We start from the raw sequence: 60,948 nt of genomic DNA on the forward strand, positions 1-60,948 counted from the left end.
CTGGTCTTGGGTTTTCGACTTTGTTTGACCCATCTAGGAATTTTACTGTGGCAATTCCTACAGCCCTTGGTCACCGGTAAGAGTGTCTTGTAGGGGCTTTAGGACCTGTCACCCACCCACGAATCCTATAGGAATCGCTTCGGTCCTTCACCGGCCAAGTCCCTCGCGGGAGATTGGAACCGCGGTTAGAAGACCTCCACAATTGCTTCGGAACTAAGTTCCGTCACACACACACGCACACACACTCTTACACACACAGGCAACCGAATCCCACCCAACCGAACGGTATACTCCTTTAAATACTCACGACTCCCTCGTCTTCGTTCGGATCTTCGCGCGCAGAATTACGGGTAAAATAAACTGCTGCAGCCGGCCAGGGAGCTCAAAAAAATAAATTCTTTGCTTGTAGCATATTCACTCTCCTCTGGGCTGGCTGGTGGTCTCTTATTGTTTATCCACATGTTTAATTGTTGACACACCCAATCCTTAGAGGACCCGAACACGGGCCAGAGTACATGAGGATTGTTGAGAGGTTTCTCACCCCAAATCTCAATACAATAATTAGTCATCTTTTCCTTAGACTTATCCTTTCTCTTTCGTGAACTGTCCCAATATCTTATCATCAGGCCTAAGGGACTATCAGGGGGTATGTTTGGTAACTTATTTTTCTTCCTTATTTTTATGGGTCCAGAGGGCTTGCTTTTCCTCTGTCCCATCTTCCAAGGTGCCCTTATCCACACACACACTCACTTCCCCTCGGTCGTGACTCGCTCCCTCGCGGGCTACGAGAACTGCACTACTGGAGGGTCCGCACTCGTGTGATCTCAGAGAGACCTCTCACACAGTCGCACCTCGGGATAACCACCCCAACCAAACGGCTCACACTTTATATACTCACCCGCTCCTGGGTCTCCACTTGGTCTTCGTGCACAAAATTTAAGGGGTCCTGCAGGTTCTTTTGCTCAGTTATCGTAATTTAAAGGGGTTCGCGGGTCCAGGGTGTGGCGACGACACCTCCTCAAGATGGGGCTATCCAAGGATAGGTCGCCTCCCCGCTTGCGAGGTTCTGCACCAAAGAACCTGGATCTGAGTCACGGCACCAAATTTGTTATAAACGCTCGTGACAAATTGGAGGAGCCAATTTGTATTGGATAAAAAAATCGAATTTATTAGCAAGCGATAAGAGAGCAAAACAGCGCTGGGCAGCCGGGGAGGCAATGCTCCGCCACAAGCTCGCAACTTTAGGTTACAGTTACATTCCTTATATACATTTCATGTACCCCTTTCTTGTAAGTCTCCGCCTTGTCCTGCTTCTTCTTTCTTCACTTGTGCAGGTCTGTTACTATGCAGATTTGGTAGATCTTCTCAAGGATGAGTGTCCTTTGATGTAGAATGTCTTTTGATGTGGAGAAATACAGTCTTGGCAATTGCAGCTGTTGTCCTTCCTCTCCTTATCTAGTGAGTCATAGCCATTACTTTTTTCCCCCTTATCTAGTAAGTTATAGCCATTGGCCTCTTCCCGTGACCTTTACGCATCATTTAAGCAAGTCTTGTTATTTATACAAGGCATATGTTAACTCTCAATATGTCTCTTCCCCCTTCTCGATTTTATGAACAAAGTTAACCCGTTCATTACACTATGATTGAAACAATAGACAAAAGTATAGCCAAGCAATTAACTAGTAATTATTCATAAGTTTTGCAGTTCTTTGCTCTTACTACTAGATGTTCCTGTACGCTAGATGAGAACAATGCTGAAACTGACCACATGTGATTGAAGCTGCGTAAAGCTTCAAGATCAAAGAACAAGGACAAGAATAAAGACTTCAAGGACAGCCAGCAAGAACTTCAAACGGGTCGGTGGTCGCAAAAGCAGCCCTTCAACTCAAATGGATCCTTCATTGTGCATGATCGAATGTAGGCAGTACCAAGATAGTCAGTTGCAATCATTTTTATGTATATATATACTGATCTGATTAATATGCAATTAGTTATTCTGTGTAACCTGTTTGTGCTAAAGCTGTGGCATGCACGCTAGGGGGAATTATCCCCCGTGCATCCAGCACTGCAATAAAGAATGCCTGCTTTCTAAAACTCCAAAACAACTCTTAGAGAAGTTCTTCGACTGGCTTTCCGGTATCACAGGTGCTTATGTCACATGTGATTGAGTAGGTGACACGGCCCAGGTGATGGCAAACAGAGCTGGAGATGGAGGGGAAGAAGCTGGGGTGTTGGCAGTGAGGACACTCCTGCTGTGCAGGTGCTTATGATGTCACTAGTGGCTGAGTAGCTTATAGAGCTGGAGCATGTAACTTGTTCGTGCAGCAGCTTCTGATGTCACTGGTGGCTCTGTAGCTCTTTGGGCAGGATAATGCAGATACTGAAAGCATGAACAAGCCCCTAAAGAAGTGGAAGGCAGAAAAAAACCCCAAGATTCTGGGGGTGTTGGAGGCCACACTGCGGGCCAAGACTGACAAAGCCATCTCTCTCCCTGCACTCACTCGTGTCTCCCAAAACGTTCTCACTTCCCCTGCAGTAATGAGACCTCACTCCAGGAGGTTCATGCATTCTCCAGGCTCATGGATGTTTCCTGAATTCCAGGCAAGTGTGGGTAGTGAAGGAGAGGAGGACAGGAAGGTCGGCTCACGGGCCATGAGGAGCAGTGTTCAGCCACCCCCAGCAATGGGCACTCCCCATCTGCCAGGCTGAGGCATGTTCCCCTGATGGAACATTCTCATGTAACCCCTGGTTTGTGCAGGGTCCTGCAGCCACACTCCCAGGGCACACCTACTCCTCCTCCACCTACAGACATCAACTGCTTTCCATTGCTGGGCTCAGGCATGGTTGTAAGGATCTGCTAAAGCCCTGAACCATCACTTGGATTCTCACTGACTTTCCTCCACCCTCTCTCACATCACTACACACCTCCAATCACTGCCTAATCACTACTGAAAAGTTAAGCAGCTCTCAAGGCTTTCCTCAGGTAATGACCATGTTTCTCCATTCATAGATACGAGAACGACCAGTGGAGGAAACACCTCAAGATGTGTGAGGGGAGGACCTCTCTGAAGCACCTCTGTGCTCTTGGAGGTCTGAGTGCTTCTGCAAGTCTCCAGGAGTTCATTTGGTGCCATGAATTTGGTGTTCCTTTCTTGTAACACAAAGCCTTTTGCTGATCCAGACACCCTCAGGGTGGCCGATTGTACCACAGCACTTCTTCATGTCCAAAAACTTAAGTTCTTTAATTTCATTAATTCTGTAACCCAATGTGGGGCTGAACATGAGACAACAGCCAATATTGTCACCAAGATCTAGTAAATGCAAAACGATGAAGAAGAGCTCTCCCTATGGCACATGACTCCATTCCATCGGAGGAATAGCTCCATAGGCCACCCTGAACATCATGAGGAGGGACAGGTTCCACTGCCTTTAATTTGGCATCAGCTGTCATTTCAGTTGGCCAAAGGAAATTCCCAGGAGCCACCAAGAAGAGGCGCTCAGATGTTGTCCTGTCTCTACATCTGCATGCACATATCCTTGATCTGTCTCTATTACCTGCACACCTCTCTGACCACCTCTGGCACCTCCAATGTCACCAGACATTTGCATATGAACACCTCACTCCTGGCCTCCATCACCATTAGTTAGCGTGGGAGCTGAGACAAGGAGCTGACACAAGGAGCTGACATGTAGGTGCCTCTTTAATGCAGACCTGCACTGAGGCAGGAGGAATCCCAGCTCCTGTGGGTTTGTGGTGGGCATGGGAGGGAGCTGAGTCCCCTTCCAGCCCCAGGACTACAATCCCAGCATGAGATGCCTCCATGGACTCAGCTGACTCCCTTCCCTCAGAAGGGGTTAACAAGATCCCTGCCTGTCAGTGTCTGCGTGTCCTGCCCAATGATGGCACAAGAAAGAGGCTGCCCAGGGAAGTGGTTCAATGGCCCTACGTGGAGGTATTTAAAAGACACGGTGTTTAGGGACATGGTTTAGTGGTGGACTTGCTAGTGTTAGGTTCACGGTTGGACTTGGTGATCTTAAGGGTCTTTTCCAACCTCAGTGATTCTATCATTCTCAGAAAAGTTGATTCTTGGACCCAAGTCTGTCTCTCAGCAGAGCAATGACCCTGCTGGAAAGCAGTGTCTCTCCCCAGGTGCGGGAGGGAACATCAGTGATTGCTTCAGCCTGTTTCCCAGCAGGTTCCCCTGGAGGCCCAGGGACACCTGGAGGGAGCCCAGAGAGGGAAGGAAAATTGTCACCATGGGCTGGTCCTCTGCTGCTGAGCTGGGCTGGGCTCCTGGGACAGAGGGAGCTCCTGGCAAGCAGGCAGCGCTGCAGAGAGACAGCTCTGCCCAGGAGCAGGGCTGGGGGCACTGCCTGCAGGCATCGAGAGGAGACCTGCAAGGCAGAGAGAGCTTAAAGGCAGCGTGGAGTGGGAGGATGCTGAGAGCTCACTGCGGGAGAAATCTTCACAGCCCTCTGCACGGTGAGTCTGTGAGTGCAGGGCAATAGAGCTTCAGTTCCTGCAGGGATCTCCGAACACTGGCACAGCTGACAGTGTGTGGGATCTGGCAGGGGGAATCTCTTCATTTCTCTGGCGCAGAGGAGAAGGGTGTGCTCCAGAGCAGGGCTTCCCTGCTGCCCTGTCAGAGGGACAGGGCATGAGGGCTGCCTTCTCCTGGCACCAGCTGCAGGGCTGTGAAGCCGGGTGTGCATGCAGGGGTGCCCAGGGCTGTCCTTCAGAGCAGGGTCCTGGTGTTTCAGGGGCTGAGTGGTGGAGCAGGGACTTTGCTGCCTGCCAGGGTCAGCACTCAGCCTGCGCAGGGAGCTCCCCATGACAGCGTGGGGAGAAGGTGTGGGTGAAAGAAACGACCCCTGGAAGGGCAGAGCAGGATGCTTCTGCTGTCAAGAGGGTGCTGCGTGGGTCAGGTTTGCTCAGCGCTCCAGCATAGCCCTGGGCATTTCCGAGGGGGACTTTCAAAAGCAACATTAAAGCAGCATTCTCCTGAAAGGTAAGGAGTTTTTGCTTTCAGTTTTTATCATCTTGGTGTGCGGGTGGGCAGTATAAGACTAAAATTTATTTGTCGCCTCTGGAGAAGGCACCGAGACCCCAGTTGTCCTTTGGACTTGTCTGAGGTGCTCCTTAGCCCCTGCACACACAGAGATGCCCCTGGACACTGCCCGGCTGCCAGGAGGGGTCTGCAGGGCAGAGCTGAGCACACAGCCAGTGGGATGGGGTCTGTGAGCAGGGACAGGGAGGAGACAAGGGGACAGAGAAGCAGCTGCTGACAGGGACAGGTCCAGGCAGCAGAGACAGGGGCAGGGAGTGAGACAGAACTGCTTCCAGAAATGACATGAGAGGGGGGATTCAGGCACCTCCCTGCCCTCAGTGGGGAAAAACCATGGTCTTTTGTCCCACCCAGCAGAGCCTCTGCCCTTACAACCATGGGGACTCAGTCACCTTCTCCGTGGCTTCAGCCCTGAAGAGAAGAAAATATCAAATGCTCTACCATCTGTCCCTGTCCTGCCTCCATTGGCAGCAGCAGTGTAGCATTTGTGCATTTTCTTCCTCCTGCCTCCGCTCCTCTTTTTATCACTGGACTGATGTGGGGGCGTGGGATTCAGGTGCACTTCACAGACCAAGCGTGTTGTCTTGCCATGCAGATTTGTCCATGGGATTAAAGTGTCTCAATCCCCTCCTAATTCCCAGGCTCGCAGTGATACAAATGACAAAACTCTCCTTTCAGGACACCCCATCTTTAAGACATTTGCTTCTTTCCCTGCCAAAAGCCCTCCTTAAGTGAGGGTGGGAAACTAGAACAAAATACACAACACAAAATCTCCTTGGATCTTCTCTGCTGTTGCCTGAATTGAGAGTGAAAATGCTGAAAAGCTCTGTGATATAACAAAGGATTTTATCTGTGTATCAGCCAATGTGCCTATTTACCTTCTGCTGTAGGGCAGAACTGACTCCCCTGTAGCCCACAGCAGAGCCCGCTGCTCCCAGTGGCACCCTCAGCCAGCACCAAGCATATGTCTCAAGAAAGGGACCTGCCAAAGGTCTTTCTGAAATAGGAGAGGCAGCTTCAGTGGTGTTTCTATGAGAAATGCATTAGGTTTAGCTCAGAGAAGTCTCTTCTAACTTGTCACTGTCTTTACCCTCTTGAACAGTGCCCCATGCCCAGAAGAAGCGAATGTCCAACAGCAGCTCCATCACCGAGTTCCTCCTCCTGGCATTTGCAGACACACGGCAGCTGCAGCTCGTGCACTTCTGGCTCTTCCTGGGCATCTACCTGGCTGCCCTCCTGGGCAATGGCCTCATCATCACCGCTGTAGCCTGCGACCACCGCCTCCACACCCCCATGTACTTCTTCCTCCTCAACCTCTCCCTCCTCGACCTGGGCTCCATCTCCACCACTGTCCCCAAATCCATGGCCAATTCCCTGTGCGACACCAGGGCCATCTCCTACTGGGGATGTGCTGCACAGGTCTTTTTCTTTGCCTTTTTGATCTCAGCAGAGTTCTATCTCCTCACCATCATGGCCTATGACCGCTACGTTGCCATCTGCCAACCCCTGCACTACGGGACCCTCCTGGGCAGCAGAGCTTGTGTCCACATGGCAGCAGCTGCCTGGGGCAGTGGGTTTCTCAATGCTGTGCTGCACACGGCCAATACATTTTCACTAGCGCTCTGTCAGGGCAATGTTGTGGGCCAGTTCTTCTGTGAAATCCCCCACATCCTCAAGCTCTCCTGCTCACGCTCCTACCTCAGGGAAGTTGGGCTTCTTGTGCTTAGTGCCTGTTTAGCCTTTGGTTGTTTTGTTTTCATTCTTTTCTCCTATGTGCAGATCTTCAGGGCCGTGCTGAGGATCCCCTCTGAGCAGGGACGCCACAAAGCCTTTTCCACGTGCCTCCCTCACCTGGCCGTGGTCTCCCTGTTTATCAGCACTGCAGTGTTTGCCTACTTGAAGCCCCCCTCCATCTCCTCCCCATCCCTCAATCTGGTGATGGCAGTTGTGTACTCGGTGGTGCCTCCAGCAGTGAACCCCCTCCTCTACAGCATGAGGAACCAGGAGATCAAGGATGCCCTGAGGAAAATGATGAACGGGTGCTTTTCAGAAGCAATTAACTGATTGTTTTCTTTTGCAGAGCATTCGTAATGTAACTCATTACAGGTCCAACCTGTCTTCTCAGATTCTTCATTGTGGTGGCAGTGGTGTTTTCTTTATTTTTCAAGTGATAATGTGCACAATGAAAGTTTATTATTCATCCCACTTCTAATTCACTGTCTACCTGTAGAATTTGACCCCGAGGCTGTGTAAATGAGGCGCAGTGCTCTCTCTGTATTTCAACACAATAAAGGACCCTTCAGTGACTTGTTTGCCGAGATCCTTCCTCTGAGATCTTGGTGAAGCTGCAGGGTATTGACTCTGTGCAGAGGGCAAGGGGAAAAGAGTCTCAGCACAGCAGCACTGCCAGGCAGCAGCAGCACTTGGTCTTCCCAGAGCTGCTCTCTTTCCACTCCCACACTCTCCTTCTGAGCCCCTGGCTCAGTGTAAAGGGCTGAGTGCTCTGGCAGCTCGGTCACAGTCCTGCTGTGTGGCACGACTCTCAAGGGAAATTCTTGGTTCTGAGGAATTGCTGTATTTACACTGGCTTTGTCACTCTGCCCCCTGATCCACTGGCCACTGGCCCAGGGTTCCCTCAGCTGCCTTCCTTGTGCTGACAACACATTTAGAGAAGCCCTTCTGGGTGCCCTCCCCACGCATGGTCATTTCCAGCCACTGCTGAGCTCTGGCTTTGCTGGCTCCATCCCCGCACCCACAGGCCAGGTGTCTGTCTGCTCCTGGGCAGGCTGTTCCCCCTCCAGCCTCCCTGCACTTCCTTCTGATGTTGGACCTCCTGAGTCAGGGGGGTCCCTGTTAATCTACGCTGACCTCTTGCCAGGCCCTGCTCGACTCCTTGTGCAGTCGCTTGGCTTCTACTCACTGCACATAGGACTGGCTTCTTCCAGGGCTTTGAGGCTGTTGTCCCTGAAGATCCAGGAAGGACTCACCTTGAGCTTTTTCCTGCAGGACAGCCCAAGCAGATCCTCAGCTAATGGAAATCAGCTCTCCTGCAGTCCTGCACTGTCATTCTGCTAGTTGTCCTACTTCTCCACCATCTCATGGTGGTAGCAGCTGTTATAAATTGAGACCACAACGGACTATAATCCAATTAAAATTTATTAATTGTAGCAAGTAGGATAGGAGCAAAGAACAGCGCTGGACGGCAGGGGAGTCTGCGCTCCGCCGACTGCCATAACTAGCACATTCACACCCCTTGTTTTTATAGTTTTAGTCCTTAGGTTTTTAATTATCTCATACATATTACAAAACTTGAGCTCCTGGTTGGTGCTTGCAATCTTCCCGCAACGTGCGCATTCTTCAGTTTCTCATATCTTCTTTCTCAATCTTTATCTTGTTCTTTTCGCAGGCACAGTTCTTGTTTGACCTATCTTTGTTTCAAGTGTCGGGAAATTGCTCATATCTCCTTTCCCAATCTTTATCTTGTTCTTCTGGCAGGCACAATTCCTGTTTGACCTATCTTTGTTTCAAGTGTCAGGAACATTTTCTTCACATTCCTCACAATAATCAGTACATCCCCACACATATCAGTAAAATCGTTAGTACATCCTTATTGCTTAACCCGAGGGTTTAATTAACGGTTAATTGTTACAATATAAAGATGAATTAAAATTAACTGGTTTCAGTAACAAAACGTATTTCCCAATTACTCATTCTTAGCTTTGATAAACAATCTTTGCCCCACATTTATCACACAGCCATGGCAGCAATCCTCCTCCTTCCCATCCCAAGCCAGATCCACCCTGTCTGTCAGGAAGACACCAGCCCTAGACAGCTCATTGAGTATCTCTGTCAAAATGCTGTCTTTTGCACCCTGCAGGAATCTCCTGGCTTGCTTGTGCCCAGCCCTGCTGCCCTCCCAGCAGACTGTGGGGTGCTTCAACTCTCCATGTCATTGAGGTCCTGTGACCATGAGGCTTCCTCCATGGCAAGGCTCTGTGCACGCCAGCCTCCCCTTTGCACAGAGCAAAGGTCCTTGAGGTCATCAAGGACACCAGGTGGGAAGGTAGCAGAGAAATGACTGGGCCCTTGCTGAGGCCCTGCCCTGGGGTGAAGCCCTCTGTATGTGACATGGGCAATTATAGGGCATGGCAGGAGAAATTGTGGGATGTGACAGAGAAGAGTGTGAGAAGGGACCAGCGGTATGGGCAGCACCCTGTGTCCTGGCTGGGTCTCACAGGTGGCTGCAGATCTGAGAAGTGGCCAAAGTGCACAGAGAGGAGCACCGGGGACCTTCTGGGCAGTCTTGTCTTGCAAGGCCATCAGTGCCTGGGGAAGCCATCAGGGATGCCCTTGAAGTCCCAGAGGACCAAGGCAATGGTGTCCAAACTATCAAATTTGGGTACAAATGGAGAAAATCTGAGACCATTGTGCAAAAACTAATTGCTGAGGGTTATGAACTGGGGAGGAGACTGTGGCAGAGAAAGGCAAGGGTCATGGCATATCATGGGATGTTTGGGAAAGAGAGGGCTGCAAGGGGCCAGGTGCCTGTGGGGAGGTGGCTGGTCAGTGCTGGTCTGGCCAAAGCCTGTGCCTGATCACTGCCGTCTGTCCTGCTGATTCTAGTGGTTTCAGTTGCGGTAAAGTTAATTAACTAACTTCATAGTAACTTGTGTGGGGCTATGTTTTAGATCTGTGCTGGAAGCAGTGTTGCTAACACACCAATGTTTTAGTCATTGCTGAGCAGTGCTTGCACAGCGCCACGGCATTTTCTGCTTCTCACGCTGCCCTGCCAGCGAGTAGGCTGGGGGTGCAGAAGATGTGGGGAGGGGACACAGCTGGGACAGCGGACCCCAACTGACCAAAGGGATCTTCTGAGCATAACACAGGATGTCATGCTCAGCAATAAAAGCTGGGGGAAGAAGGAGGAAAGGGGGAGGGTTCAGAGTGACAGTGTTTGTCTTCCTAAGTAACCATTATGCATGGTGGAGCCCTGCTTTCCTGGAGATGGCTGAACACCTGCCTGTCGATGAGAAGCAGTGCATGAATTCCTTATTTTGCTTTGCTTGAGTGCACAGCTTTTGCTGTACTTATGAAACTGTCTTTATATCAACCAATGAGTTTTCTCACTTTTACCTTTCCTATCATCTCTGCCATCCTGCTGCAGAGGAGCAAACGAGCAGCTGCGTTGTGTTTAAGTGACTACCAGAGTCAAACTACAACATTTATTAAACTCTGCTCCCAGCTTTTTTCTGTGTGAGTAGGCTCACTGCTGTGTGTGTTTGGGCGTGAATGTGTGTACAGGCTTTGCTGGTCAATTCTAATATATGAACCACCTGTGGAACCTTTGCATCCGATCAGCCTGAGAGGGGAAACAGGATGGGGCCCATTGTGTTGCTCATGGTTGTGTAAATGCTGCTGTCAAGGTGCTGCTTATTTAAGCAACCCAGGGAAGACTCCAGGTCCATGACGTCTGGTCTTACTGGGGACTTTAATAACCCTGACACTCACTAGAAGTGGAGCACAGCAGGATGCATGCTGTCCAGCAGATGTCAGGACACAGTCAGGAGGGATTGGCCACACGAAACCTCATGCTATGCAGTAAAGGTTCATCCAAAGTCCTGCCTCTAAAGTGGATGAAGGCTCTGAAATGACATAGGACAGGGACTGCCTAGGCGGGTAGCAGCTCTGCAGGAAAGGCTCTGCTGATCTCTGGGTCACATTAGGCAAAAGAGGAGCCATCAGCCAAGATGGCCAACAACATCCTGGGCTGTAGGAGCAGGAGCACAGCCAGTGGAAGTGATTATCTCCCTCTGCTCAGCACTTGTTACACCACCGCCAGCATACCTGCCCAGGTTTTGGTTCCTCACAATGCCAGAGAGACACTGGCAAGCTGGAGAGCCACAAAAGTTCAGCAGAGGGCCACAGAGATGGTGAGTGTTGGAGCACTTGCCCTGCTAGGAGAGGCTGAGGGAGCTGGCCTTGTTCAGGCTGCAGAGTGGAGGGCTGTGCACAGAGGGTGTAACAGACATGCCTTGCCTACAGTGAGGTATCCAAGAAGACACTGTGGTGCAAGGCAATGAGCTGAAAGACGAGAGGGTAATGCTCAATGTAGGGAGAAACTTTTGCAACATGAGGACAGTCAGAAATGGGAAGCCATTTCCCAGAGATTTCGCTGCCTCCATTCCTGGCAGTTTCTCAGACCCATCTGGATAAAGCCATGAGAAACCTGGTGTGAGCCTGCTTTGAGTGTAGTGTTCTCTACAGATATCTAGCAAAGTCCCTTCCAGCCTGTATGACACTTTCATTCCTCACCCTTCATGTCCTCAACATGAGGGAAAGCACTCAGGTTCCCTCTGACTGTGGAAATAATTCACATCAGGTACAGGGCAGCATCACAGGCACCCCAAACCGTCCCAGTGACATCCCTGGCCTCATCTTTCATTTACTGGTTCCCTTTTCCCACTCTCAAATTCTTCATTCTTATCATCCTCACACCTTCCAAGAAGTCCAGCCTCCCCTGGCTGGCTGGCATGGAGGTAATTTTCTTCACAGCAGCCTGTACGGTTCCATGTTTGGGATTTGTGACCAAACCAGTGTTGAATACACCCCATGTTCTAGCTATTGCTGAACAGTGCTTGCACAGGGCCAAGGCTTTTGCCATTACTCGTGCTTCCCTGCCAGTGAGTAGGCTGGGAGTGGGCAAGAAGTTATGAGGGGCTGTAGGGTTCGGCGTTCGGAAGATCTTGCGATGTCACGGTAAGTTAGAGGGTTAGTCGCAGCCTTAGGACGTACCTGTAATCCCACCTCCCCTTGTTAGTATAAAAGGAATTAACTGCACAATAAAAGGCAGAAGTTGGCGCTCACACTGCGTGTGTTAATCTGTCTCTTTGCCTGGTCTGGGGGTTGATCAGTGATCTAAGCGTGGCACCTTGATATGCGGCGAGCGCTACATAATGGTGACCCTGACGTGATCGGTCGCACTAGGTGACGATGGAGCTTGCGCAAGCGATTAAGGTGTTGAAAGTGTTGGCTGATGAGGTGGGTGCCCGCGGAATGGTAGGAGGGGCCCCACGGGCGAATGCATCCTATGGGTGCTGCGCTGGGGAGGGATGGGCTCTCCCAAAGAAGTATGAAGTCCCCCAAACTGGGGAGAGATTCGGGAGCTGTTGCTCCAATTTGCGCTCACAGGTGAGCGTAGAGTTTCTGAACGATTGAAAAGTTGGGGAAAAGTGTGTGGGGGGGTGGTCGCGGCAGGACGGAAGGCTGGGGCGTGCTGGTCGGCGGCGCGAGCTGCTTTGTTTGCGGATGAAGCGCCGCCTCAGGAACAGCGGGAGGCAGTGCCCCCGGGGACAGGGAGTCACACTCAGACGAAGTGGGCAGCTGTGGAGCGGGGCTCATAGAGCGGGCCGTCTCTGACTGAGGGTGTAGACACGGAGGGTGAGGCAGAGACGGAGGGTTTTCCTGTAGGGACGGCACCAGCGGGGACGGATGTGCCCCCTCCGCAGTGTCCATGGGGGGTTGCGGCTGGTGGTTCGGCGGGAGTCGGGGAGTGCCTCTTGGACTGGGTTCCAAGCAGGGATGTTAAGGGAGATTTATACCGTCAGGTGAAGGAATGGGAGGAACGGCCACCCTCGGAGGGGGTAACTGGGAGGCAGCGGGGGTTGGAGACTGTGGCAGAGGAGGAAACACCCCCCGCGGGGGAAATCAGGCGCCCTTGCCTGGAGAGCGGGCTGAGCCTCCTGAGCCTTTGCCTGAGCCTGTGCCTGCTGGGCTGTCACCTGCAACCCCTCCGGCGCTTCCTCCGCCCCCTCCCTCCTCCCTCCCTTTCCGCCCCCCCGTCCGCCACCTCGCAGGGGCCGGTGTCAGCTGGCCATGGAGCGGCCGCCGCCAGGTGCGGCCGGCCCCCGGGCAGAACCATCCGCGCCCGTTCATCCATCCCGCCTCTCGGAACCAGAGACGGTGAAACCAACTGCGCCCGCAATAGACGCGGAGCCGCCTGCAGTAGCCGCTGCAGACGAGAGGGAGAGGTATTGGAGGAGAGTAAAAAAAAAGAAAAAAAAAAAAAAAAAGGTGTTTCACTGGAGAGTCCTTCAGAGAGGTTTTTAGAACAGCGTGCCTTATTGTATATAGAACTTGCTTTAGGTAAAAAGTGTGTTAAGCATAATTTGATTAAACATAGTGTGATTACGGAAAGATAGTGTGGGGTAAATGTAAAAGTTAGTTAAAGCCAAAATTAGGGGTAAGGTCTATTTCTATTAATAACCTGGGAACTAGGTTGATTGTGTTTCCACGGATACAGGCCCACGACGGACTCCTGTTGAATTTGTACAATCATCATCATCTGGAGCATCATAGATGGTGTGGTGATATGAATACCATCTCAGTCAAAAACTAATGTATAGGTCACCTTGGTTAACATAACAGGTCAAGATTCTCTGTGCACTGCAACCGCATCATAAAGCCCATGAACCAATAGACAAGATGGCTATGACTTGTGCAGCGCACCTGGCCAGCGAGTGCATGCATCATAGATTGCAACCGAGGCGGACTTTTGGCACCCGCTGGCCACGTGTGCTGAAACCCGTTCCTCCGCAAATGTATAAATACCGGGATTTTCCGAAGAGCATCAGGCTGGTGTATGGTGAGGCCATCGTTGCCTCTGTGGGGACACCCATGGAAAGCTGGCACCTACCAATTGCTGGGCTGAGTTCGCAGAGCAAGATGACACAAGAATGTATGGATGGTTCATCTTCCTCATAGTCCTCATGGTTCAGGTCATTAGGGGTAACAAGTTAACTCAAAGAATTATGGGCATTATTGTAGTTATTGTGATTTTAGTTATTGTAATAATTTTACCTTGTTTGGCTTGTTAAGTAAAAATGGCATCCCTTATAATAGCGCCAGCCAGGCCATTGCAGAACGAGCACATCGAACCTTAAAGACCCTGCTCGATCGGCTTAGGGAGGGGGAGCAGGAGGAGCCCTCCTGGCTACAGGAAAACACGCCTGCTCTCCGTACACAGCGTCTTCTGTTAACTGCGTTAACTTCATTAAATCAGACAGTTCGAGGGAACCTGGAACAGACGGCGGCTCAACGACATTTTATGAACATGGAAGAGAAAGGTCCTTACCTGTTGGTCCGTGTGCGTGACCTTCAGACACGCCAATGGGACGGGCAGTTTGAGTTGCGTTGTCTCGGGCGAGGTTATGCCTGTGTACAGACACCTGAAGGGCTACTGAAATGGGTCCCTAATCGTATGGTTCGTCCCGCCTTAACCTCATAGTGTTTGAGTTTTCTTACAGATTGCTGTCATCCTGTCCTGGCTTGTGACACCTTGGGTATCCGGATGACGTCCCTCTCAGAGTCCATCAATACATGCCTTTATGGGATCCGGCTGTCAGAGCTCGCGGCCAGGAATCTAGGTGCCTCAGACACTAAGCCTTAACATCAGCACACCAACGATAAACTTTATAGAGTAATAGAAGTAATTCTTTCCAAGCCTTAACTTTCAATCTACCTCTTGTGTGAAGTTCTGTAAAGGAGCTCTTTGCTCTGCAGGGTAAATGGGACATTTACGGGTGTTTAAGATAGAGTGTTTTAAAGTAGTTGTAGAGATATGTTTCTACTCATGGCACTTTATATAGTTATTTCTTTGTGTGGAATTGCTCATAACAATAGAAGCCAACTCGTCACGGGGAGGGGAGAGATGTAGGGTTCTGCGTTCGGAAGATCTCGCGATGTCACGGAAAGTTAGAGGGTTAGTCGCAGCCTTGTGATGTACCTGTAATCCCACCTCCCCTTGTTAGTAGAAAAGCAATTAACTGCGCAATAAAAGGCGGAAGCTGGCGCTCACACTGTGTGTGTTATCTGTCTCTTTCCCTGGTCTGGGGGTTGATCAGTGATCTAATCGTGGCACCTTGATATGCGGCGAACGCTACACCCACCAACTAGGATATAATCTATATATGTGGACACCTGATGGTACTTCCACAGCATCAAGGAGCTTGGCTAAAGCATTGTGAGCAAAAGTGGGGGAGTGCTTATATCCCTGGGGAAGTCGATTAAAAGTGTATTGGGTCCCTTCCCAAGTGAAGGTGAACTGGGGCTTGTCCTCTTCCCTTAGGGGAACCATAAAAACATATCCTTGACATCTAAAGCAGCCATCCATGGGTGGGCCACAGCCTGTATTGCTGTTATCACTGAGGTAATACTTGGAAGGGCAGAAGCTAATGGTGGGGTATTACTGTTCAAGCTTCTATAATCAAGTGTTAGTCACTACCTTCCATCTGATTTGTGGACTGGCCAAACAGGAGAATTATAAGGGGAATGTGTGCAACTGATGATCTCTCTTCTCTCCAGATCGTTAATTACTTCCAAAATGCCCCGTTTGGCAGTGGTTGGCAACAGGTATTGAGAGACATGGGTTACTTTAGATTGCGGTAGTGCAGGAGCAACCTGCAATGCTCTCACATGAATAGCCTCTGCTCCCTGCCCCTGAAGCTCCACACCCTGCCATTGGGTAGATACCATCGTCTGCCTGCCAGCACATCAAATCCCAGTATATTTCCCTCATAGGGGCTTAAAGCCACCTCCACAGCTGTCATTCTCTTTTCCCCCAGCAGCCAAAGTCGAGTTTGAGCTATGGGGCATTTTTCTGTTGCCCCTGTCACTCCTCTAATGTTTATAGCCTTTCTCGATGGTTTAATACCTAGGTCACTAGCTTGTCTTTCTTTTAAAACACTAATTTGGGCTCCTGTATCAATTAAGAATTCTAAATTTATCCATCTTGGACCCACAGGAATGCGTATATAAGGCTCTTTATCAGCAGACGACTGGCATGTATTCACCATGCAGATTGGGCAGCCTGAACCCCAAACCACAGCTTCTAGTTTTTTAGCCCTTCCAGTTCCTCTTACAGTGCCACAAAAGGGTTTTTTTTCTCTTCCTGAGGGGGCTTGGTTGCTGGTGCTTCCCTTGGGTCTCTAGTTTTCCCCTCCAGCAATTTCACCAGCTTCTTGATGTCATCAGTGGTCTCCCCATGCAGCACAGCTTGGGGTGCACCCAGTGCCAATGCCTTCCACCAGAGATCGTTCCTTCTGGGATCGTAGTTCCAACCCGAATGACCCCGAGATCAAGACCACTCGGGGCAGGGTTTACAACTGGCTAGCCAGACCTTCCTGCAGCTCTCTGTGCCACCACTCGGCTCCACCCATCCCATCTCGTGCCGGTGAACTACTATGCTGTGCTGTACTTCCACCCAAGTCATCACATGTGCAGGCGGCCTCTGGGGGTTCTGCTGATTGCGCTCAATGGCGCCCTGATTCTTTCTTTGAGGGACTGGACGTGTATCTTTAAAGCATCTGGCAGACCTCTAATAAGGGGTCTAAGGTGGTGGGGGTCCACTGGTGCAGTTGTCGGTATCCCTTGCTGCCCTCTATCATACGTGGTGTGAACACAGGTGGCTTTTTGCACTCCTTCCTTCAACTCTGACAGTCCCTTTACCCAGATAGTAATAGGTTCTCCTCTCTCCTTGGGGTCCACACCCCAAGCCCAGTAGGCTACTTGGGATGTTATCGACTGATCACCCACCAGTCTATCATTCAGAAACACTCCCAGTCCCCAGTAACCTCTCACTTCATCATCACTCAAAAGTATATGATCCCATCCCATTAAAGAAACTCTCCACAAATACTCAGTTTCGGTTTTGCCCGGCTTGCGCAAAGACTTAGCTTGTAGCTCACTGAGTTCGGGTCCCAATCAAGGGGTTGTGCGAATAGTGGTTCGGGGGCTCCCGCTGTGCAGACCCGTGTGCCTTTCTGTTTTAATAAGGGGTTGCACATCCCTTTCCTCCAATTCGTCTACTTCTTCAGAGCTGTTTTCATCAGAGTCTCCCCACATGTCCCCATCCCAAACCTCAGGGTCCATACCCATGATTAACTTTCAGATTTGGGTAATACTGGGGGGCTTTTTTGCTTGTGCTAGCATAATTTCAATCTTTCATTTCAATAAATGCGTCCGCTTCCTTGCCCAATCTCTCTCTGGGGGGAAAGGGCTACAGCTGTGCTTCATAATAATTCCTCTAATAACACCATCCTGCTGACTACACCAATTTAAAATGTTACAGAGGCACGCATAATCAAATCCAACAGGTATTAAAACTCAGATTTACTTTTCAGTAAAATTTAGTTAGAACTCCAGTAACATTTGTAAACCACAGGCTCAGTGATGTAAGGGTGTCCTAGTTTCAGCTGGGATAGAGTTAACTGTCTTCCTAGTAGCTGGTACAGTGCTATGTTTTGAGTTCAGTATGAGAAGAATGTCGATAACACTGATGTTTTCAGCTGTTGCTAAGTAGTGCTTAGACTAAAGTCAGGGATTTTTCAGCTTCTCATGCCCAGCCAGCGAGAAAGCTGGAGGGGCACAAGAAGTTGGCACAGGACAGAGCCAGGGCAGCTGACCCAAACTGGCCAACGGGGTATTCCATACCATGTGATGTCCCATTTAGTATAGGAACTGGGAAGGGGGGGGGGGGGAATCGCCACTCAGGGACTAGCTGGGTGTTGTTTGGCAGGTGGTGAGCAATTGCCCTGCGCATCTTTTGTACATTCCAATCCTTTTATTATTGCTGTTGTCATTTTATTAGTGTTATCATTACCTTTATTAGTTTCTTCTTTTCTGTTCTATTAAACCATTCTTATCTCAACCCATGAGTTTTACTTCTTTTCTCGATTTTCTCCCCCATCCCACCGGATGGGGGGGAGTGAGTGAGCAGCTGCGTGGTGCTTATTTGCTGGCTGGGGTTAAACCATGACAAAGGGGAATTAGTACTACGCAGGCGTCTTAAGAATTCTTAAGTTTTAAAATGATGCCTCAAAATGCACATATTATTCACCTAAAAGATAAGGGCTCTCAACCTTGACAAGTTACCTAGGGCGGTGCCACGACCCAAGGGGGAGTCCCCGACTGCAGACCAGCTGCTCCGAGGATGACTGATTCCAACATGTCCTTTGGCAGGACCCTTTTTATACACTTGTCGAATCTGATCTGTGGTTATTTTAATCCCTATTGGCCAAAAGGTCACTTCAGTGTACCTGGAGCATCTCGATTCGTCAGTTCAATTTTCAGCCTGCAGCCTCTAGGGTTTGGGGTTTTTTTCCTCTCCTCCCTGCCTGGAGAAGTTTTGCTTCCTGTTGAGGGGGGTGTACTGCCACAGCAGGTTATGAGAGCAAAGTGCACGAGAGTCATGGTGTCACTGCAGGAGAACTTTAGCAATGGGACAGAATCCCAGAAGGAGTGGTCCCAGGACATTGGGGCCACCGAACTGTATCTGGGACAAGAATGAAGTGATTATTGTAGAGCACAGAAATCCCCATAGCTAAGGTGCAGCTGCCTTCTAGAGACAGACCATCCAGTTCATGACCCTTGCAAAAGGAAGTGAGTTGCATACAGCCCAGTACTGACCATAGGATGAGGCCACCAGAAAAAAACCACTCAGTACATACAAAAGTTGCAGGAAATAGTACTAACACTGCTGTGAGCAGAGATCGTGCTGTCCTGAGTTGCAAAGCTGGCCAGGAGCTGGGGCTGGGTAGTGGAGCTGTAGCAGGTCTCCAGGGAGGACACAGGGACCTCGGTTCAATGCTGCATTCAGGTAGTTTCCTTGGGACATTACTCTCAACATGAAGTGACCTTGATACATTGTCTGTCCCACAGGAATAGCTGATGGCTTTTGTGCCATTCAGGTTTATCTCACCAGACATACACAATGTGCTTGCTTACATCTCGCCTCAGTGAGAACCTGGACTTCTGACCTAGTCATTTGGTGTCCTTCTGACCTGGTTTTGGCAGGGATAGAGTTAATTTTCTTCTTAGTAGCTGGTACAGTGAGATTTGCATTTAGTGTGAGAATAATGTTGATTACACACTGATGTTTTAGTTGTTGCTACATAGTGCTTATCCTAAGTCAAGGATTGTTCAGTTTCCCATGCTCTGCGAGCAAGCAGAAGCTGGGAGGGACCATAGCCAGGACAGATGACCTGGACTACCCAAAGGGATATTCCAAACCATAGAAGGTCATCCTTAATATATAAACTGAGGGGATGTTTGGAGTGATGGTGTTTGTCTACCCAAGTAACCATTACACGTGACGGAGCCCTGCTCTCCTGGAGATGGCTGAACAGCTGCCTGCCAATGGGAAGCAGTGAATGAATTCCTTGGTTTGCTTTCCCTATTAAACTGTCTTTATCTCAACCTACGAGTTTTTTCACTTTCACCCTTCCATTTCTCTCCCCCAACCCACTGCAGGGGGTGAGTGAGCAGCTGTGTGGTCCTTAGTTGCCAGCTGGGGTTAAACCAGGGAACAGCCACATGGAGAGAAGATCAACCTCTCTCAGCTGTGGTGAGAGGACAACGATCAAAACGGTGGTTGCAAGGGGCTGGTCTGTGATGATTGCTCTGCGGCAGCTGCCCCAGGGTCTCCAGCAAACAAGGGCGCAGACCAGGTCCTGCTTTGCTGCTCTTCATGTCTCTCCCAGGAGGCCTGGCTGTGTGAGAACACTGCTGTGTGCCCCCACCCTGCACACTCACACAATTCAGTTGCTCATTGGTGTTTTCCTCTCTGGAGGACTTTTCAGCTCAGCCCAGCTCCTCCCCAGCTCTCCCCACCTCCCTGCTCTCGCTCCAGCCCAGCCCAGCAGAAAAGCCCGGTCGGGGTAGGCCCTGCAGAATCAAATGGAGGAAATGGAGGTCAGTGACAGTGTCTCTCTGTCTGCCATGCTCAGGATATCCCAATGCCTTCAGACACCTGTGCCAGCCCCACGCCCCAGGACAGCACGGAGTCCTGGCCCCAGGGATCTTCAGGCAGACTCTTTTCCCTGTGCCTGCTGTGGCCCCTGGGGTTGCAGAGCTCTCCTTTGCTGGTTCACACGCAGAATTAGTATATTGTCTCTGGGATCTCCAGGATGGACAGGGTCGCACTGGGTAGGGTCTGTTTACTGCGGACTCCCTGGCACATCCTGTCCCTGCAGATCCTCTGTGCTCTTCTGGCAGCTACCAAGTCCCTCCAGAAAAACACTCACCTACCATCAGCGCTAACACATGGTGTAGAGCCCCAGGCAAGTTAGTATGAGACTATTCACCATCTGCGTGGGCACTGGCCACAAACAAGCAAAACCTGCACCAGCCCTAAGTCCGCAGAAGGCCATACTAGGACCCTGGTCTCATCACACGGAGCCCACACAGAAACAGTCAAAAGCAAAAGTGTCTTTAGAGTCTACTCCTCAGGCATGTTCTTGAGAGCGACTTTGGAAGAAGACCTAAGCCTTCAGGCACTGTGCTAAGGACATCTCCTTGCATGATGGAAATGCTGTTATGGAGCCGTCACAGAAGTGCTCATTGCGTGTCCCTTCCTGGAGTCACAGGGCTACCACACAGCAGGGCTGTAACCAAGTGTCCTGGTTTGGCTGGAATAGAGTTAATTTTCTTTCTAGTAGCTGGTATAGTGCTACGTTTTGGGTTCAGTATGAGAAGAATGTTGATAACACACTGATGTTTTCAGTTGTTGCTAAGTAGTGTTTCTACTAACTCAGGGATTTTCCAGCTTCTCATGCCCAGCCAGGAAGAAGGCTGGAGCGACACAAGACATTGGGAGGGTACACGGCAGGGCAGCTGACCCAAAGTGGCAAATGGGGTATCCCATACCATGTGACATCATGCGCAGTGTAGAAACAGGGGGGCGTTGGCCTGGGGGGAATCGCTGCTCAGGAACTAACTGGGCATTGGTCGGCAATTGGTGAGCAATTGCATTGTGCATCACTTGATTTAAATATTCCAATTCTTGTATTATTATAGTTATTTTATTATTATTATGATTATTAGTTTCTTCCTTTCTATTAAACTGTTCTTATCTCAACCTGCGAGTTTACCTTTTTTCTTCTGATTCTCTCCCCCATCCCACTGGGTCAGGGGGAGCGAGTGAGTGGCTGTGTTTGGCTTAGTTGCTGGCTGAGGTTAAACCATGACACCAAGCCTCAAGAGCACTCATGCCTTACACCAACACAAGGGCTCAGAAGGAGAATGGGGAAGTGGAAAGAGAAAACTCTGGAAGGAACAAGGCTGATGCTCCCTGACAGCGCTGCTGTGCTGGGACTCTTTTTCCTCCACCTCTGAAGCCAGGCACTTTGCCTTCAACTTCACAAAGGTCTCAGAGGAAGGATCTCAGACAAACAACACACTGCAAGGTCCTTTATTTTGTTTAAATACACAGAGAGCATGGCTTCTCATTTATAGAGTATATGAACCAACTTATAAAGGTAGATGGTGAATTAGAAGTGGGATGAATGGTGACATTTCTTTGTGAACAATTAAAAAAAGGCAAACCCAGACAAAGCCACCACCCCAACTCCAAACCAACATCCAGAACTACAAAACATATGAAAGAGAGACTGGGCCTATCATGAGTTACAGCATGAGTGACGTGCAGAAGATGGGCAGTTTATTACTTTTGAAAAGCATCCAGTCATTAGTTTCCTCAGGGCATCCTCGAGATCCTGGTTCCTCATGCTGTAGATGAGGGAGTTCAATGCTGGGAGCACCACCGAGTACAGAACAGCCACTGCCAGATCCGGGCACAGGGAGGAGATGGAGAGGGGCTTCAGATAGGTAAACATGCCAGTGCTAATAAACAGGGAGACCACGGCCAGGTGAGGGAGGCACATGGAAAAGGCTTTGTGCTGTCCCTGCTCAGAGGAGATCCTCAGCACCACCATGAAGATCTGCACATAGGACAGCACAATGAAAACAAAACCCCAAATGCTGCTAAGAGACTAACCACAATGAGCCCAAATTTTCTGAGGTAGGAATCTGCGCAGGAGAGCTTGAGGATTTCAGAGAGCAACTGGTCCACAACTGGTATAGTGCTATGTTTTGGGTTCAGTATGAGAAGAATGTTGATAACACACTGATGTTTTCAGTTGTTGCTAAGTAGTGTTTCTACGAACTCAGGGATTTTCCAGCTTCTCATGCCCAGCCAGGAAGAAGGCTGGAGCGACACAAGACGTTGGGAGGGTACATGGCCAGGGCAGCTGACCCAAAGCAGCAAATGGGGTATCCCATACCATCATCATCCACAACATTGCCTTGGCAGAGTCGTAGTGAAAAATGTATTTGCCTTGTGCAGCACAGCATGGAGAAACCCACTGCCCCAGGCAGCTGCTGCCATGTGGACACAAGCTCTGCTGCCCAGGAGGGTCCCATAGTGCAGGGGTTGGCAGATGGCAACATAGCAGTTGTAGGCCATGATGGTGAGGAGAGAATACTCCACTGCAATTCAGAAGAGAAAGAAAAAGATTTGTGCAGCATATCCCCACTAGGAGATGGCCCTGCTGTCCCACAGGGAATTGGCCATGGTTTGGGGAACAGTGATGGAGACAGAGCCAAGGTCGAAGAGGGAGAGGTTGAGGAGGAAGAAGTACATGGGGGTGTGGAGGCGGTGGTCGTAGGCTACGGCGGTGATGATGAGGCCGTTGGCCAGGAGGGCAGCCAGGTAGATGCCCAGGAAGAGCCAGAAGTGCAAGAGCTGCAGCTCCCATATGTCCATGAATGCAAGGAGGAAAAACTCGATAATGGAGCCACTGTTGGATATTTGCTTCCTCTGAACATTGGGCACTGTCCATGGAGGAAAACACAGTGAAAAGTTAATGTAGACTTCTCTGAGAAAGATCCTACTCCGTATCTCTCTGAAGCCTCAGAGACTGCATCTCCCTTTTAAAGAAGACCTTTTTGCAGTCCCTTTTGTGAGCTGTGGTTGGTGGTGGCTGAGGGTGCCCCATGGAGTAGAGGGCTCTGTTGTGAGCTCTGGAGGAGTCAGTCCTGCCCTACAGCAATAGGTAAACAGGAACATGGGGTGATCGCAGATTAAATCCACTCATGATACCAAAAAGCTTTTCAGCATTGTTCCTCCCGATTCACCTGACTGCAGGGCAGAGCTGTGGGGATTTTGTATTGTGTATTCTGTTCTAATTGTCCTACCACAACTGAGGAGTGCTTTTAAGCCAGAAATTCTTGGAATTTCTGCTGCACTTCAAGTGAAATATTGTGGGTCCTGAGAGGCCAAGGGGCTGTCCTATAGTTCAGAGTGAGGAGAGTCACTCCGTCCATCAGCCCTGGCCTCACCTGCCCTGTGCTGGCACCTCTTTGAGCTAGGATGATAGACTCAGATGTTCCCCTGAGAAGAAACTAGACACTGCTAGGACTAGAAAGATCCAGTTTGCAAGTAAAGCTCTCCAAACCCCTCACCCCACCTCTTTGTACACGAGGAGGATCTCAGCTCTCCCCTCCCAGCCAGGGACACACAGGACTCATTGCAGCTGCCTGCACAGAGATGCCCAGCAGCATTTCCATGACTTTCGCACCAAGGTGTTTCCTCCATGGGGCTGCTGGATAACACAAAGATGCCACAAGAAAGCTGTGCCCATCTGGAGGGTAACCCACAGCCCAGCACAAGCCCCTCAGAGAAAGAGTTGAATGTCCTAAAGATGGGGTGTCCTGAAGGGGAATTGGGTCATTTGTTTTGCCCTGAGCCCAAAGATTATGAGGGGGACTTTACTCCCACGGATGCCTCTGCATGGCAGGACCCACAGCATTGGTCTCTGAACTGCAGCTTAACCCCACCCCCCCATCCCAGCAAGTCCAGTGATGACAGTAACAGGAGCATGTACAGGAGGGGAAAAATGGAGAAATTCCACAGTGATGCTGCTGATGGAGGCAGAAAGGGACAGGTGGTTGGTTATTTGGTAATTTCTCCTCTTCAAGGGTGAAGCTGCTGGGAAGGTGCCCCATGGCCTTGAGGGCAGGGGCTGTGCTGGGTGGGAGAGGAGACCAGGGGGTTGCTCCAGGGAAGGCATCTGCACTGCAGGGGATGTCAGGGAGGCCCCCAAATCCCCCCTCTCACTTCGTTTCTGACAGCAACTGCCTCTCCCTCCCTGCCCACGTCTCTGCTGCCTGGAACTGTCACAGCCAGGAGCCGTTTCTCTGTCCCCATGTCTCCTCCCTGTCAGTGCTCCCAGACCCCACTCCACCTGCTGTGTGCTCAGCTCTGTCCTGAAGACTCCTCCTGGCAGCTGGGCACTGCCCAAGGCCATGTCTGTTTGTGCAGGGGCTAAGGAGGGTCTCAGACAAGGGCTAAAGAGAAATGGGGTCTCAGTGCCTTCTCCACAGTGGAGATATAAATTCCCACCTCCCACCACCCACCCAGTCAACCAAGAGAAGAAATCTCAAAGCACAGACTCCTTCCCTTTCAAAAAAATGCAGCCTTGATGTCCTTCTTCAGAACAATCCTCTGCAAATGTCCTCAGAGTGATCTGGAGCTGTGAGCAGCCCTGACCCATGCAACACTCTCTCAACAGCAGAAGGACCCTGCCCTGCCCTGCCCTGCTGGGGGGTTGCTCCTTCCACCCAGAGACATTTCTTCCACTACCGTGGGGAGATCCAAGGGCAGGCTGAGCGTTGACTCTGGCAGGTGGCAGAGTCCTTGCCCTGGTACAGTCCCCTGGGGTACAGGGACCCTGCTCTGAAGGAGAGCCCTGGACACCCTGGAGGGCACACACACATTCACACCCCTGCAACCATTGCTGGGAGAAGGGATTCCTCATGCCCTGTCCCTCTGATGGTGCAGCAAGGAATCCCTGATCTGGAGCCTGTCCTCTTCCTCTGCATTGGAGAGAGATCCCATAGGCTATGGGCTATAACATCTTTAAGAGAGCCTTCCAGGAACTGCAGTTGCATTGCCCTGCACCCAGAGACTTACAGTATTAAAGGCTGTGAAGATGTCTCCTCCAGTGAGCTCTCCTCTGTCCTCCCACTCCAGACTGCCTTTAAGCTCTCTCTGTCTCACTTGTCTCCCCCTGCTGTCTTCAGGATCAAGCAGCAGCCCTGCTGCACTTTGCAGAGGAGCTGCTTCTGGGCAGAACTGTCTCTCTGTGGTGCTGCCCACTTGCCATAAGCTTCCTCCTTCCCAGGAGCCTGTCCCAGCTCAACAGCAGAGGACCAGGCCAAGGTGTCACTTTCTTCTCCCCCTCCAGGCTCCCTCCAGGCATCCCTGGGGCTCCAGGGGAAGCTGCTGAAGTAATCACTGATGTTCCCTCCCTCAGCTGGAGAGAGGCTGATGCCCTGTGTCATTTCTTTTATTAGAAGAAGAGTTGCATATTTTGGTTTGGGGAAAGGGGATTGATGGGGGAGTCTCTGGTCCAGCCTCCCACCAAAAGGTAGAGTTATCATTAATCCCAGAGTCAGGTTGGGTGACAGTCTGGGGACCTGAAAACCTCCAAAGGTTGAGATCACAGAGAGCCTCTGGGTGTCCTGCTGCAGGGCAGCACCCACCTACCGAGTTAATGCTAATGGTCAGTATAAAGCTCCCTGGAGGATATTTGTGGCTCTTGCCTCTGCCATACTATGTGCCACTGAAGAAGAGTTTGCCTCCACCATCCTCTCTCCAGGCAGGTGTCACCTGCTTTTAGACTGCCCTGTGTCTCCCCTTCAGCAGAATAAAGAGGCCCAGTTCCCTCAGCGTCTCCACACACCTCATGTGTTTGATGCCCCTAACCCTATCATGACAGACTTCCTCTGGACTTTCTCCAGTTTTTGCATCCTTCTTTGAAACTGGGAAACCCACTGGCTTATACGGCACCCATCATGATTCCCATGCTCTTCTCCTCAGGGGACTCTTCAGCCAGTCAGGTCACAGCCTGTCCCAGTGCCCGGGGTTTATTCTGCCCCCAGAGCAGACCTTGCCCCCTTTGCCTTGTAATACTTCAGGAGGCTTCTGTTGGCCAAGTCTCCAAGCATGTCAAGGTCCCTCTGCACTGAAACTCAAAACATGTCAGTATTTAAGGTTTGTTGGACAGTGCCTCAAACAAGATATGAATATGGGGAAATGCAGGACACCACAAGTAATAAAAGAGAATGATGTGCTTAATGGAGTTGCTACCCAAGGTTGAAAATCACTACAGCAACTGTCTCAGAAATACCAAAAGATTGTAAGAAAAAAGAAATGTATGGCCAATGGGGAATGGATTAACAGGGAAGCTGTCCTTTTTGGAGGGCATTAGGAGAATAAAAGAGAAGCAATTGTGGTTTCAAGGGATGAAAAGGGAAGTAAAGGATGTGGTCAGGGCTGTTTGGGGCACCTGTGAAGCAGCCTAGCACCTGATGTGAATTACTTCTGTGGTCAGGGAGAACCTGAGAGCTTTGCCTAACTTGAAAAAATGAAGGGGAAGAAAGCACACCCTCATTCAGGCTGGAAGGGACCTCAGGAGGTGTCTTGACCAGCCTCCTGCTCAAAGCAGGGCCAGATCAGATTACTGAGGGCTTTATCCAAACACATCTTGATCGCTTTCTGGGATAGAGCTGGTACACACTCCCTGGGAAACAGCTTCCAGCATTTGACTATCCTCATGTTGGAAAAGTTTCTCCCTGCACCTACCCTGACCCTCTCTTTTTTCATCCCATTGCCTCCTGTCCTTTTCTCTTGTTCCACGGACATGAACCTAAGTCAGTCTTCAGAGTGAACAAGCCCAGCTCTCTAAGCTTCTTCTCGCAATACGTGTGCTCCAGCCCTGACCACCTTCATGGGTCTCCAGTGAACTTTCTCCAGTTTATCCATCTCGCTGTAATTGTGGGGGATCATAAACTAGGGAAGTAATCTGGATGTGGTGTAAAAAGTGCTGAGCAGAAGGGGATAATTGTGTCCACTCTCTGTGCTCCTGCACATACAGCCCGGAATGCTTTTGGCCTTCATTGCTGATGCCTCATGTTTTTCCTAATGAAATCCAAGGACCACCAGAGTCTTTCCTGCACAGCTGCTATCCAGCCACACAGCCCCCGCCCTCTGTCATTGCATGGGATTAGTGCACCTCAAGAGCAGGAGTTTGCATTTGTTATTATTGGATATCATGAGGTTCTTTTGGGGCCACTCTTTGCCCTTTGGGTGGAAGCCCTGAGCTTCAGCGTGGTGGCTGTTCTCCTAAATATGCTGTCAGCTACAAATGTTATGAAAAAGCACTCTCTCATCTCCTTGGGATCATTAAAAACATGTTAAACATGGCAGGTTGCAGGATAGACCCCTGTAGTACCTACAGTATCTACAGGCCTCCAGGCAGAGTAACAGTCATCGACCATCTCCCTCTGAGGCCACCTGTCTAGCTGGTTTTTACCTATCTACTTATCCATTCATGCAGGCCATAATATCCTAACTTGGGCACAAAAATATGCTGTGGGACAATGTCAAAAACTTTGCTGACTTCCTGGTAAGTGATAACCACTGCTCTCCTCACGTCTAGCAATCCTGTCCTTTCCTCATGGGAAGAAAGAGTATGGCCAGGCACAGTCTCCCCTGGGTAAATCCAGTCACCTGCTCTTTCAGATACCAGAGAATTGTGATCTGAGCAGACATGCTCTGGAGCACAGCCTTTCACTCCCCTGCTCATCCCTTGCACATTTTTGAAAGGTGCATGCAATGTTTGGGTGCTGCCAGTCATCAGGGTGTGCCCCCAGTCACCATGACTTTTCAAAGATGATGGAAGTGGCCTCACTGTGATATTGACCTGCTCTCTCAGCTCCCTGCAATGCCACCCATCCTGTCCCATAGGCTGGTAAGGACTGTGTTTGCTCAAGTGACTCCTGACTTGATCCCCATCCACTGCTGTTTGTTCTTCTCCAGGGTCCTGCCTCGAGTCACAGAAGCCTGTGAGACCTTGCTGGGGAAGACTGAGGCAAAGAGGACACAGACAATCTCAGATCTACCTACACTTGTTCTTACTAAACTCAGCAGTGGCCACACAGTATCTTTGTTTCTCCTTTAACTGTTCCTGAAGTGGAAAACACTCATTAGGGTGCCCCTGAATTGCCTTTCAAGTTTAGATTGAGTTGTGATCTGGACTATTGCTGAGCTTGGAGGATGCTTTCCTTGAAGACCAGCTGTACTGAGCTCTGCCACCATGTCACAGCACTGTCTCCCACAGTAACAGCTCTAGCTTTTCCTGTCGGTGCCCCTGTCTGAGGGCATTGCTGCGCATTTGGGCTGAAGCACCCTAGCTGTGGCACCAGCCAAGCTCATACTTGCCATAAGGAATCCTGCTACCAAGTGTCCAACACCCCATGTATGCAAAGGCTTTGCTTCAGAGCAGAGACATGGCAGGGACAAAAGAATTCTGAATGTCTGTCTGTCCCTAGGACAGAAAATTCCATGAGCCTTGCAGTGTGCCCCAGGAGAAGAGATTCAATTAGAGGTGAGGGTTTCTACAGCAGAGGCTCACAGGACAATTCAGGGTGGCATTGTCCTGTACTCAGTAGATATCTAGTCCTACCTTTGATTCATCTTTATGTTTCCTGGCCAGCCTCCTTACCCATGTGGTGCTTTAGGCTGTGAAGAGAATCAAAACCAAGATTTTGACTGGGTTACTTTCACTTTACATGTTGAAACGCAGGGCAGACGAAAGGAGTTCGGGGCTTCTAGGATCTCTGCTGCACAGTTAGGGCTTCGGAGACTGGAAATGCAGGTAACACATGTTGTGTCAGTGTACTCCAAGGGTCAGGAGCAGTAGGTACCGGTCACAAGACCACAGGAAAAATTTGCCTGCCTTTGTGCCTTTTCAGAAATGTGGGATCTGTACCTTGGCCTATACCAACTACCCTGTTCCACCCCTCCACCTCTTACTGAAACCAGGGAGAAATTAGGGCTTGGGAGGCCACTATTTCATGGTCATGACAGCCAAGGCTGACACAGATTCTCATATCCCTGACCAGATTTTCCTTTTTGGTCAGGATCAGGTCCAGGTGAGCATCACCCTTGCTGGCCCAACTGGCAGCTGTGCTAAGAAGTCCTCCCAAGAGCCTCCAGACTGTTGGCACCGTGCTGCTTTGCATGGCCAGTGAATGCCGGGGCACTTACAGTCCCCCCCTAGGAACCTGCTCATTAACCTGGAGACTTCTTCAGGTTGCTGACAGAAGACTTTTTTGGTCTACTCTTCCTGATCAAGTAGCTTGTAACTGCCAAGACGATGTCACCCTTACTGACTTCTCCTCTCATCATCACTCACATAAGCTAACTCAACCTGTTGCCCACTTCACAGAGAAGCTCCATGTATCTGAGTTGCTCCTTCACACATGGAGCACTCCCCCATCCTCATCCTCCCTGCCACTCTCTCCAGCAGAGCCTGTATCCCTTCACTGCAGCACCACAGCTCAGCAAGCTGTCCCACCACATCTCATTTAATCCAAAAATGCCACAGCGCTGTGACAAGACATGGGGCTCCTCCTGGCACTGCACATTTGGGCCACAGTACCTCAGCTGTGGCACCGTAATAGAGCACAGAATTCTCACAGGGAATCATGAGCTCTGATCCTGACCGGAAGACCATTGTACATCAAGCAGTTAGTGCTACTGCACTGTGCTGCATGTACAGCATGGCCTTGAAACCCATGCTGTACTGCACAGATCCCTTGGCCCCAGCACAAACTCAGCGGCATATTGTCACACAGAAGTCTGCATGCAGGTCCTCCTTTGTACCAGACATTATGCCTCCTGTGTGGCCTTGCCTGTACCTAATGGTTCAGCAAGAAGTTCTCATGAAAACGTTTCTGTTTGACTGTAAAGATGATGAAGGGTTGTTTCCAAGTAAGAAAACCCTATAGTAGCTTGAATGACCAAAACAGAAGACTGTCTTCTATGGGTGGTTAAGAAGGGTGCTGTGTTTGGGTCAGAATTCCATTCAATGCTACACGACCTGGGGTTCCCATTTTCTAAAGGGACATAAGATTGCCTCTGTGATACTCCTCTTATAGTGCTAGATCTATTGTTAAAAGATAGCTCACAGAGTCTGAGTGCCTTTCTTACTGGGATCATAACAGACCAGCACCTCCTGGGGAAAAAAACTCTCTCAGCACCCTTGGATGCAAACTCTCTGGTCCCAAGGACTCGTAAGGGTGCAGTTTGCTTAAGTAACCCTTGGCTCGATCCCCATCCACCACGGGTTGTTCTCCAGAGTCCTGCCTCAAAGCACAAAGGCCTGGGAGACCTTGCTGGTGGTAACTGAGGCAAAGAGGACATAGAGTATCTCAGATCTACCTACATCTACTGTTACTAAATTTAGCAGTGGTCACACAGTATTTCCAATTCTTCTTTAACTGTTCCTGAAGTAGCAACAGCTCATCTTGATGCCCTTTAATTTCTTTTCAAGTGTCAATTGATTTTGATATGAACCATTACTGTGCTTGGAGGATGCTGTCCTTGAAGACAAGATGTATCTAGGCACACTCTGAAAATATTTGGTCTTCTCATTGATTGTATCAAGAGAGTGAGTAAAGATCCCTGTGCGATGTGCTTCTTGTCCTTGAATGCCTGCAGCTATTGGGTAGAGAAGAGACAGACCTTGCCTCTCTGATGACAGCTGATGACTGATGCCTCTGACTGATTATATCAGCCAAGGGCACACAGGCAACAAATCACACTCCCTGCAATGCTGTCTGGGGCATCTGTGACACACCTGCCCTGAATGGGAATTGCTTTCCTGTTGGCCCTGTGGTCCGTGCAAGCCTTGGCAGCTTATGGAGTTCCATGGGCCTCGATGTGAACATGAAACAGAGTACATGCCCTGCATTCTGTTAGGCAATGTGGGGATCAACATGGGACAAATGTCGTTATAGTCACTGGAGAGCTAGTAAATTCAGCAGATGGAAAAGAGAGAGACCTGCCTGACCCTATGGTACATGACTGGAATTGTTCATATGAATACCTCTATAAACTGCCATGAATGTAACAAGCAGGAAAAGGTTCTTTTGGCCTTTATTTCCCTTGGCCTATGGAATTTCCTACCAGGCTCATGTATGAACCCTGAGATTTTGCCCTGTCTCTATGAACTTCTCCGTTAGAGCCTGCAGTTACCTGCATGTGTCTTGCACCACCTCTGGCAACTCAAATGTCACCAGGTATTTGCATCTGAACATCTCACTCCTGCCTTCCATCTCCATTAATTCACATGGGAGCTGAGACAAGGAGCTCACATTCACATGCCTATTTTGTGCCCATCTGAACAGAGGCAAGAGGAATCCCACCTCCTGTGAGTTTGTGGCAGGCAGCGGAGGGAGCAGAGTCTCCTTTAAATGCTAGGAATAGAAACACAGGATTAGATGCCTCCATTAATTCAGTGGAATCCCTTCCCTCAGAAAGAGTAAAGGAGATATCTCCCTGTCACTGTCTAGGTGTCCTGTCTAATAATAAGACCAAAAAAGGTGATTTACATTTAGATGTAACTTTGTCTCTGGGAGGAGAAATGACACTTCTGAAAATCAGTGTTTCTCCCCAGCTGACGGAGGGAACATCAGTGATTGCTTCAGCCTGTTTCCCAGCAGGTTCCCCTGGAGGCCCAGGGACACCTGGAGGGAGCCCAGAGAGGGAAGGAAAATTGTCACCATGGGCTGGTCCTCTGCTGCTGAGCTGGGCTGGGCTCCTGGGACAGAGGGAGCTCCTGGCAAGCAGGCAGCGCTGCAGAGAGACAGCTCTGCCCAGGAGCAGCTCCTCTGCAAAGCGCAGCAGGGCTGAGGGCACTGCCTGCAGGCATCAAGGGGAGAGGAGTGAGGCAGAGAGAAGTTAAAGGGAGTCTGGAGTAGGAGGGCAGAGGAAAGCTCACTTGGAGAAAAATCTTCACAGCACTTAACAGGGTAAGTCTCTGGCTCCAGGGCAATCCAGCTACGGTTCCTGGAAAGATCTCCTAAAGCTGGCACATCCCACAGCCTATGGGATCTGTCAGGAGGATTCTTGCAGTTTCTCCAGTGTAGAGAAAAAGGACATGTTTTGGAGTACAGCTTCCCTGCTGCACCACTGTCAGAGGCACAGAGCATGTCAGCTGCCTTCACCCGGGGAAGGCTGCAGAGTGTGAAGCTGGGTGTGCAGCCAGGGGTGCCCCGGGCTGTCCTTCAGAGCAGGGTCCCTGAGCCTCAGGGTGGCTGTGTGCCAGCGTAGGGGCTTTGTCTCCTGCCAGGGTCAGCATTCAGCTTGCCCAAGGACATCCAAACAACACTGCAGGGAGCGGCTCTGGTGCTGTGGTTGGAAGAAGCAACTCCTGGCAGGAGAGGGTCTTTATGTTGTCAGGAGGGTCCTTCTGTTGTCAAGACGGTGCTGCTGGGTCAGGGCTGCTCACAGCTCCAGATCACCACAGGACATTTCTGAGGGAACTTTTCAAGGGGAAGGTAAAGGCAGGGATTGCCGTAAAGCTAAGGAGCTTTCTTGAGTCTGTGTTTTCAGTTTCCTTCCCTTGGGGAATTTGGGGGGAGAAATGGAAAAGGAGCTCTCATGCTTGAACAAGTCACTGAGAGTACTGAGTTGTAATTTTGAGTGACCAGTAGGTCTGATAGGAGCCTCTGAAAGTGCCTTCAGCCACTCCTCTGCTTAGGGACAGCACCAGCATCACCTTTGCTGGATCCAGCAGGGTTGTTCTGACCTGCCCTTTTCCACCTGCAACAGGAACATGTACCCAGCCAGTGCCATGCAACCAGGAAGGTTTCTGTACGGCCAGGGTGAGTACACAAAGCTTGGGACAGGGTCTGTGAGCACGGACAGGAAAAAGACATGGGGCAGAAAAACACCTCCCAGGAGGAAAATCTCCAGGCAGCAGGGTTATGATCAAGGAGGGAATGAGAAGAAACTAAGACCACAAATGTTGTGGGCAGGAGAATTCAGACAACTCCATAGCATCCCCTCCAATTGAGACCCTTTCCTCTGAGCAAGCCCCCTTGCCTCCTCTCCAACCCAGCAAAGCCTCTGCCCTCAGGGCTGTGGGGTCCAAGACATGAACCACCTCCTCTGCAGCCAGAGCTCCAGCAGAGCCACGGTGCAGCTCTCCAGCCATGTGTCCATTTCCCTCTGCAGAGCACAGGGGCTGAGAGCAACTGCCTGGCAATGTTGATGCCTGGGAAGTGGCATGCACAGGTGGGTAATGGTAATGCTTTCCCAAGTGCCCAGCTGCCTCTTCCTTTGCATCTCTCAGCCCGACCCTCACTGTACTGTTCCTTGTTTCTCCACTTGTCTGTGTTACTCTTGTTCTTGCAGTCAGGCTGCCTAGGGGTGGGAGTTTCAGGTGCAGAGTCACACACTGATCTTGTGGGTCCTTTCATGCAGCTGTGTCCATAGGAACAAGTGTCCCAGCATTCCTGGCACCTGTGGAGATCTGGTCCATACAGTCTGTGGGTCTGGGGTATGAGCTGACTCTTACTGAGATGCCATCATTAGGACACTTGGCTATCCCCTTGGGGTGTCCTTCCAAGCTGCGAGCTGCCCTCAGGGATGCAGAGCTATAACATAGCATATAGGCATATCTTAAAGCCCCACGAAGAACGCAAAGCCCCTACAACTGAGGAAATGCTGTTGGGTTGGTGAAATGAGGCATGAGTGTCCTGGGCTAGAAGTCAGCAGCTGAGACCTTGAGAAAGAGTGAGACGTTTAGTGGTCTGCAGTGGATCCCTCTACTCTTAGCAGTGTCTGGTTGATTTTCAGGCTAACATGAGCGTGTGATGACCCTCCATCTCAGACAGGTGCAAGCACTAGGAAACTGGGAACTAAATGGAGGGACAAACCAGATCCCTTCACTCTGCATTAAGCCACAGGCAATCCTCTTACCTTGAAGCACTCACTCTGTTCACCCTGAGTGCAGAAGAAATGTTGAGGGTTTCTGACACCTGAGAACAGTCCCCAGGTTTAGATGGGTGGAGCTGTAAAAAAAACAAATAACTCGTAAACTGCCTTTACCATTCCCTTTCATTAGCACTGGGAGTGCAGATGCTGACAAGCCATTCTGCATTAACAGTGGTTTCATCTGGCAAAGTTGAAGAGCAGCACTGGCCCGTACCCTCACCGTTCCCATGAACCCAGTTCTGCAGAGCAGGACTGACTTATCAAGACCCCATGGGCAGAGGCCCTGCTCTTCATGGTGCTCTCAGCCAGAACCAACCAGGGCAGCAGGCACAGAGCTGAAGGAAGTTCTCCTAGAAAAGGAAAAATGTGTCTCTGCGTGACAGGGGGAGGGTCTATTGGAAATGGCTTTGATTTTGTTCAGAGAAGTCTCCCCTAACATGCTGCTGTCTTTTTCTGCTAAAACAACGCCCCATGCCCAGAAGAAGCGAATGTCCAACAGCAGCTCCATCACCGAGTTCCTCCTCCTGGCATTTGCAGACATGCGACAGCTGCAGCTCTTGCACTTCTGGCTCTTCCTGGGCATCTACCTGGCTGCCCTCCTGGGCAACGGCCTCATCATCACCACTGTTGCCTGCGACCACCGCCTCCACACCCCCATGTACTTCTTCCTCCTCAACCTCTCCCTCCTCGACCTGGGCTCCATCTCCACCACTGTCCCCAAATCCATGGCCAATTCCCTGTGCGACACCAGGGCCATCTCCTACTGGGGATGTGCTGCACAGGTCTTTTTCTTTCTCTTCTTGATCACAGCGGAATATTCTCTCCTCACCATCATGGCCTACGACCGCTACGTTGCCATCTGCCAACCCCTGCACTACGGGACCCTCCTGGGCAGCAGAGCTTGTGTCCACATGGCAGCAGCTGCCTGGGGCAGTGGGTTTCTCCATGCTGTCCTGCACACGGCCAATACATTTTCACTACCACTCTGCAAGGGCAATGCTGTGGACCAGTTCTTCTGTGAAGTCCCTCAGATCCTCAAGCTCTCCTGCTCAGATGCCTACCTCAGGGAAGTTGGGCTTCTTGTGTTTAGTGCCTGCTTAGTGTTTGGTTGTTTTGTTTTCATTGTGCTGTCCTATGTGCAGATCTTCATGGTGGTGCTGAGGATCCCCTCTGAGCAGGGACGCCACAAAGCCTTTTCCATGTGCCTCCCTCACCTGGCCGTGGTCTCCCTCTTTGTCAGCACTGGCATGTTTGCCTGCCTGAAGCCCCCCTCCATCTCCTCCCCATCCCTGGATCTAGTGGTGTCATTCCTGTACTCGGTGGTGCCTCCAGCAGGGAACCCCCTCATCTACAGCATGAGGAACCAGGAGCTCAAAGACACGCTGAAGAAGCTGATTCAGTCAGCTGTTTCTCAGCAGCATTAACCTGCCCATGTCTTTTCAGAAGTGATTTCAAATTCATCTTGGGAACCTCCTGTGCTTTGGGCATTTTATCTGTGATAACCTGTTTGTCCCAGAATGCCTGCATCCACTCTGCTTCTCAGGAGGCATGACCCTGGCCTGTATGACCCAGAGGTCTTTGTACATGTGTCTGGCATGATGGTACTGCTGGCCTCCTGTGTCACATCTCTGTAATAAAATGGATTAATAATAGGTTCTTCAGAGAGGCTGTGGAATCTCCATCCATGGAGATATTAAAAACCCAGCTGGACCCTGTGTTGGGCAACATGCTCTAGCTGACCCTGCTTGAGCAGTGAGGACTAGACTGGGCAATCCCCAGAGGTGCTGACAAGAAGGCTTAGAAGGAACCCATGGAGGTCTCTAGTGTTATGATCTGCTCTGAGTAGGGAGATCTTGTCAGTTAGATCAGGTTGGTCAGTGCTTTCTCCAGCTGAGTTTTGAAAATCTCTGGGCCCCAGACCTAGTACTAATCAACTATAAAGGTGTGTGTTTTTCCTTAAGTCTCACTTGAAATTTCCCTTCCTGCTTCTTGTCCTCATTGTCTCCTGTCCCCTCCTTCCCTTCCCAACTGCCAGAAAGATCCTCACACCTACTCTGACCAAGGACAATCACAACCTTCTCTCCAAGTGTGGCCTCACCAGGATCCCCTGTGACTGCAGCCAGGATGTACTGGCCAGATCCAAGCAGAGATGCTCACTGGGGGTCCCTGCATAGGCTCAGAGAAGGCCATGTCGAGACACCAAGCACCATGCGCAGAAGAACTATGGTGGTGCCTGTGGGCTGACACTGGGGCAGGGTTGGAGGCAGAAGGGCTGAGCAGAGAAGACCTCCTGCAGCTCCTCTGCATAACTCGTCAGGCAGTAATGCACTTGGTGGTGCTCCTGAGAGAGGACGGTGGCACGGGAGGGGAGGTACTAAAAGCCGTGGTGCAGGGCACTGGGGCTCAGAAGTAGGTCTGGGGCTCCCAGCAGGCAGTGCCACTGGCTGCAGCCCCAGGAGAGCCCTGACCACAGAGAGAGCAGCAACGAGTCTTGTCCCAGCTGTGGAGAGCTGCTCTGGCTGCAGAGGGGCTGCTGAGAGTGCTGGGGTCAATCCTGGCTGCCCTGCACCTCCCACCCCAGTGTTGTCTCTTGGGTCCCTGCAGCAATCACACTGACTGGGGTGACAGCCCTGCCTGGCTGGGGATTGAGGGGAATTTGGGGTTTCCATCAGTGTGGGAGCTTCTTGGAGCATCATGGCTTTTGTTCACATCCCTGTCCTTGTCCCTGGGCTGGCCCAGACCTCCATCCCCACATGTGGCCCCAGAGCTCTGCTGTGCAGGCACCACTCAGGACAGAGTGCATTCAGGGTTGGGGAAACATTCTCCTGGCACAGTTCCCACAACAGACCTCAGTGCCCCATTGCCCTGTGGCCGTCTGGCTTTGACCGCTCACCCCAGCACCCAAGCCGTTCCCTGCCTTGGCCATGGCCCATGTGAGGGGTTGCAGGCAGCCCTGCTCTGGGGTCTGCCAAGCTCTGCGCATGTCTAAGTCCATTGAGGTCTGGATGTTCCCCCAGTGCAGACACTGAGCCCAGCAAGAGGACAGAGCTGCTCATATTTCAAAGATCAGCCCTCACCTGGACCATGGGAATGGCCAGGGCTGGAAATGGCTGGTATGGGGAACCAGGACTGAGGGTGAGCTTGGGTTAAGGGCCAGTGCATGGGGTGGAGGAGGCTGTCTCAAGCCCATGTACTGGGCACAGGGACTGTGAGACAGCAGCATACTCATGTGGCTGCTGAGTCATGTTTCCTTCAGTGCATGCTCTGGCTCAGGCTCTCAGACTCCCTTTCGATGCCAGCCTTGAGGAGAGGTAGGAGCACTAAGAGAAGGGTAGTTGTGAGCACCAGTCCTTCTCATCCACTACCCAGGCCTGGTGGAGCACCAGGACAGTGAGGACTCTTCATGCCTCTGGAGAAGTGAGATAAATTCAAACATTTGTCTTGTAACATAATAACCACAAGTAACAATAATGATGAAGTTAATGCTACTGATAACAGTAACCCTAATGATAATACACCAAAGCACCAGTTTTGGATGGGATATCCTGGGAGTCATTTGTGGAGCAAGATGGAGAGTTTATCACCATAGCAAAAACTTTCATGTAAGCCCTTCCCTAACCACACCCTTGAGCTCCTGGCAACTCCTGCTGTAGATGAGGGGGTTCACTGCTGGAGGCACCACCGAGTACAGAACAGCCGCGGGCAGATGCAGGGATGGGGAGGAGACAGAGCTTCAGGTGCTGATAAAGAGGGAGACAACAGCCAGGTGAGGAGGCACATGGAAAAGGCTTTGTGCCGTCCCTGCTCAGAGGGGATCCTCAGCAGAGTTGTGCAGATTTCCACACGAGACCCAGGAGGGTCCCACAGTGGGTTTTTGGGGTAAGGGTTTTGCAGCCTTGAAGCACACAGATGCAGGGAAAGTTCTTAAGACAGGTGCAAGCACCAAAGTTCTGACACCACATCGACCCGTTATCTGACCATGGTACAAAAGAAGCATTTTCACCTCACCGTGTGCCTTGATTGGCTGGCAAGAGGAGCCTCCCCTCCCGGTGCACCCAGAAGCGCATCAGCAAAGGAAGCACCCTGTCATTATGTACAGGGAGGCCGCCACTGTTGACAGCCTTCTTCCCCACATGTTTTCATACTGCATTGTGGTTGGGTGGCAGCCATTTTTTGACACCATCATACCCATGTCCTCATGCAGCTCTGTGATAGGCTGCCTGCCTGCTGTGGACAAGGAAGTGCTCAGATATCAAAATATATACCTGTACTACAATATATACATTTTTGGTTTTATATACATATATATAAATGAGTGTACAAATATGTGTAATATTTCTATGTATTTATGAATAGATACTGTATTTTAAATATATATACCCCACTATACACATATATATGTGTATATGTTTATATGTATTTTTATATATATAAACATGTATAAATCTGGAGAAATTAAATATATGTAGCCATTGCAACATAGGTATAAAATGGATAAAACCTTTAATAAGAGCTGATGGAATGAACAATTAGTGTTTAAATGTGAACAGAAAGAAAAGTACAAGGGTGGGTCAAGGTCCCCCACTTTACCAGGCTGCAGAAGAAGTCCAGACATGTCTGGGTTGGGGGGAACTTCAAGAGGGTGGGGAGGACACAGACAAGCTGGAACATGCCCAAAAGCTATGGTCCCCTCCTAGAAGGTCACCAAGGAGCCCTCAGTGCAAATCCTATTAACATACAAAGAAGAGCCCAGTCCTGTGAACCAGCCTAGGAGGCTCTCACATCCCAGCCCAGCAGGATGACCATGGGGCAGACTCTGAGCTTTCCTCAGCACTGCAAGACATAGGCAATGCCATCTGTGAACATGGAAAAGCAGGACAAAATGCCAACTTCAGAAGAATATATACATGGGGACATTATGGAAAAGACCCAAAGAGGATCTCAAAAAAGACCATGTGGAGAAAAGGAACTAGCCAGGGAGCCCATGAACTGCAAAGTGGCTTTCGAGGTTCCAAGCAGAGAGGTAGGGTGGTAGTGGGGAACTCCCTTTCCCCATGGTTGTGGGGGATCTCACAGATGCCTGTAAGACCACTGTGGGGTGCAGACTGGTGCTACATAGATTTCCTTGTCCTTAGGTTGATAACCTGAGCTCTGGCTGAATGAGAGAGGGGAGAGGTCAGGAGTGTCCTGGCACTTGTCCAGGTCCACCTGAGCCACACCAGCCAAACCCAGTATGCTGTGTGTGTGTCACGTCAAAGGGCGGGAAGGGGTTGGTGATCGTGGATGTAAATCTATTGAATCCTGTAGGACCTGAGCAGGATGCAAACAGGAGGGAATAATGTGTGAAGATTGTACTGGGTCTGGCTGGGATGGCATTAATTTTCTTGTTAGCCGCCCCTATGGTGCCGAGCTTTGCCTTGGTGGTCAAAACAGGGTTGAATGATAACACACTGACATTGTAGCTATTGCTGAGCAGTGCTTGCACAGCATCAAGGCCTTCTCTGTTTCTCACTCTGCCCCCACTGCAAGGAGGCTGGGGGTGGCAAGAGGCTGGGAGGGGACAAAGTCAGGACAGCTGACACCGATGGACCAAAGGGATATTCCACACCATATGACGTCATAGTCAGCAATAGAACTAGGGGACTGCTGGGCGTTCTTCAAAGTAGAAGAAGTAATCCACTTATTAAACTCTCTTTATCTCAACCCATGAGATTATTTTTTTTCTCACTTTTGTCCTTCCACTTTCCTCCCCCATCCTACTGGTGGGTAGTGAGCAAGTGACTGGGTGGGGGCTGCCACGTGGGGTCACCCCACAACACAAGCACATAGAAAATAGGTTGGTATGTGCTTGTGAGGTGCTGGTGCTGCGTAGACCATAGGTTGGGAGCTGGCACGCGGCTTCTGTAAGTGGTTGTGAGATTACTGATACCTGAGCAGCTGGTAGGCCAAGAGTAGGCACGTGGCTTGTGTCGGAGCTTGTGAGGTCACTTGTGCTTTTGCATCTCACAGGCAAGCAGATAGCAAGTAGGTGGATACGTGGTGGCCAGCTCGCTGGTGCCGGAGTAGCTGATGGGTACTCAGCTACTGAGTAGCTGGAAAAGACCACTTGGACTAAAAAGCTACTTGGACCTGGACAAGTGCCAGGACACTCCTGACCTCTCCCCTCTCTCATTCAGCCAGAGCTCAGGTTATCAACCTAAGGACAAGGAAATCTATGTAGCACCAGTCTGCACCCCACAGTGGTCTTACAGGCATCTGTGAGATCCCCCACAACCATGGGGAAAGGGAGTTCCCCACTACCACCCTCCCTCTCTGCTTGGAACCTCGAAAGCCACTTTGCAGTTCATGGGCTCCCTGGCTAGTTCCTTTTCTCCACATGGTCTTTTTTGAGATCCTCTTTGGGTCTTTTCCATATTGTCCCCATGTATATATTCTTCTGAAGTTGGCATTTTGTCCTGCTTTTCCGTGTTCACAGATGGCATTGCCTATGTCTTGCAGTGCTGAGGAAAGCTCAGAGTCTGCCCCATGGTCATCAGCTTGGGTATGTACTTGCGTCGTCACTCTTGGCTGAATAGCTGATAGGCCAGGACCAGGTGCAGGGCCCTTATAGGTTCTTTTGAGGTGACCAGAGGTGGACTACCTCAACAGCAAGTACCTGGCAGATGGGCGTACGTGTGAGGTCACCGGTGCCTGAGTAGCTGATAGAGCAGGAGCAGGCCCATGGCTTGTGTCTGTGCTCGTGAGGTCACTCCTGCCTGAGTAGCTCATAGGCCTGGAGTAGGCCCATGGCATATGTAGGTGCTTCGAATGTCACTGCTGCCCGAGTAGCTGACAGGGCAGCAGCAGGCCCCTAGTTTGTGTTGGTGGTTTTGAGGACGTTGGTGTCTGAATAGCCGATACGCCAGAAGCAGGCCCGTGTCAGATGTAGATGCCATGACATCACCTGTGGCTCAGTAGCAGACAGGCTAGGAGCACACACATGGCTATGTACGTATGAGCTTGTGATGTCACTGGTGCCTGGATAGCTGTTAGGCCAGGAGCTGGCACATAGCTTGGGTAGGAGCTTCTGATGTCACCAAAATAATATTCAGACCATGCCCAAACATGGCTTTTTGGAAGAGCCATTGTTAACAAAAGTCCATACACTGCACACAGATGTGTGACAGTGTAACTCACACACACACAGAGAGCACTGGCAGTAGGAAGGGTGTGAGGTCACTGTCAGTAAAAAGCATGAGCACACTGTGGTGGCCGTAGGAGGGTGGCAGTGTTCACGTCACCGACGGCACCCCATGGCTGCGGGGCTCGGTGCAGAGCGGCCGTGTGCTGTCACAAGGGCATCAGAGGGGACGGGATGCGCCCGGCCCCGTCTCTGCGAGGCCGAAGGAGCAGCCCCTGCAGCCCTGGCTGGAGCAGTCGGGGTAGGGGTGGCTCGGGGGCACCGCAGGGATGTGCCTGGGCACGGCGCCAGGAGGAAACCACAGACTTCCTCCGGAGCGCGGGGAGCTCTGCGAGGCCATGTGGGCTGTGGTTTGTGCACCTGCAGGCTGCAGCTCCCGAGCCACCCGCGGGGAATAACGGCCCCTCGGTGACATGCCGAGAGTCAGGGATGTGTCTGAGCCTCTGGGCTGCGTGTCTGCTGCCAGGACAGAGACGTGCCCCAGCTCCAGCTCATTGGAAGGGACCTTCCGTGGGGTTCTCCAGGGAGGGACGGGCGAGCCAGCACTGCTGGGATGGGGCTCTGGCCTGGGCTAAGGCCCTTCCCCAGCTGCTGCTCCCAGCAGAGCGGGGTCTGAAGCAGGAGCAGGGGCTGTTTCCTTCCCTTCCTGATGCAGCCCCCGGTGCAGTCTCAGCCCTGTGATTCCCATGGCACAGGGGTGGCTGGACACTCGCACCTGGGGCTCTTGGATGTGCCTGGAATAGGAGATGCTCAGTGCTCCTAGTCCACACGGCACGGTTCAGGGGGTGAAAAACCTGTTCCCCCCCAACAGCTGGCCCTGTCTTGTGACAGCCCCCCACCCCAGTGACGTGACACCTGTAGCAGAGCCGTCTCTCATAGATGGTCATGAATGGTGCTGGAGAAGTTCATTGGAGGGCTGGGCTGTGTCGGAGGGGAGATTGCTCCCTATAATGTCTAAAAAGGTGCTGCTGCTTCCATTGGCTCCTCCTGTAGCTGGGCTGGCATCTGCACAGATATATTGCCCTCCCGACGTCATTGTCCCTGTGAATCCCCAGGAGCCGTGGCAGGGAGTGTGGCGCAGCAGGGATGTGCTGGCAGGGCAGGAGGCTCAGGATGGGCACCCAGGGACTCTTGTCCCCTCAGGTGCTGTGGCTGCTCCTCTGGGTACAGCTGTGCAGGGGTAAGTGCCGACTCCCTCGTCCCACAGCCCAGGGCCAGCAGGTACCAGTGTGGTCATTGGGTTCTGTCTGGGAACGAGGTTTCTTTACAGGTGCTACTGAGACGAGGGGCAGAAGGTGCTGGGTGCTGGTCCATGGACCCTGTGCCTTTCCTTGTGCCCATCTGGGTGGGAGAGAATATGTCCTTTTCCAGGGCTCCAGTGCTTAGGGCAGCCTGTGCCTGGCTAGATTGATAGACACCGTGCCCCGGGGTAGCTTTTTGAGATCCCCTGTTCCCCAGCACTGTGCCTCTGGAGCCAGTGGTGGCACAGCTGGTGATGGCAGCACCCAGAGATCCCCAGGGCACTGCCAACCTCTGCAGTACCCCAGAGGGTTTGTGTGCTGCTCACTGCCCCCTTGTTCCAGGGGACCCCTGACTCCATGAGGGCAGTTTGTACCCCACAGAGAGAAGGGGACTGGGGCATCTACAATAGAGGGACATCCTTCCTAGGGGGCCTGGCCTAGTGCAGGGATTGGGCTGACGCCAGGGGCGAGGAAGGGACATGGCTTGGAGGATCCTCAGAATCATCTCAGTGCTCCCTGGGAACACAGAAAGCCCTGGGAGTGTGGGTGGGTTTGGGTGGTGCTGGGGCAGGTGGTTTGCATGGGAAGCTGCAGGCTTGGGTACACAGGGCTGTGCAGGGGTTGCCGGGCTGGGGAGTAGCGGGTGCCCAATGCAGCACTGGGCAGTGTGTGGGTGGGTATGGGTGGGGGGCAGGTGACCGTTGGGGTGGGAAGAGATGCCTTGTGCAGTGGGATGGTGAGTCACCTAGCAGGGCTGGAAAGGGGCACCCCCAGCCTTGCGCAGCCCATTGGGATAGAAGGGATCCCTGCACTGCCCCAGAGACAGCCCGGAGGGGAGAGGGCTCCTACCCCAGTACCGTTGACTTGGCACAGGTAGGGGGTTCCCCCAGACCCACAGTGCTGGGGCTTGGTGCTCTCCTGACCCATTCCATGTTGGTGTTCAAAGGGGCTGCGGAGGTGAGGCTGGTGAATGGCAGCAGGCGCTGTGCTGGGAGAGTGGAGGTGAAACACATGGGCCAGTGGGGGACCATGTGTAGTGTCTTCTGGGACATGAACGATGCAGCCGTGGTTTGTAAGCAGCTAGGCTGTGGGTCTGCTGTTGGAGCTCCTCAGTATGGATACTTTGGGCGAGGATCTGGCCCTGTTTGGGTGGATAGTGTTGTCTGTAAAGGCACCGAGTCTGCCCTGTCTGACTGCAAACACAGTGGATGGGGTAAACAGAACTGTGGTCACATTGGCGATGCTGGAGTGATGTGTTCAGGTAAGGGGACAGCCTGTTGCCTACCTTTGGCTCTGGGATGGGGGAAGGGACCGTGGCTGTGCCCCGAGGGAGAAACAAGTGGAAACCAGAGCAGGGCCCAGTGATGCTGGTCTAACTGCCAAGCTGGGACTGTCATTGTTGATGTCCCCCGTCCCTGGGGAAGGCCCAGAGAAAGCCTACCCCAGGATGAACTGACCTTGCCAGAGTGTCTCAGTCACCCTCAGTCAGTGTCTTGGGCTGCAGATGAATACTCCATCCCTGCCCCGGGGTGTCCATTGAGCTTCATCAATCTCCACCCATTCTGCCAGTTCACAGCCAATAATGCTGAAGGTCCTTGTGCTGGAAACACCTGGGGGTCTTGCTCGGCACTCCACACCTTGGAGGAATGGCACGTGATGGCTGGTCCTCCTGGGTCATTTTCCTTCATAGTCATGAGTACCTCAACTGAATAAAAAGGGCTTTTCAGAGAGGATGAGTGCTGGGCCCTGGGGAATGGAGCAGGGTGGCCACAAATCCCTTCACTGCCTGTGCCCAGGGCTTGGCTGTGTGGACCAGCGCTGTGAGGCCTCAGGGCTTGGCAGCTGCTTGACCTTGGCTGCTTCCTCCTGTATCACCACAGTCACAGGCTAGCACTGGGAAATCCCTGGGGCTGTGACAGCCCCACAGGGACACAACCCCGTGCAGGCAGCGCTGACCCACTGCCCAACTCCTCCTGCCTGCCCACAGCTCCCCACACTGCCCCATGACACAGGGGCTTTGGCAGTACTTACTGATCCTCATCTGTGCCTGCTGTTCTCTGAGAGCTGATATGGGCCCAGTGGGACATACAAGTCTCCTGCCCCTCTGTCCAGCCATCCATCTGGCTTGTGCACACCTCCGGGCAGAGCACTTTTTCCGTGGCTGAAAACATACCCCCTCGAGCAGGCATCCGAAGGGTCTGGACAGGCACCAGGCATGATAACAGCTCCAACATTTCTGTGCTCTGTGACATCTCCCACCTAAAATGAACCTTCCAATACCCCAGGAACACTCCTGAGATCAGGGGGTGCTTCTGATTGCATCAGGGTGATGGTCCTGCCTGGCCCAAAGCTCTGCAGGGTCTGAGCAGGCTGCAGCAGTCACTATCATCTGGGCCAGTTCTCCTGGATCCAAACTGCTCATACTACTGTGGTGCTGGGGGAACCACGCCAGGCAACACAGGAGACCTTGTGTGGCAGCGGTTTGTCTAAGCAGTACCTGGGGCTGTGAGTCAGCGATAGACACATACCCTTGAGTGCTCTGATGGTGTAAAGATGGGGTGCGTGGGAGTCTGGATGTGCCTGTGTCACCAACAGTCCCCCAACAGCTTCCTCTGGGATGTGCAATGGGCAGTTCGGTCACAGCTTGCTTGGAGATGATGCAGGATGTGGTCATGTATCTGCCAGATTGCTCTGGAAACTTCCAGTTATGTTTTTCTCCAGAATTTGTCCGGCTGGTGGATGGGAAGAGCCACTGCTCAGGACGTGTGGAGATCCATGATGAGGACCAGTGGAAAACTGTGATTCACATTTTAGTCCCAAATCTGCTGATGTGGTCTGCAGGGAGTTGCAGTGCGGCGTGGCCCTGCCTGTCGCTGGGGCAGCTCACTTTGCAGAAGCATTCAGCCCCATCTGGGATGGAGTGCTGCAGTGTGCAGGGAATGAATCCCACCTCATCTCCCGCTGCAGAGGGTCCTCCAGGGACCAGCTCTGCACCCACGCAAACAGCGCTAGTGTCACCTGCACATGTAAGGACTCAGGGAGGGGTGTTGAATAGCAGGGCTGTGCCAGGGGTTGGGGAACAGAGCAAGGACTATGCTGGCCCAGATGAGGACAGGAGGGATGATGGGATTGTCTGAAGCATGAAAATAGTGCAGAAGGAGAAGAAAGGCATGCTGTCCCTCTAGCCTCTCTGCCAGCTACTGAGGGTACATGACCGCCAATCCACCCTCTCTCCTCCTCCTCTGTCCCCAGAATACACAGGATTCAGGCTGGTGAACGGCAGCACAGCATGTGCAGGGAGGGTAGAGATCCAGGTGCTGGAGGCCTGGGGGACCCTCTGTGCCTCTCACTGGGATCTCTTGAATGCCCACGTTCTCTGTCATCAACTCAACTGTGGGTTTGCTGAGTCCATTCCTGGAAGAGAGCATTTTGGGAGAGAGACTGGCCTTGTCTGGAGAGACGCATTCCACTGTGACGGAACTGAAACCCACCTGGGACAGTGCCCAGTGATCACCCTGGGGGTCTCACCATGCTCCCATGGGAACAACGTTGCTGTCATTTGCTCAGGTGAGTGCTGGAAAAATGCTACATTAACTCCATTTGCCCTTTGTGTCTGACATGGCCACCCAAAGCAGGGGTCCCACAGCAGAGCCAGGCTGAATTTCTCCTTGGAGAAACCCTGGCTTCCTCAGGAGCCATCTGGAGGGCTTTGCCTGCTCAGAGTGACCGCCTTAGTTTGGGAGAGCTGAGGACTGAACAGAGGCAGGCATCTGCCCCCAGGGCAGTGGCTTCGGCCCCCACGCCACCACCAGACCTGGGCTTGTCTCCTACTGTTGGAACAAGCCCAGGACAGGGCTGCAGGGCTGTGCTCCATCCCTCTGGCTGCAGACAACTGCATCCCATCCCCACAGAGAGCTCTGCAGAGCCTCATCCCACCACCCAGGCAGCAGGTGCCTGGATGCCCCCAGCAGCAGCAGACCTGGCTATGAGCTGCAGAGAGGGCCTGGGTTTTGCCCTCACTTCTCATCAGCAAAAGGCTCTATCTTGTTGTGTATGATCGGAAAATCCCCCCCTCGCCCAGCTCCCCGAAGGATGCCATGCTCCCTGGTGCCACCAATGGCTGTGGCATCTCTGCTCTCCCCAGGCTTAGCTGGCTTTGCATCCCTGCGGCTGGTGGGTGGAGGGAGCCGGTGCGATGGACAAGTGGAGATCTTCCAGAATGGGACATGGGGCAGAGTCCTGGATGACCAGTGGGACGTGCAGGAGGCCAGCGTGGTGTGCCGGGAGCTGCGGTGCGGAGAGGCAGGGACAGCCTACAACCCCGCAAAGCCTGAGCGAGGGACTGGCCCTGTGGGGCTGTGAGGGGTCCGGTGCTCAGGGCACGAGGCCAACCTGGCCCTCTGCAACACCTCCCTGCCCAAGAGTGCACCAGTGGCAGGGGTTGTGGAGGACGTGGGAGTCATTTGTGGGGGTGAGTGGCAATGCACATGCCCCCCCAGGTGATGGTGTGGGTGGGCAGCTGGCCCCTGACAGCAACTGGGTTTTCTACCCACTACAGGGAGCCAGAAGGTCCGGCTGGTGAATGGGGCCGAGCGCTGTGCCGGGAGAGTGGAGATCTACTACCAGGGCATCTGGGGGACTGTCTGTGATGATGGCTGGGACCTGTCTGATGCTGCCGTCGTTTGCCACCAGCTGGGCTGTGAAGGGGCGGTGAAGGTGGTGGGCTCCAATCAGTTTGGGGAAGGCTCCAGACAGATCTGGCTGGATGGCGTGAACTGCTCTGGGGCCGAAGCTTCTCTCTGGGACTGCCCTGCCAGGCCCTGGGGGCAGCATGACTGTGGGCACAAAGAGGATGCGGGAGTCATCTGCTCAGGTCTGTGGTGGGAGCTGTAGTGGGAGCCTGGTTCCTGGGGAGGCCAGGACACAAGGAGAGCCGGGCATGGCCAAGGCTGTCCCTGGCTGCCTCTGAGCTCCTGGCTGAGCATATCCTGTGGACACACATGCACGGGTACCCTCAGTCCCACTGTGGGTCCCTAGGAGATCAGCCATCCCTGAGGGTTAGCAGGAAGGGCAGGGGTGTCTGTCCATCAGGGACTTCTCTCTGCCCTTGGGTGCAAGGGGGACGTGCTGGTCCTGGCCCTGCCCAGCTGAGGGCCTGGGGGGTGCAGAAGTGTCCTGGCTCCCACATCCCCAGACCAGCCTGTTCCCCCTTGGTGCCTTTCCTCCCAGAGTTTGTGGCCCTGAGGCTGGAGAACAGCGATGGATGCTCCGGGCGCCTGCAGGTTTTCTACAATGGGACATGGGGGACCATTTGCTCTAACTCGATGACTCTCAACACGGTGTCTCTGGTATGCAAGGAGCTGGGCTGTGGGAATGGAGGATCCCTGGAAACACGCCTGCCTTCTGGCAATGTGTCTGGCCCTACGTGGCTGGATAACGTGCAGTGTGGGGAGAAAACCAGCTCCTTCTGGCAGTGTCCCTCCTCTCCCTGGAACCCACAGTCATGTAAAGACCTGCAAGAGGAGATCCACATCACCTGCAACGGTAACTCTGAGGCACCTGGGCACCTCAGTGTCACCCCAGCCCCTGCTCCCTGTTGAGCACAGCCAAATGCAGAGAAAGAGCTTGGAGGGGCTTTTCCTTTCCATGTAAGTCCCTTCTGCTGCTGGTGGCAGAAAAGCCATCACAGCCACACATGTCCAGCAGCAGTTGCCACCCAGGTTGCCAGCAGCACTTGGGGGAGGCAGAGGCATCTCCACGTGATGCCTCAGAAGAGACCCGACAGGGTTCAGAAGAGCCTCCCCTCCATAGACATGCTACTGCTGCTCTGTTAACCAGGGATGTTTTGGGGCTGAGCAGTTGGGGTCCCCCCACAGTCCTGTGTGTGTCCCCTGAATGACTGGGGTTCAGTTGCTGCTGCGACCAAGATGGCAGAGGGAAGCGCAAGCAGAGCTCAGCCCTGCTCTCCTGCACAATCTCCCAAACCAGCCCTTTCACCACAGCGTTTCCTTCTTCAGGGAGATGCCCAGAAATGCCCTCCATCCTGCTGGTCCCATGCCCCAACACCACGAGCTGCACCGGTAGGGAGCTGCTCCTCTGTGGATGCTTCTTGTCTGGCAGGGCTCTGCCTGCTGTCTCCATGCCATGGGAGGTCTTTGCCTTCTCCAGACAGGGAGAAGATTCATGCCGTGGGAGGTGAGGGCAGGTGCTCGGGCAGAGTGGAGGTCTGGCACCGTGGCTCTTGGGGGACGGTGTGCGACGACTCCTGGGACATGCGGGATGCTGAGGTGGCGTGCAGGCAGCTGGGCTGTGTCCCTGCGGTGTCTGCCCTGCATGAGGCTGCTTTTGGGATGGGAAAGGGCCCCATCTGGCTGGAGCAGGTGGAGTGCCGTGGGACAGAGCTGTCTCTGCAGGACTGCTGGGCCCGGCCTGGGGATGGTGGTGCTTGCCGGCACAAGGAGGACGCTGCCGTGAACTGCTCAGGTGAGTGGCAGGTCTGGGACCGCTTGCTCGGGTATTGGCAGGGAGCTGGGGAAGGCCTTTTGCCCCCTTGGTCCTGGCATGGCCCCTGACCTCCCAAGAGCAAGAACGTTCCTGCGGAGTGCAGGAGCCTGGTGCCAAGTGGGGAGCAGCCTCGGTGGAACTGGATGGCTTCTGGCCATTGCCCGTGGGGCCCTGCAGCCCCAGGGTTATCCCCTGGGCTGCCTGTGCCATCCTGCCTGCCACCCGGAGCAGAGGCACTGAGCCCTATCCCAGCCTCTCTTCCTAGCACTACATGAGGGGCAATTTGGGTGGGATGTCAGGGACATCCACACACACGGTGTGTTGGGGAGGAGGATCCCCAGTACCTGCACACCCACCCTCTCAGCCCAGCTCTCCTTTTCCTCCTCTACAGCTACACCCAGGACAGCAGCATCCCCACCCCAAGCAGGTAACTTGTGCTCCCCCCAGGGCTGGGTATCCCTAGGGCCAGACCGTGACCCACAGCTGGGTGGAAGGGGCTCCTTGCTGGGGTGTGAAACTCCCGAGAGAAGGCACTGGTCTGGTGGTGAGGGGGGTAGGGAAGGTTGTAATTTACTCATCAGGGTAGAAGCTTCTCCATCGCTTATCCCTGGGGCCCTCCACCCCCTGCTGCCTTGCATGATGGGGGTCAGGAATGGTGCTTTTTCCACCTGACCCAGGCCTGGTGCTGACCTTTCCATATTCTTGCCCACACAGATTCCCCCCAGGGCCGTCTGACTGGCAGCGGGAGAGTCTCAGTGCCCATCATCATCTGCACCATCCTGGGGGCCCTTTTCTGCCTGCTCCTGGCCCTCCTGGCTGGGCAAGTGCTAAGTGCCAGGGCTGGGCGCAGAGGTGGGTCTTTCCACAGCAGTCCCAGGGGGAGATACCTCCTAGTAGGGCTGCAGGTTGTCAGTGAGGGGCACAGGCAGAGCTGGGGGGATGAGACTGTGTGCTGCCACCTGTCCCATGCACCACCCCATTGACTGCCTGGCTTGGGGCACCAGCTGCAAGGGGTGGAGAGAGCCCAGAGGTGGGGGGAGGTAGCGATGGGGCAAGGAGAGAAATGTCAGAGCAGGGCTGGGGGAGATGTGAGCAGAGGGAAGACGGCCAAGGCTGGCAGTGCTCTGGGTAGTGCTGGAGGGGGCTCTGGGACAAGGGAGGTGATGGGAGGAGTGCAGGGCAGCAGGGTTCTTCTCCATGGTGTTGGGTCCCCAGGCTGTCCCCTCTGCCCAGCCCTGCCCACCCCCCAGCAGGACATGGGCCCTATTCTAGACCCATGGGGCAGATAGGGGAAAGCTCCAGGTGGAGAGGAAACGTGGGAGCTGCTCCAGGGTCAAAAAAGGGGTGCATGACCCAGGGGCCAGAGGGGCATGAGCACTGTCTCCGATGGGATGATGCAAGAGTGACACTGCCCCAGATAATCTCCACAGTGATGTTGCCCTCACTGGGGATGTGGCAGCTGTGTCTGGACAGTGCAGTGGGGCTGTCAGACCAGTCCTGGGCTGGCCCAAGGAACAGGTCTGGGAAAGCACAGTGTGATCCCATTATCCCTCTGCCAGCCAGGCCTCTGTCCCCGGCTCCAGAAGTGCTCAGGAGCTGTTCCTTGAGGCCATGTATGAGGAGATCAGTTACAGCCCAGTGTGGGAGAAGCAGATGAGGTTTGGTCGCTCAGGTGTGTGTGTGTCCTCCCTGGAGGTACATCTGCAGAAACCTTTCCCCTGGCCCCAATCCAGGGCTGATTCCCTGAAGCCCTCCAGCCTGTGGTCCTTCTGGTGCTGGGGCCATGTGGTCTGTGGGGAGGCCATCCAGGTCCTGGGCTCAGGAGGGGAGCTGTCTCCCAACCAGCTTTGCCTGTCGCAGCGGGACAGCCCCTCTCTTCCTGCCCCTGCACCCCATGTGAAACCTGTGGAGTGAGGGAAGGGGCTGTCCTAGGGCAGCTCTGCGAGCACCTTTGAGACAGGGTTTGTCCCAGGGAGGCAGGGGGAATTCCCAGCCCTCCTCCCCATGCAGCCCCAGCTCTATGGGTGCCCCTTCCCCAGCAGCACTGACCATGAGCCAGGTCAGTGGGGCTTGCTCCATAACACCCACTGTGCATGTGTCCAGGCTCCTATTCAGAGGAGTCCCTGACCCAGCTGCAGCCCTACCCTGGGGTCAACGAGAAGGAGGATGGTCTGGGATCAGCATCAGGTAGCAGAGGCAGGAAGGGGTTGATCTCCCTGAAGACATGTGATGGACAGAGGTGTCACTGAGTGTTACTGTTGGAGATGAGGCTGACACTGGGGTCTCCCGTGGTGCTGCCAACACCAGTGTCTCAGCCCTATGTCCCTGCACATCTTCCCATCCTCTGTTGTGCAGGATGTATCTTCTCAGTGTCACCAGCTCCCCTCTCCTTTCAAATATTCTTGTCCCACCCGGAGGTGACCCAGCAGAAGGCTATGATGATGCCAGGGAGGTATCTGATCCAGAGGAGGATGCTGCCCCTGGGCAGGGAGACTGGAACATGCCCAGGGAGCCAGAGGATGGTGCAAAGCCCAGGGATGCACCCAGAGGTGAGAGGGAAATTTAGCGCTGCTGGTTCCTGGTGCTACCCAAGTTGCTGCTATCCTGAAACCCCAGCCTCCTGGGAAGGGGTAACCTGTCCCAGGAGTTTTCCATGGAGGGACTGGGGGTGGGAGAAGGAGCTGAATGTGGTGAGGAGCAGGGAGGGAGATGATGTACAGACTCCATGGGGCGAACTGCATTCTCCTGCCTTGCTGCTCGCAGGGGCCAGCCTGTGCTCCTGGAGAAGTGCTGGGGTCCCTGGAGCTGAAGGAGACATGTGGCCCCTCTCCCTGGGGAGCCTGGGCAATGATGATGCTGAAGAGGTGTCTCTGGCATATCCCCGTGAGGACACAATGGCTGTGACACAGGAGCTCTGTGCACAACAGTCCCAGAGCCCCAGGCCAGAAGAGCCCATCCCTGCTGTGCAGCTGGGTGCAGCCAGGAGGGAGGAGAGGTCTGTAGAGCCGGGAGAGCCATGAGCACCAGGGAACAGTCCCCCTTGGCCCACGGGCAGCAGAAAACATCTGGAGTTTCCCCTATTTTTATTCCCATTTTTATGCTGTGCATCATCTTTGCTCTTAATAAAAGTCTGTGGGGGCTTTGACCCAGAGCTGGTGCTTGCCTGCCCAGGTGTCAGAGCATCTTCCTGAGACTGATGAGGAGGAGCAGAGAACAAAGTCATGGAGGTGGGGAAGTGGGCATGTCTCAGGGACAGCAGGCTTGGGGTCAGGCAGTGGGGCTGTGAGCGCCATGGTCCCTGGGGAATAATCCTGCTGACACAGACATTTCCATCCTGCTGGCCACAGGCAGTTTCTGGTCAAAATGGCTCTCTGATAGGCTCTGTGATGCACCGCAGTGGGAGCACCGATTTCCTCACCCTGGTGTCCCACCAGGGGAGCAGGGTTTCCCAGCTGCTCTTTGCCCCAGGCAGGGCCTGGGACGTGCTGGTCCCACAGTGCAGAGGCCATGACAGAGCCGCCGTGTCAGGGTAAGCCCTGGGCTGTGGCCCCACAGAAGTGGGCCCTAAGGTGGCCGCACTGCCCTGAACACCCCAGCCAGCCCCAGAGGGGAACGTGGCCCATGGATTACCTCCCACAATGGTTAGGAGGCAGCTCTGCTCCCCACTGCCCCAGCACAGGCTGCAGAGCCACTTTCTGGGACACACGGGTCTGGGATTCCCTCTCTTCATGCTCTGGCAGGACCCCAGTCTCCAAGGGTTTCTCCTGCTGCCTTGGGCCCTCACAGACCCTGAGCCACAGCCGCTGAGCTGCCTTCTTGCTGAGCAGAGGCTGTAAGACCCCGCAGCAGTCCTTGGACCCCCTCCTCCTGGTCTCCCTCAGCCCCCACCCCTGCCCTCCTGCTGCCTTGCCAGGGATGTCAGTTTGGATTTGGTCAGGGCAGTACTTGCGTGCAGGTACAGGAGGGATGGGAGCAGGGGTGATGGGGGCACCTTTCCCTCAGCGCCATTGGAGGGCTAGAAAGGATCCCCACAAGGTGTGTGCTGCAGCCAAAAGCCATGGTGTAGGCTCTGGCCTGGAGAAGGGCTCATCTGGGAGGATGCTCACTGTGCACGGTTCCATGGCAGAGGAGATTTTGTGTCCCTCCCCTAAAACAGGTACTGCTGTGGCTTTCAGCTGCCCCAGCGCCTGTGGGCAGAGAAACCTCTTATGCAGGGGCCAGGCAGGGAGAAGGGTTTGACACCTGGCCAGTTCCTGGCTCCCAATCTGCTGTCTCTTGTCCTGCTGGTGGGTCTCCACACCCCTCCGGCACTTCTCCAAAAGGCTCCTCTGCTGTGGGCTGGAAGGTGCATTGGCTGTTTGTGGCAGGTTTCCCCGTGGGGAGTTGCTGGAGCTCGGTACCGCTGCAAGCAGCAGGATCTGGCCCTAGAGGAGAAGAGGGGAGGAGGCAGCTGTCACCAAAACCCTCTCCCACTTCAGCATTGCCCCATTCCCTGCTGGGAGCTCCTCCACACCTGCGGTGACCCTGGGGGGATCTGGGAGAAGCCAAGACTCACAGATTCCTCTGCCTTATACCCTAGAGCCTTCCTGCTGGCAGACCCCATCGGAGAGCAGTGTTCCCAGGGTGAGACCCCACGGTGATGGGTGACATACATGGGCACTGCAAACACAGCCTCCATCCCCTGCAAAACTCCCATGGGGGCCAGCTCCAGCCCTGCATCTCAGAGAAGTAAGGTATAAAAATGAAGTAAAGAAGGGAGGAGTGTTATCTTCTGAACACAGGATGGTGGGGCTATGGACAGTATGGACACTGTTGTGCAGACTCAAGGTGCTCCAAGTGGGGACTGGGGAGAAGAGGCCAGTGCCTGTCCTGTGCCACCTCGCTGCCAGCTCTGCCCTCCCACAGGTGTAATATTTCTCCCTTACTCTGGCACCTGGCAGACATTTTCCTCCTCCTCCTTAGAGAGATGAGCCACAGGCCAGTGTGTGCTTGAGGGGGGCAGCGCACCTGAGCACAAAGACCCTGTTTCATGGCATCTGGGGACCTGAACAGTCTGGCCCTGCAGGCTGGGTCCATTCTCTGTAGCAAAGCAAGATTGTCACTGTACCCCAGATCTATGGTTGTTCCTGCAGCTTTCGAGGACATATCTGAGGAGGGTCACCGTGAGACCCCAAGTCTCAGCGCTGCTGCCCCCATGCTGGGCAGAGCAAGGCACCATCTCGTGGCCCTCACTGCCTGTGCATGGCTGTGGACAGGCCTGTGCCTTCGCGATCATACGAGCACAGGGTGGATGGAGACACCAAACACTCCAGGAACAAGAGGTGGGCACCGGCCCCACCAGTCCCACCTCTGCAGGGTTGTACCTGACCTCAGCAGATCCAGGTTCCCTGAGCTAAGGCTCTGCTCAAGCCAGTGGCGATGGTGGAAGGAAAACTCAGCTGGGAGTCCCACAGCCCTACCCATGCTTTTCCAGCTCAGACACCCTGACCTTCTGGCACAGAGAGTGCTCCCCATGGGAAGGTACGTGATCTCCACTTGGAGACAGGACAATCTCGGACCCTTACCCCTGGAAAGCCACCAGGGCAGTGTGGCTCTGGTCCCAAAGAACACCTGGGCTGGACCAGCACCCTCACACCACATATCTCAGTGCAGCCAGGAAGGATTCCTTGCCATGCTGTTGCTGTCTATCCCCTCCCTGAGGTCTCCTCATAGGCACACTCTGCTGCCAAGCATTGCCCCTGGGTGGTGGGTGGTGTGGGTCTAGGATGCAGGGCAGTGACCTGAGCTCAGGCCCAGCACAGCTGCTGCCTGCTTCTCCTCCAAGGGGGGGCTCAGCAGAGGCAGCCCACGCAGCCCTCCCCACCTCACCACCAAGCCCTGGGTGGGCAGGGCAGGCCCACAGAGTCTGGAGAGGAGCAGTGCCCGAGCTCTAGCCCCCACCTGCCTGAGGCTGGGCAGTCAGGGCAAAAGCACCACCCCTGGAGATGCCAGGGAGTGAACCCAGGACCTCCCACATGCGAAGCGGGCGCTCTTCCACTGAGCTACATCCCCACGACACCTGCCAGTGGGAGAGTGTGGTGGTGCATTTCTTCCCCCTTTCTGGGCTGCTCTACGAATTTGGGAAGTCTCACTAGGCCTTAGCATAAGTGTAATGAGTTGGGCAGTGAAGTGTCTGTTGACCACACCAGGAACTCTTGCATGGCTAAGATAGGGAGCTGCACTGACCATACCAAGGACTCCTGTTGCCTGGGAGAGGCTGGTGATGGGAGTAGGGATAATCAGTCATTTCCTGACAACCTTGGCACATGTCTTAGTCCTCCTCTGGCAGCCTTGGGGAAACCTGTATGAATCTTAAGTCATTTCTCTGACAACCTTGGTGCCTTCATTATCTGAATTATAACTCATGTGAAATGGTACCAGCGCTACTGAAATCCCAGTAATTTGCTGAAGACTAAAGACAATCATCTCCCGAACCTACAAACAGTGGTACTAAGTTAGATCCTTTGAGCTCTCCTGGACCGCAGCAGGCTGTGACCAGCATCTTCCTCTGAGTGGGACACCCCTCAGAGCTCACAATCTCTTCAGTTTGTGAAGATCAGAGATCTGTTGCTGAAAGCTGACAAGACTTGGGCTGATACTCTCCACTCCTTGAGGCTCAACCCTTCACCATTGAGAAAGATGCTGAAGTATTTGACATGAATATTTTCACTGAACTCAAGGGGAATTTTTAACAGGTATACCTCTTTTACTTGCTTATGTATATCTCATAGTGTCTTTGTGCCTCTGTGTGTGTACTAACCTGAATATTCTATAGCAAGTATATTACAAATATTGCTTTTCAAATTATTAAACTGTGAAGGAATCTCAGGCTGCTATTATACTCATAATCCCTTTAGATATAAACCATTAACCAAGTCGTAGACTAGGAGTTGATCCAGCGGCACCTAAACTCCAACAGGAGTTTAGAAAGCAAGGGGGTCTTGTCTTAACCCTGTGACTCAATGGGAGGGTCTCCCCTACCCTTTTACATTCCTGATCTTTGTACAAATCACAAGAAAACAATTATAACTTGATTTTCCTTTGTAAGTTTCTCTTTTACCCTATTGTGTCTTCAGTCTCTGTATACATAATTTTAATTTGATTCTAACTTAATTTTTCTGTGTACTTTTCATCCATGTATTAAGTAATAAAGTGAACCTTGCCATTGAATTCTGTGAGGTCACACATTTATATAAATTCCTATTAAATCTTTTTTTTTTTGCTAGTACCATTGGAGGTGATTCCTTAAGTGGTCCAAACCACTCCATTTTGCAACAGAGAGAAAGTCTCCTCCTGTGATGTGTCTATGACAAGCACAGTCTTGTTGTCCCCTGGGTGCCCAGGGACCCTCTGCAGAAAACAATACTTGGACACTTCTGAGATGGGAGAAGTTGGGACTGCCTCTCTGCTGGGGTCTGATCCTGGCACAGGGCTACACTGCAGAGCACTGCCCCTTCAACGTCTCTGCAGGGCAATGGGACGGGAGGAGGCTCTTGCTGCTGGCACTCTTCTCCCATGCTCTGGCCCACTCTGGGGTGGGCTGATGGAGAGGAGAAACCCCTGAGCCTCCTCTGCTACCCAGGGAAACACCCCTCTGTGACACATCTGTCCCCTACTCCACAGCAGAAGCAGTGCAACAGGGTGAGGGAAATACCCTCCCTGGAGTGAGGTGTCCTCAGGCTGTTATGGCATCCCAGGGCACGTGGTGGAGATGACAGGAGGGCAGAAATCTTACACCCCCTCCTCCAGGCACTGGGCCTCCCCCTGCAGCCCTCTGTCCCCCAGCATCCTTGGAGGTGAGGTGAACAGCAAGATTTCATCTCCCTGGGGCTCAGGGACCTTCCCACTCCTTCAGCACTGAGGGCTGTCCTGACAGCAAAACACTGCCCTGGGACAGCCCTGGTGGGCGTCTCTGTGGCAGGGTGGGTGATGTGTTCAGCTGTCTACTCAAAGGTTAATAGTTTGATCATGTGCAGGGATGGTGTTGTCATGGTGGTAAAGCTGGGGCAATTGCGTTGCCCAATGCCATAGAATTTTCCCTGCTGAGTCCCCGCCTGGCAGAGAGGGTTTGGGGCAATCAAAACAGACCACAGTCACCGTGAACTTCTGGAGTAGTTGAGCGGAGTTAAGGGGATGGACTGTTCATCTATTCAGCTTTGCACACATGGCCCCAAAGCCCACCCTCAGCAATGACTCTCCCATTCTTGCTCAAGAAAGACCTAGAAGGACTCTTCTGGAGCCGTGATATTTGTGCAGGCACCATCCCTGCTGCCAAGCATTTTCAAACTCATGCTCAAAGCTGACAAGACAGCAACTGTGCTTGGCGAGACAGTCTCTCCCTCTCACTGCCTCTCACTTGTGCTTAATTACAACAAAAGCCAAACCCCTCTGGAGGTACACGCCTGGGGACGTCACCAGCTGTGAGGCAGCAGGTCTGCAGGGGACTAGGACATGCACGTTGCTGTGGGACTATAGTCCAGTATGTGCCAATCCTTGGCCTGACTGGTTGAATGGTGTTGTGGTTTAACCCCAGCCAGCAACTAAGCACCACACAGCCGCTCACTCACTCCCCCCCATCCAGTGGGATGGGGGAGAAAATCGGGAAAAGAAGTAAAACTCCTGGGTTGAGATAAGAACAGTTTAATAGAACAGAAAAGAAGAAACTAATAATGATAATGGTAACACTAATAAAATGACAACAGTAGTAATAAAAGGACTGGAATGTACAAATGATGCGCAGGGCAATTGCTCACCACCCACCGACCGACACCCAGCCAGTCCCCGAGCAGCGATTCCCCGCCCCCCTCTACCCAGTTCCTATACTAGATGTGGCGTCCCATGGTATGGAATACCCCGTTGGCCAGTTTGGGTCAGGTGCCCTGGCTGGGCATGAGAAGCTGAAAATCCTTGACTATAATCTAAACACTGCTGAGCAACAACCGAAAACATCAGTGTTATCAACATTCTTCACATACTGAACTCAAAACATAGCACTGCACCAGCTACTAGGAAGACAGTTAACTCTATCCCAGCTGAAACCAGGACAACTGGGGAGATGCTGAGTCTGGAGACAGAGGGGGATGTCCTGGGTCACAGTTGTCACTGTGTTCCTGATGGGCGAGAAGGATTCTGTAGCAGCAAGAGGTTGCAAGAGGGGAGCCCAGCAGCTTGCTGGAGCTCATGAGCAAGTCTTTCTTCCTCTGGGCATGGACTGATGACTGTGAGGGGCTGCAGCTGGGCTGGACAGTCCTCTGGTGGGTGAGCATCTTTGGCTATGGAAACTGGGGACAGTTAAGACACTTGTGCCATAAGCCCTGGCTCTGGTGCTGAGAGGATAGAGAACACAGAAGCATATGAGATGCTCAGGAAATGCAGAGGAAGGTAAATGTGGAGAGTAAAAAAATGACATCCAGTGGTTGAGCTAGGGCTGTTCAGGAGTCCCAGTGTGACAGCTGGTGACCTTTCATGCTAGACTGGCATTTCTGTGCTGACTGGTGCCCTTGCAGCAGGGAGGAGCCAATGCAGAGGGATGTTCATGTGGGGCCCCAGAGGGGTCCCCCTGTGCTGCTTGTCTCCCTGCTGATGCCCCGAGAGGAGCATGTTCCTGTTTCATCCAACATTGCAGCAGGGGGGCAAAGGGGGGGCAAAGAAACTCTGCTCAGGACACTGTGTGACTGAACAACACTGGTGCCCATGTGCCACAGAGGATGATCCTTAGCATGGCTTTGTCAGCTCTCCTCGGCACATCAGAGGTCTCACTGTGACGGTCCTCTGGAGGGAGGATGCTGCCATTCAGGCCTCAGCTCCACGAAGTGCCTCTCCCTGGGACTGGGGGGATGGTGGCCTCCCCCACAGGCAGTATGCTCTGGTCTGGAAACGGAGGTCCAGTTGAAGGAGTTGTGTGAAGAAGAGAGCAGTCTGTGCACCATTGAGAATTACAAAGGGGAGAGATACAGAGTCTTTGCAGAGACCCCGCAAAGGAAAGATGCCAACTGCTGTGGAGCAGGGAAAGAGGAATGGCTGGAGACCACGCCAAAGAAGCACTGAATGGAGAGTCCTGTCCAGGGGAAGGCTGGGGGCTTGGGGTGCAAGAGGCTCCTAACCTGCTGATCTGCAGCTACAGTGCACAGGCAGTGCTCTGGCAAGAGGTGGAGGAGCAAGGAGGGTCAGGGCAGGCTGGAAGAAGGCAGAGAGGCTCTGCAAAAACCTAAAGGAGAAAATAATTGCTGAAGCCCGGGGTTGAACCAGGGACCTTTAGATCTTCAGTCTAATGCTCTCCCAGCTGAGCTACTTCAGCCCTGCCCCAGCAGCCTGTGTCCCAATTCCACCCATGCCAGGCCACAGGCTGACACACACATGAAGAGCTCCTTGGGGACATTCCCAGGGAAAAGCTGTGCACAGCGCTGGGCAGAGTAGACCTGGACTCTGCCAGCTTCCACGGCCAGGTACACTCCAGGTGTGGGGTGGGTACGAGCTTACGGTGGGATTGCCAAGATATGTGTTAGGCCTTGATGATGAAGGTGACAGTGGTGAAGGCAAGTGGGCAGGCCAGACACATGCTGCTGCCAAAGCTGACGGTGGAAGAAGGGTAGGGTTGGTGGAAGACCTCTCTCATAGGGAAGATAGGGCCTAGGGGAGGCAGAGCTTTTGCTGGTGCCATAGGCTTTTGCTTCATTCTTGCATGAGCAAGAGTGTTTTGTTCAATGTTTGGAGACGATATTTAGGGGGAGAGAAGGCTTGAAAACCTCCAAGGATTGGGACTGCACAACCTCTCAGGGCAACCTCTTCCAGTGCGTAAGTGACCTCATGGTTATGACCTCATGGACCTCATCTCCAGCCTGAACATTCTTTCAACTTTTGTCCCTTGCCTCTCATTTTCCCACTACACACCACGATGAAGAGCGTGGTTCTGTTTTCTTAACCACTGATAGGTACTGAAATGCTCGTGTGAGGTTTCCCAAACCCTTCTCGTCTCAATACTGAACAGGGTTGCCTCAGGTGGACAGTTCTCCAAACCCCTGCACAAGCCCCCACACCTGACTGTATTGTTGCCCCTTCACTGAACTTGCTCCAGTTGATCAATGTCTTTACTGTACTGGGAAAGGCAGGAGGTCCCAAACTCAGTGCAATGCTGTGTGTGGTCTAGTAAGCACTGAATGGAGGGAGAGAATCCCTCCCCCTCATCTCCTGGTGTCTTGGCTTAACCCCAGCCAGCAACTAAGCACCACGCAGCCATTCACTCCCCCCCCCCCCCCGCAAGGGATGGGGGAGAAAATCAGGGAAAAAAAAAGGTAAAACTCGTGGGTTGAGATAAGAACAGTTTAATAGAACAGAAAAGACGACACTAATAATGATAATGGTAACACTAATAAAATTACAATAGTAATAATAGGACTTGAATGTACAAGTGATGCACAATGCAATTGCTCACCACCCGCCAATCGACGCCCAGTTAGTCCCTGAGCAGCGATCCCCCCACCCCCAATCCCCCCGGTTTATATACTCTATGTGATGTCACATGGTATAGAATACCCCATTGGCCACTTTGGGTCAGGTGCCCTGGCTGTGTCCTCTCCCAACTTCTTGTGCCCCTCCAGCCTTCTTGTTGGCTGGGCATCAGAATCTGAAAAATCCTTGACTTTAGACTAAACATTACTAAGCAACAACTGAAAACATCAGTGTTATCAACATTCTTCTCACGCTGAACTCAAAACATAGCACCATACCAGCTACTAGGAAGACAGTTAACTCTATCCCAGCTGAAACCAGGACACCTGGCCATGCTCCTGTTCATACAGCTAGACTGCTCTTGGCTTTCTTGGCTGCTGGGGCTCACTGCTGTCTCATGCAGCTTGTTGTCCACCATAACCCTCAGGGCCTTTTCTGCTGAGCTGCATCCTACCCGGGGCTGTTGTCCAGGGTAAGGCCACCCCAGGGGTAGGACTTCCTCCTCTCTGATATCTAGTAGGTTCTTGCTGGCCCATTCTGCCAACCTGTTGATGTTCCTCCAGAAGGCAGCACTCCAGTGTATACACTGGTCCCCACCTCAGTTTTGTGTCATCTGCAAACTCTGTCAGCTCCTCCAGGATGCTGATAACATCGTTAAGTCCCCAGAGAGACCCCAATGCATCCAATCAGTCTTTTACTCACCTCTTTGCCCACCAATCAAGACTGTAGCTTCCTAGCTTTGATATAAGAATATTGTGGGACACTGTGTGGTGGGTTGACTTTGGCTGG

General features: G+C 52.6%; 2 protein-coding genes, 2 non-coding genes and 2 pseudogenes across 4 annotated transcripts; 4 read left to right on the top strand and 2 right to left on the bottom strand.

The window, feature by feature from the left end:
• Window positions 1-673: 673 nt before the first annotated feature.
• Window positions 674-7,130, top strand: LOC142025869 (olfactory receptor 14J1-like). The gene is made up of 2 exons (XM_075018554.1): window positions 674-685; window positions 6,120-7,130. The coding sequence occupies exon 2, from the start codon at window positions 6,192-6,194 to the stop codon at window positions 7,128-7,130; it is 939 nt and encodes a 312-aa protein (XP_074874655.1). The 5' UTR covers window positions 674-685; window positions 6,120-6,191.
• Window positions 7,131-34,148: 27,018 nt separating this feature from the next.
• LOC142025847 (olfactory receptor 14A16-like) lies at window positions 34,149-35,171 on the top strand. Its single transcript, XM_075018528.1, has one exon. It carries the CDS (start codon window positions 34,149-34,151, stop codon window positions 35,169-35,171), a length of 1,023 nt encoding a protein of 340 aa, XP_074874629.1.
• A 7,354-nt stretch (window positions 35,172-42,525) lies between these two features.
• Window positions 42,526-43,751, top strand: LOC142025784 (scavenger receptor cysteine-rich domain-containing group B protein-like; annotated as a pseudogene).
• Window positions 43,752-44,792: 1,041 nt separating this feature from the next.
• On the top strand, window positions 44,793-51,692 carry LOC142025785 (antigen WC1.1-like; annotated as a pseudogene).
• Window positions 51,693-54,651: 2,959 nt separating this feature from the next.
• On the bottom strand, window positions 54,652-54,723 carry TRNAA-CGC (transfer RNA alanine (anticodon CGC)). The gene has a single exon. It is a non-coding gene; the product is annotated as a tRNA-Ala (tRNA).
• Window positions 54,724-58,935: 4,212 nt separating this feature from the next.
• Window positions 58,936-59,008, bottom strand: TRNAF-GAA (transfer RNA phenylalanine (anticodon GAA)). Its single transcript has one exon. It is a non-coding gene; the product is annotated as a tRNA-Phe (tRNA).
• Window positions 59,009-60,948: the final 1,940 nt, after the last annotated feature.

The sequence above is a fragment of the Buteo buteo genome, chromosome 30 (genome assembly GCF_964188355.1).
Source record: "Buteo buteo chromosome 30, bButBut1.hap1.1, whole genome shotgun sequence".
Taxonomy (NCBI): Eukaryota; Metazoa; Chordata; class Aves; order Accipitriformes; family Accipitridae; genus Buteo; species Buteo buteo.

What these genes read in the sequence shown, in the direction of transcription:
- LOC142025869 (XM_075018554.1), top strand. Translation starts at nt 6,192, where the DNA reads ATGTCCAACAGCAGCTCCATCACCGAGTTCCTCCTCCTGGCATTTGCA.
- LOC142025847 (XM_075018528.1), top strand. Translation starts at nt 34,149, where the DNA reads ATGGCTTTGATTTTGTTCAGAGAAGTCTCCCCTAACATGCTGCTGTCT.